At 41.4% G+C, this 72,089-nt stretch overlaps 1 protein-coding gene across 2 annotated transcripts; it reads right to left on the reverse strand.

The window, feature by feature from the left end:
- Window positions 1–4,694: 4,694 nt before the first annotated feature.
- ZNF462 (zinc finger protein 462) lies at window positions 4,695–57,461 on the reverse strand (the record flags this gene model as incomplete). Of its 2 annotated transcripts, none has more annotated exons than XM_080637380.1 (12): window positions 4,695–4,926; window positions 6,180–6,294; window positions 11,828–11,963; window positions 14,343–14,566; window positions 18,472–18,608; window positions 23,879–24,143; window positions 39,080–39,271; window positions 45,059–45,177; window positions 48,310–48,584; window positions 50,131–50,295; window positions 51,156–56,626; window positions 57,218–57,461. In XM_080637380.1, 12 exons carry the CDS (start codon window positions 57,435–57,437, stop codon window positions 4,725–4,727), a joined length of 7,521 nt encoding a protein of 2,506 aa, XP_080493506.1. In that variant the 3' UTR covers window positions 4,695–4,724. The 2 variants fall into 2 exon arrangements, with proteins under 2 accessions (XP_080493506.1, XP_080493505.1); XM_080637379.1 differs by having other exon boundaries at window positions 48,310–48,413; window positions 57,218–57,437.
- Between the last annotated feature and the right edge of the window lie 14,628 nt (window positions 57,462–72,089).

Consider the following 72,089-nt stretch of genomic DNA (forward strand, 5'->3'; position numbering starts at 1 on the left):
TGTGGGGGCATGGAACTAACTGTGCTACAAACGGAGAGATTTCTCTAACATCTTAAGCCTATCTTGGACTACAACATGCCCTTTTCCAAAATCATCTTACCCAGAATCTTTCCTGTATCAGTAAGCTTGCTGCTTTGGAGCCAGACAGCTGGCTTTCATGGTGTAAAAGTCCTGTATTATCAGAAAAATGCTGAAGAAAGACTTCAGGGTGAGGAAGAGTGAAGAAACTTGGGGCAGTTTTCATTGAAATGTACGGAACACCTGCAATGGTATTTCGATATTTTCTTGGAGACTGGAGGCTGACTTTTGCAGTTCAAGTTCACATGAAGTCTTTTGTGTGATACCAGTTTCCAAGATAACTGGGCCACAAGTATCAATGTTTCACCTAGTCCCTACCGCTTCACAATGTGAAGACTTTTCACTGGAAACCCTACAGTTTCAGACTTACAGTTCTTACTTACTGTGACCCTGCCAATCCTTGGCGTTGGTCCCCAAGTCACAGGGTAACCCCAACTGCTCAGCTGTTCTCCAGAGAGGTTGGGTGTTTAGAAGGGAGGGAGACAGCGGTCTCCCTTCCCATAGCAACTCCTGCAAAGCCTTTGCACCAGAGTGAATACGAAGGCAAGATCTTTGCATGGGGAGCATTCAGGCAATGCACCTCTAGGCCAAAAGAAAATGCCAGCAGTCAGCTAGCAATAACGTGGCAAACATTTACCCAGACTTCTTAAGAAAAGGAAGGGCAATGACCCTGGGAATACAGTGTGTGCAAAACACCAGTTGTCCCACGGCACAAATGCTTCGTGTGGTGCCCAGGGCTCCCAGTTACGAGAAAGGGAATTGACTGGCAAGGCAGAAAAGTGATGTGAGTAAAGGATCACATTAGTAACTATTTCCTTTGCCTCTTCCCTTCCACCCCCTTGTTGTATTTCAGTTCAGCACAGGAATATCAAGGCAGATGATCCAGTCTGAGTGAGAAACCAAAACCTGAGTGAATGGGGTAACGCAACTGTAATGCTCTACAAATCTTCCCAAGGTCTTTCATTACATCAGTTATGTAATTCTTGTTAGTGATGTACCACTGAGCAACCCTTTCTCTTTTTAAATTGGTGGAAGTGCAGGTTAGCTCTGGGCTATAACATACAACACGCAAACGATTTTTAGGTCTCTCTCATGAACAAGTATTTCCAGAGACCACTGAAAAAGGGCAACATCTAACATCCTAAATCACATTCTTTCTTTTTTTTCTTTTTTTTTTTTTTTTCCCTCTGTAAACACAGGATAAAGAATTGAGTATTTTAACAGGGAAATATTTTGACTCCTATGGTGCGAAGTGGAAGCATGTAAAGCTATCAGGTGATCAAAGCTTTCATGCCGTTTAACATCATACACGTTCAGTCGAGACCCAGTTCCAGTACAACCAAGAAGCTGCTTAAACCGGGAACAGGATCTGACTAAAACACACTCAGAAAAACACCTCTGACATCTTCTGAATGAGCATTTATAAATATATTTAACAAATAAAGATTCCAAGATAGCACCATAAGCGCCATTCTAAGTTTTCAGTTGAGAAAGAGTAAAATAATAATGCCTTGTGCTCCATCTTACCGGATGTATGTTTGACTCCAGCCAACAACTGGATCCTGCACAACCCCAGTGCAGGATCCAGCAGGCAGTCAGACATTGAAGTATACAGTATCCCTACTCATGAAGTGACTTCAGAGTTGATAATCCAGATACCAGCCTGTCTCCATCTATTTTGATCTTTCAAGACAGCCTGCAAAATTCCTTCATTTCTATGTTTGGGTTCAGAGGGATTCAGCAGACCGTGGCAGTATGCCCTTGACCTCTAATGGATTTTGGGCTGGTGGATATTCCAAGGCATTCTTTGGTAGACCCGAGACCTGTGTGAGCTAAAGGAATTCACTCCTTCCACTCCACTGCCCCCTTTTATTCTCCCTACCTTGTAAATCCAAAATTCCCTGTAAAACAGGGGAGGAAAGGGTGCAGAATGGAAAATGTGCGCTTTGCTCCCTCCCAGAGCTGCCGGCTGCAGCACCCGACGCTTGTACAAAACTACTATCAGCGCACCCCATACAAAACCACACACACATGAGCGCACACTCTTAAAAAGTTTTTATTAATTTTCATTGTTTTTTTTTTTTTAAAAAACAAACCCGTCAGTGCAACAGTTCAGTATCCCCTTCCTATCCCCCATCAGTAAGCAGTAATTTTAAAATGAGGAAATACCGAGTGCTGAAGCCAATGGGTTAGCATTTTGCTATTATTTCCTTCTGTCAAACTCTGAAAAAGTCCTCTGTATAAATTAAACAATGAAAAAAAAAAAAGTTATTTTCAATTCTATGTCATTACAGTCAACAGAATCATAACAATGCATCTAAAATGTGTGACCACAATATATCAGGTATACATTTTTGGGAAAAGAAAAAAGGAAAAAAAAAAATATGACATTCTAGACTTGTTAAAATGATAATGGTCCCATATTTTTTATTAACAGGTTAGCAAAACAAAATCCAATGGATTACAATATTTACATGTTATTTGAAAAATTAAGTAGTGATAAAAGCATGTCACAATCATTATTTCTTTTTTTTTTTTTCTTTTTTTTTTTTTTCTTTTTTTTTTTTTTTTTTTTCCCATTTTTGGTAACCATTACAAACAACCAATCCAGGTATGGAACTGTTTAAATACATTTGAAATGAGGCCAATTAAAAAACAAATACAGACACAAAATGTGTATTTATACTTGCCCCTCCAATGTTTTTCCATGACCTTCCCTCCCTACTTTGAAAAAGAAAACAAAAAAACCCCAATAAAAGAATTCAAAAGTATCCCCCTAACACACGACTGATGAATCCCCAAAAGCAAAACACCATGCTTCTCAAGTAGCACTTATTCCACAAATGCAACATTTTTGCCATTAATTTTATGTGAAGCTCTCTAGGACACCCTTTCCTCAGCAGCTTCCTATTTTCCCCCCTCCCCCTCCCCTAGATCCCCCCAAAACAAAAAAAACAAACAAAGACACATGCATTTCTAAAACTAGGTTTCAGTCAAGTACTTTCTACTTTTTGGAAAGAAACTTTTTTTTTTTTTTTTTGTGGTTTTTTGTTTTTGTGGTTTTTTTTTTTTTTTTGTTTTTGTTTTTGTTCACAACCAGAACATACCATGGGCACCAGATCCTGTATTCATTGCTCAGGCAAAATTCCTGTTAAGTTTGGTAGGCTTTCCACCCAAGAAGTGGTGCAGGATCAGCCACTTAGGTATGCAGGTACCTATCCATTCTACGCTGCTCCCCTCACGCTAAAAGCTAAGGAGGAGGGGAAAAACTTAGCAACTCCATCTTGAATCGAGTAAAAGTAGTTCTTCAGGCTCAATGTCGTATGTAACTATTTCACCTCCGCTTGCAAAAAGATGTGTTAACAGACACCCCTCCCTCCCACCACGTCAGAACAAAAAGAAAACACACACACCACAGACGGAAGAAAAAAAGGCAGCCAATCTTAACGAAAAGTTACTGGTGTGAGACTGATAGATGTTAATATGACAAGCAACAGAATGGTTATGAGGACCTATGTGTTTGGCCCGCGAGCTGCATAGCTGTGCCGTAAGTTTGGTTCTTTAGTTTTTTAAAAAAAAGTTAAAACTTCTTTGTTATTTCCATGTTTAAAATTAACAACACAACAACAGCAACAACAAAAAGTTCTATTCACAAGATCTAGTCTCCTTTCCCTGTCCCCCCCCCTCAAAAAAGAAATACTCGTTTTACATGAGAAACTTAATTGTGCTGTATTTGTAACACCTCAAAGACTGATAGAAAATAAACGTGGCAAACAAAACTGCACAATCAGTCACATGAAATCTATCAAATCCTAAAATTATAACTGAATACTAACAAACAGCTTACCTGGAATAAAGGATGACAATTCACAAACAGTTATCTAGGAATTAAAGTCTCTCTTTTTTTTTTGTTTTTTTTTTTACTAAAATAATTAAAAAAATCACAGTATTTTAAGAAATAAAACCCACACTGGGATTTTAAGCACAATTTGTTTTGCTTTCTTTAAAACTTTTTTTCTTCCTCCATTCACCAACTTGCCCAGCAGTCTCTCTACATTTAACCACAACAACAACAGGTAGTACTGACAAATGCAGAGATCTCCCTTGGTTAATTCTGAGGTACTAGGAAACAGGTGACTGTTTTAAGCAAAGCAGTTTCTGTTTTGTTTTTGTTCTCTTTTTTTTTTTTCTCTTTTTTTTTTTTTTCTTTTCTAAAGCAGTTGCATTTCAGTCTGGAAAAGCGTTATGTATTAAAACTAGAAAAACGCACACAAATTTGTGCGTTGAAGAGTTGTCCCCCTCCCACTTCTTCCATGCTCACGACGCTTCCATTCACAAACAATCCAAGTCTCCACTGCAAAGCATGATGTGTAATGTAGGAATACCGGGAGTTGCTTCATTAGTCCAAGATGAATGTAACTTCCCATTGTCATAATCCAGAAGAAGAGATGCAGTGATGTAATGGAGCCACTTGTTCCATCACTTAAATAACTTTAATATACACACACTCACACGGGTACCAGTGCTTTGAAAATAGATCATTCAGTCCTAAAAGCAGCTTTATTTCTTCCTTCTGCCCACCCCACCCACCCACCTCACCCCATTCATCACTGTTCAAGTACGTTGAATAGAATCACACCAAATGCTTATTCGTTTTTGGCCTCCGAGTTGTCTTGGAGAGGTTTGTCCGCAGCTACCATGCTGACTGCTGTTTCACTGTTGTGGGAATAGTCCACCACCATTTTCTCAATGCATTCTTTCTCTTCTGGCAGTGTGCTAATAGTTTCTTCTATGTCCTCCTTTGGCTGGCTGTCCTCACTGGTCCTGTGCTTGTTTTCGTTTAGTGCCCTGGAAAGCCAAACGGCAGAAAACAGAAACACTTACAGTCAACGTGGAGAACAGCAAAGCCAATCTGTGCACATCACACATGGGAGAAAAACAGTTCACTTCCTAAAAACGTAGATGCAAGCAGCCCCACCATTGCCACCTCACACTCAAAAAGGAGAGGCAGTGGAATGAATCTACCAGTGGGACCTATAACATCCGAGCTCCGAAATCAAATCTTCACTTGTCCTATAATGGGACTGATACGAGATAAGAGGGAAGAACCCCAACTGTGACTTTTAAAAATGCATTCCCCTTTCCCCAGTCCCTTGTAAACAATACTTACAGGCACCAATCAAAGGCACAGGAAGAGAGTACTTTTCCCAAAGAGTTAGTGATCCAATAGAACTTTTTATAGGTTGAAACATTTCAAGTACTCATATTTAGGAAAACAAGATTAAGGAAAATATAAGTAATATTTCCCATCCCATCACAGTTAACCTTCAATATTGTATTCAACTGTCTTCCACGTGTCAGGAACCTCAAGTGAAATCTACTCTTCTAAGAAACCCTGGCCAGGAAAAAGATCTCTGCTACCAATGAGATCTTCATCAAAAAAGGAAAATTATTTCTTCAGAGATGTCTATCTTATCTGTGATGCGTAGCATCCCGCACTGTGCAACCTTCTACACAAAGGCAAAGATTTTCTCTATGAAGATGAACTAGTGAAGTTCACTATGCACATTTTAGGAGTTCATTTTTTTTCCATCCCTTGAAGATCCTTGAAGGTTTTCTTCCCTTGATGACATTTCTCTGCACATAATTCCTTTCACTGTTACGCAAGTTTAGGTGCGAGCATGAGATAAAACAATAAAGGGGGAAAAAAACCCCAAACAGTTCTTTCCTAGGACATTCCATGTAATTTTCTGCCACTTTTATGCTGCTCTGCTGGCTGGCAAGATCAACTTACACTTAGGTAAAAGTTAATCCTGGCCAAGTGGCATTAACCCTGGGACAATCTCAAGTTTTAGAATCACAGTTAAACCCTACTAACTACAGCCACTCCAGGCAGCAGTGTTAAAAAGGATGAACAGGAACTTCCCATGCAGAAACATCTGATGACTGTGTCCACACCTGTGGTAACAGAATTGTTCTTTACAGAATTGTGTTTGCCTTCATCACAGGGCTTTTCGGGAGGTAAGGAACAGGGTGAGGAGAATGCAGACTGATCTACTGTTACCTTTGGTTGTCTTTCAAAGGAATGCAAACCAACTTACATGCCATGTCTCAGCACATGTCTCTCCCACTCAGAGCCTTCTGTAAATGATCGGCCACAGAACTCACACGGGAAGCGTTTCTCTGGAGCAACGCTCTCAGGAAACATCATGGGATCTGGAAAAAAAGACAACACAGCCCATGAATCCAGAAGAGCCAGAGCAAGAAGGGACCACTATGATCCTATTCTGATCCCCTCCGCTGCACCTTCTCATCCCTGAGAAACAAAAGGACTTACCTATCAAATAACTGCGTGTGTAAAAATGTTAACTCCCCCAAAGCAAAGCAACAGAGCAAGTGACAAATCACAGGATCATACAATCCCAGCACGGTTTAGGCTGGAAGGAACCTTAAAGTTCACCCAGTTCCAATCCCCTGCCACAGGCAGGGACACCTCCCACTAGACCAGGTTGCTCAAAGCCCCCTCCAACCTGGCCTTGAACACTGCCAGGGATGGGGCAGTCACAGCCTCCTCTGGGCAACCCGTGCAGTATCTCACCACCATCTCGGTAAAGAATTTCTTCCTAATGTCTAACCTAAATCTACCCCCCTTCATTTTAAAGCCATTCCTCCTTGTCCTATCATTACTTGCTCTTATAAAAAGTTCTTCCCCACCTTTCTCGTAGGCCCCCTTTCCGAAGTCTTAAAACATATCTGCAAATAAGGGGAAAAAGTTTCTACTCCTTGTTCCCGTATTTCAACAAATGGCGTGATTGTGGAGTTTTAATTCATCAAACCTGGTAAGTTTAGGGCTAAAATGCCTTGAAAGCAAAATAAAAACACCAAGCCTTTCTATAATTTTTAAATTGGTAGTAAAATTTTAGGAAACAAAGTCTTCCTATATTTAACATGTGTTCCTTATGATAAATAGGTATTCCTTCATCACGAAGTCTCATGGGTTAAGTTCTAAATCTTAACTGCATAGGTGTTTCAACCCATCCTAATCTTTTATACAAAGTGCTTGGGGCCTCACTTGTAGAAGTGTAGAAGCACCTAGTAATACGAGTGAAGTCACTGGCAGCTCTGGGAGCGGTATTTCTGAAAGCCAAGCTCTATGTGAATGCAGCCAGCTTTAACAAAAGATGAAACATTTTCTCACAAATTAAGAAGATCACCACACAAGCCATTAAAAATAATTGCATGGACTATCTCACTTGATTCTTTTGCTGGAAATGAGACAGCACCATCTGCTCAGAGCATTAATTCCTTAGCAGGGATTATCTTGAGCAAGAAATCAACAGAATGTGTTTCTGACTCCTCCCAAACTACATAATAAAAGGGATTTTGCTTCATTTTGGTTTTGATCTTTGCTCACTTGATTTCTTCGCTCTCAGATGTAATCTGTTCAAGTCCAGCCTATGAGCTTAAAATGCCCACATATTCCCTATTATCTGTATGAAAGTGCTGTAAATGTATTTTTGGGACACACTTCTCGTTAGTTAACCTTTACTAATGTTCTATATGAAATGATTCTTATAATATTTTTTTGCCTCTTCCCCCTGAAAGAAAAAAGAAAAACAACCCTTTGTATTTCTTTCTGTCAGTGATTTATTATGTGGTTATCACAAAGCAAGGTGCTATGTCCAGAGGAAGACCAGAAAGTAAGTTCAGTTTACATATGCATTTTAATACTTTATGTGTGATGTAAATTTATAAACACACTGCAACACACAGACTAGTCACGGTACAGGGACAAATATTTATGGAGGGTGAAAGTTTTAAAGGCAAATGCTGTTGTTCTGTATAAGAACAGTATGATAAACAATAAAAGGTTTATTCTGGATCTCTGTAGAAAGTTGATATGCAACATAGAGGCTGCTCTGATCAAAGAGGTCAGCCTGAAGAAGAGAAGGCTCTGGGGAGACCTTGTTGTGGCCTTTCAGTTCTTAAAGGGGCTTCTAGGAAAGACAGACTTTTTATCAGAGTCTGTAGTGACAGGACAAGGGCTAGTGGTTTTAAAATGAAAGAGAGTAGATTTAGATTGGACACAGTGAAGAAACCGTCTAATATGAGGGTGCTGAGGTACTGGAACAGGTTCCACAGCTAATGTGTGGATTATGTTATCAACAGGTAGTCAGATTGGATGAGTCTTTCAGCAACTGGATCTAGTGAAAGATGTCCTTGCCCATGTCAGCGGATTGATCTTTAAAGGTCCTTTCCAACCAAAACCAGTCCGTGATTTATACTAGCAATTCCCATTAAGATTAGCAAGTGCTGCTCTAGTAAATCCATCTCCTCTTCAGAAAACACGGTATTGTTCACCGTACTTCCCAATCCGTTTTCAAAGAATCATAGAATCACAGAATGGTTTGGGTTGTAAAGGATCTTTTAAGATCATCCAGTTCCAACCCCCCTGCCATGGGCAGGGATGCCTTACACTCGACCATGTCGCCCAAGGCTCTGTCCAACCTGGCCTAGAACACTGCCAGGGATGGAGCACTTACCACTTCCTTGGGCAACCTGTTCCAGTGTCTCACCACCATCACAGTAGAGAACTTCTTTCTTATATCCAGTCTGAACTTCCCCTGTTTAAGTTTAAAAACAGTGTTTTAGTTTCGTTTCTAGGGACGTGAATTTCGAGCTTCTCTGGAGGGCTATCAGAACTGCTCTTCTGTGGAGCCTGCAGAAGAGAGGTAACAGATTGTGCAGACACCTAACCTCTCTGCAGTTTTCCTGCATCACACACACAAGCACTCATGGACATTTATTTTTGTCTACTGTGGAAAAACACCTCTCGATTCCACTTTCTGCCAAGACCAAGACATAAAGGTCAGTAAAGACAAACAGTCCCTCTAAGCTGCAGTTCTACCAGGAAGAGCTGTTCTTTCCATGCTGTATGCCAGACACCCTCTTTTCCCCCCCTCATCTTCTTCCACCCAAGTCAATACATTTTCTACTATCCTTTATTAACAGACAACAACTCCCTTCCTTTCCCATCCAAGATAGCAGTTCAGCTCTGCTGAACTCTGCTGTTCACATGAGCAACAGCCCTTCTTTGGTTCACTGTCCAACAGTCCATTTGGAGAAGCAATACATTCTTCTTTGCACCTTCAGTACTGCACATAGCAGCCTGAAGTCAAAGTGCTTAATCTAGGCAGCTGCTTGACTCATGGGAAGAAATCCTGGTTCTGACAGTCACAGACTTCAGAGAGGTCAGACAGCATTTGTTTCCAAATACTCAGAGCACAGAAAGGCACTCTCAGCAAATCCCACTTCCTGCTAACACCACAAAGGTTAGAATTGCCAAGAGCACCCAAGTGGCATACAGGATTACACAATTTGATGTGGCTTGAAAGCTGTGAAAGCATTAGCCACTGTGACAGGCTATATTTAAAACCATAGTTCTGGTCCTCTGCTAACAAGGCAAACCATTTCTGTGTTAAATCTATCTTCCTAAAATCCATGGGGAGACATCAGCACACAACTCAGCATTCAGCAACCACCACACCTTCAGTTCCTGTCTCACTGGGACACTGTTTGAAAGTGTACCTTAAATCTTGCACCTTTAGTACTAATTGGTAACTTCTCTAGAAAAATGGTCAGTACATCTGGATATTTTCTAAATACCCTTGCTGTAGCAGAGAGAAGGGCTTTCTGCATTTTCTACCTATTTTAGTGTAATGTATTGCACATGATAACAAATTAAAAGGGATTAAAAGTAACAATCGTGAAACACTGACCCTAAAGGCCAGTCAGGAAAGAGTATCTGCAAATCAATATGGAAATATGCATGATTTTTTTAGGCTGGTCATTAGAACAAGCATGCAGAAATCATTTTAGCCAGTTACAGATCAATACAGCACAGACACAGGTGGAAAAAGTACAAAATAAAAATTAGTATTAAGACACTATCCCTTGCTTAATCATTGATCATATGAAACAGGGGCAACACTTAACTGTTATCCTCGCAAATTTAAATTTCTAGCATAGAAGGTGGTATTTTTATGTTTTTACAGTGTAACCTAAAGCCAATTTAAACACCGAACTTCACCTTGGGCTGTCTCACTCCTCATGATGCATTTTACAGGGATTTGCAAGGCTTGGCAGATAGCACCTTCTTCCCCTTGATCTAGATACCATGGCTTCCAAGGTCACTTCAGCACCTGTGCTTGTATGTAATGCTAAGGTAATCCTCACAAGGACAGCTTAACTCTTCATCCACTCCTAGCTGTGGGTCTATACAAAACATTAATCAGCCTGCTACACCTGCAGCTCAGGTCCTTTAGTCAAATCATTACACAATCACTGTTCAGGTCATGAAGCAATGGGAGTCGAAGCTGTTCCTGAACAGACACCCAAGCATGTTTCCACAAGAGTTACTAATGTTGAACTTTGAAATGCATACAGAACAAACATTCCTTTAGGTCCTTCTCTGATTTTTCTACTGTTCCACCTGAGATCTTGTGAAGGGTATTTTTCATAGAAACATAAATTGCTGCCTAGCCAACTCACTTCCTTTCTCATTTAAGTGAAAGCTATCACTAACCACTCTTGAAGTCAAGTGCTGCTGATAAGTGCAGATTGAATTTATGCTGCAGGGATGCTAAACAAAAGCCAAGATGCTGGGGTCTTGCTATTAAAAGGGAAGAAGCATGACCTGATCCCCTTCTATTCTGTAAACAACCTGTGAATTCAGAAATGTGAATTCTTCAACATCTGAAAAGATGTAGGGAGATACATTTTCTTTTGTGAGATTGAAAGCTGAGAATTTGGGAGGAAAAAGATAAACACGGTAGCATACCGTTAGTTAAAATACACAGAACATGGCTAGCTGCATGCATCAGAACCAAGAGGGTGAGTGCTCCAGGAACCTGACATTGCAGACATCACAGGGCTAAAGACGTTAAAGACTTGTGAGCACACTGCATTTAACTGATGAACTGTGCACTAGAGCAGGCTAGACAACACACAGTTTACAATAGATACTGCAATAACCTGGTTTTCAAGGGGGAAGGTTGTTGGAAGGGAAAGTCAAGAAACCCTTGGTTCAAAAGGATTCAATTTACAGAGAACTTTCCCCCTGCTAATCTAACTGACCAAACCAAGAGCATCAGCAAGGACATGGCCTAGCTTTGCTAAGTCAGTGTGATTAGTCTTAGGTAGGAACTTAGGCACATATTTGAACACACACCAGTACTGGGCATGCATGAAAGTGCTCTGGCTCCAGATCTGCCAACTGCAGCAACTGCAACAGGACTGACTCTCTCTGACAAGGAATGCTGGGCACAGTTAATAACAGCCCATAAAAAAGTTTGGGCATGATCCCTTCCATCCTTCACTTGAACAATGTTGAGTGAAAAGCTCACAATTTGTTACCAAAACAGAAAATCTGACAGACCACTAAAATACTCCACTTACGTAGTAGTTTTCCAGGCTCTTATAGACGTTATCTGCATGGGCAGGTAAGTCACAGATGCTATCTGTGTTTTCTCATAGTACATATTATCTTAAGAGACAGAAAACTTGTAATAAGGATTAGAAACATGAGAGAAGCAGTGTCTTCACAAAAGCTCCATTCTGCTCCTGCTGCCATGCCTGCATGGCTCTACAGGAATGTGTTGTAGACTCAACAGCTGACCTTGCTTGATGAGAATGGCAGGGCATGTTGGAGTGAAAAAAAAAAAGCCAAACCAAAAAAAGCTGCACTGACCTCTCTCTTCAGCCTTGGGGCTTAACTCTTCTTCTTCTTTTTCTTCTTCATCACTGCTGGAGCTCTCTATTTTCCCCTTCATTTGTTCCAACTGGTCCAAGTTAACACGTCCAACCAGCTCAAAATTACGACTCACCTTTGAAAGATACACTTTTTTCAGCAATCAGCACAATCCTCAGCTATTCAGAAAAATCATCGCATATGTAAAACAAAACAGAGTACACCCCAAAGCCTGCTCAGTTAGAGGTGATATGCAGTCACCTGCTCAATTAACACTCTTCTTTTTTTTTTTTTTCTTTCTTATTCTGCTGCTTATTCTGCATTTCTCATTTTTGGTTTTCAAAAATCAATGACATTCAGCAAACACCCTCCCCCCCCCTCGTTTTTTCCTGGGTTTGATGCATTAAAACAAAACAAAATTCAAGAAATGCAAAACACTTTTAAGTTTCATCCCCTTTTTATGGCATCATTCAACCACTGTGATCAAACACTACTATTGTACATCCACACTGAAGGAAAATTCTTTGTGACTGGTTCATTCAGCTTCATTCATGAGAAGATGGGTCTTTTACTAAGCACATGGCTGCTGTGTGCCACATACACTTTCACTCATTAATAACAGATTAATTTCGTTAGGAAGGGCTGCAAAGTGCTTTGCAAACTGATACACAGGCTATAATGGGAACACTTCACCCAGCAGTCAAATTCAGCTAACCCTAGGGTGAAACGCATCAGCTACTTAACAGCTCACAGCAGCAGCATGAAAGGAACAGCTTAGGGCTCGGAAGTCAGGAACTCCACCACATCCAAGAGAAACAGCAGAGGAGCAGTCGAGATTTACAGCAGAGGCAGAGAGCATGGAGCATGACCAGGACACTAGGGCTAATACTTGTTGGATGACAAGCGCCCTCTGAGCTCATTGATCACTGCTGGGAAGGATTTTGGATTCATGTTTCATGCAAAGACACAGCACTCCAGCAGCACAGGCACTGAGCCGCAGAGGCAGAGAGGATGGAAATGGAGTGCAGTACAACACCCTCTTGCAAGATGCTGAATGAAATATCAACACTCACTGCCCATTTTTTATCCCTCTGTGGGAAAGCGAATGTGAATGAACATAAGGACCATGTGAATCAGACTGTAGTATATCTCCAAATAGCAAACTATCCTGGTGTGCAGATTCCTAGTACTACTCCATACAGGCAGCTGTGATGAGGTTCTCTTGACTTACATTACCCACTGAGATTTAAACAAACAAGACCACATGCAAGGCACTTAATTCAAATCAGCTCATGCACAGGAACTCTTTAAAGTGCAATATATCACTTGGGTATCTAAGCCCAGAACGTGGACACAAATTAGTGTGATATAAATTACTAAAGAGAAATGGGGAAAAGATATCCTGAACTACAAAACTCCATCACTGCACATTCAGATTGGAAGGGAGAGCCAAGTAAGGGAAAAATTTTCCTAGTCTGATGTACTATGTCGAAATAATGAGGAATTGTGCCTCCTGGATATGCCAGGTGTCTTACTGTGGTGACTAGGAGGCGTGGAACATCTCATGTTAATTGCAGAAGACTCTCCAGAAGTAGTAAAGATGAGGGCAGATAAGGATAGCAGGTCAACATAAGTTTACAGAGTTCATTTTTATAAGACAGCCAAATATTTTTTTTAAGCATTACAAGTTTTGCTGGGAATTCTGATGCTAATTCTGTCAATATAAATGTATTTGGCTGTGACATTCACGTCAACGAAATAGGAGTGAGTTTTTAGGGAGGACCTGGGCAGCTCAGCTGCCTCCAACAGGTGGAAATATGACAAGGAAGCGTATAACAAATACTCCAAAACACATTTCAGTTCTATAATTTAAGTGTTTCTAAGCTAAACAGCTCACAGCTACAGAAATTCAAAGCTAACAGTCTGTGGAAAGCCTCTAATGACTTCTCAGAGACTGTACCAGGTTTGCATTCAGGCACCCCACAAAAACTCCAAAGCAGCCTTGACTTAGGACCTGGTTTTACTTGCTATTTATCTTTCCCTTGTTAAATGTAAACAGGGATGTATTACCCTCTTTGTTATTAAAATATGCATGGCATGTCACGCTGCTGAAGTTGCCAGAGCAATCTTATGTTTGGAATCTCCTGCCTTTTAGAGAGGCTGAATCACACAGCCATAATATTGTTTCACAACCTTTTTTTTTTCCCCTCTTTAAATAAACCTAGCACATACAGGAGCCTTTTCCAGATAATCATGCTCTGCATACAACACTCTGCTAATTCTGATCAATCTGAACAGCTTTAGAAATCCTGAATTTTGAGTTTCTAAAGAAAAAGAAAGAAGTAATAGAAAACAGAGGAAGCGAAGCCCAACATGGAATTAGTTTCCAGATCTGGGGAGGGAAAGGGAAAAAAATGCAACGTCAAGTTGGCTATTCAAGAGTTTACATGCAAGTAAACTAATAGAGCATTTGCAAAGAGTAGACTGCTACAAGTGAAAACTATCTGGATGTTACCTTGTGCTCATCTCGAAGGTGAGCATCCAGCTCCTCTGTGTGTTTGGTCTCATAGTAGCAGAGTTGGCATTTGTAAGGTTTCAGTTCATTGTGCTTCTCTATGTGCTGCTGCAAGCTCTCATCACTGGAGCAGGTGAAAGTACACTTGTCACAGCGGAAAACAACTCCCTGCAAGTACTTCGACAGTTTGGAACGGCAGACTTCAATGGGAACAACCCGCTCTTCTGTAGGGACAGGACAACATTCACTTAACAAACTTCATGAAATACCACCTGTCAACAGCTCGGCAACTACCACCAACCCAAAGAGGAAGATCTGCTGTATGGATATGCAGGATATCTACAAAGTAATGGCAACTAAGCTGGATCAACACAAAACAACCAAAATACAACAATTCTTTCTTCAGTAACAGGGGTAATCCTCCAAGGCTACAGATGCAGGTGTCCTCATAAATGTAACTGCTTATGAGGTGAAGAGGTTGGGAATGAAGTTCTGGGGGCAAATGAGGCTCCATCTGTGAGTCAGAGTAGCAAAGCGTGGGAATACAAAACCAGCCATAAATCAGCCAGACCAAAAGTCCATTTTGGTTCAGCACTTGACATCAGCCAGGAATGGCTGCTAGAAATGTAATAAACAGGGAAGCTGCAGGGTGCTTCCCAATGCATCACCCTGCTAGCTCTATAAAAATCAAAGCTGGTATCCTCACCATCACACCTAAATCACCTCTGAAGTCTCTGAGGAATGAGAGGGTAAGCAAGGCAGCACCTTTTCCTGGAAGAGGCTGTGCAGTTCAGCCAGGGGCAGAAACCTCCCTACACACCCACAGCTTTCAGAAAGCTCTGATTCAAAATTGGCATGCATGATGCACTGAAAAAGCTCTTGCTGAGTTTTCAAACTCTCCACTTCTCAAACAAAGCACTGATGCTTAACAGAGCAGCAATTAATTTCAGTCATTTGACAGAGCCAGAATCCGATGTGCACAACACTTACACACTGCAGTTCCCCTAGCTGTATCCACAAGAGAAACCCCAAATTTGATCCTTCAGCCAAGGGTCACCAGAAAACCCTCATTTATGGCCTTCTGTTACTCAACTGACCTTCTGAACTAGAACACTGAAATTTAGTATTGTTGCTCCTTATGGACTGCAGATTAAAGAAGGAGTTTGACCCCCCTTATGCAGGTTCATCCCTAACGACAGATTAAAACAAACAAATGAAAAAACCAGGCCTGAATCTCAGACATGGAAGCTAGAAGAATGTGAGACTCACATATGTATGAGTCAATGTGCTCTCATCTTTAGTGAGGAGGGTAGTATCATATCCAAGGACAACTCCAGAAATACAAACTTCCTCAGGGTTTCTAGAAGATGGCAAAAGCTTCACTATTCATTCACTTTTGGCCAATCCACCTGCCACCGCTGCTCACAAGACTTTTACTACAGCCCAACAAAATGTTCCATCTTGCTCAGCTTCTCCTGAACACAAAAGCCGTCCTATCTCATAGCTTCCTCCTTGGCCGCTTCAAAAAGTGGAAGTTTTTCCCAAAGCTATGCCTTTGAAAAAACCCTGGAGTTGTAATTCTTTTATAAACCAACAACAGTTTCTCTAGATATAAAGACACCAAGTTGTGGCCGTTCAGGGTGATAAAACGGGAGGGGAGAATAGGGTCTAAGAGACAACAGAATTTAAAGCTATGATTCCAAGGTCATAAGGAGACTTTTTACAAGGTTTTTGCAGCTGTGTGTTTTTGAACTCACTGAAATAAGTGATACAGCTGGTTTCAAAAGTGAAAAACTCAAGTGAAGTTTTCAAAAAGAGAAATACTAATTAATACATTTGAAAATTCACTTTTCCTCTAGCACTGATTGAAAAACCTAAAACATGAGACAGTATAAACCTCTTTATCTACCAGTCTGGGGTAATGCAACATTCCTTAATTCAGATTACCAAAACCTATTATCTCACACTCACACCAACACTCCCCAAATCAAAGGCAGCACAATAACACAAGAAAAGGAAAGTAAACATACACAAACATTCTAACCTGAAGGTGGCTTCTGTAGCCACTTATTAAGAGGGAAATATATACTCTCCATTTCAAGCACATGCTGCTTCACCAAGGGTTAGGGGTGCAACAACTTGGAAGTAAAGTAAGAGTCATGTATCTGTAAACATGTCTTTTTACATAGGAGGAACATAACTATGAATGGATCAAACCCTTCGCTCTTTATTTTACACACTGCACCACTCCATCTATGTCAAAACTAATGTTCCTGGACCACAGTTCAGGGCTCTGCCCTTGTTTTACCAATGTAATGGCTATAAAAAACGCAGGCCATCTCAGACTACATTCACCATCCCACAGTGTTTCTTTCAGTGTATGTTAAATCCTGCCAAAACTGTCCGCTTCAGCTGCCATACAATTAAACACAACGGTAGATGGGTTTTTAGCTGGATATATGCACTAGAAAGGACTTTGAGGATGGACCCTATTTCTTTCATTACCTGGAAGCTTGATGCCAGAGCAAATCGTTGTCCTCCCCGCAGTTACCTTTGAGATTATCAGCTTTACATTAAAACCTCTTTTACTGTTTTACCTCTCCATTATGTCCTTTGCTATCAGCTTTGTTTCAGCAGTACAAAGGCTTGAGATTTGGTTTGTGCAACTGAAGCAACAGCTCTACAAAAGAACAGATCCACAGTTTCACTTACCCAGGAGGTAAGCACCTCCTTGAAATCGGTCAGAAACATCTCTGTACAGGCAGTACAGTTGCCTGAGCTCATGAAGTGGTCTTCCACTTCTGCAACTGGACATTTCCAGAGTCAGTTCTAGGCATGATGACAAAGACCCATACAAGGCCCATCCAGTTCTCCCTCAGCCTGTCTATACGTATTTTAAAGGTCTATCAGTTTCTACAGGAGCCCTGGCACAGCCACAAAAGAGAGCACACCTCGGCAGCACTTGGAACTGCATGGTCCCCTGCGCAGGGGTTAACTAAATCCTCCATTCCTCTGAAGTGAGCTAATTCTGGAGTATTAAGTCTGAAGCTGGGCAAAATTGACATAGCAACACCTTCAAAGACAGGAAGCAAAAGCTAAATCATCTGCCAAACTCTTACAACCAAATAAGGCAGCTTTGTAATGTGCTTTCTGAATCACTGACAGGTCATTCTTCCCAGATGTTCCCTCAGAATAGCCCTGCTAGCAGATAGAAACTTAGATGATCTCTGCCAACCTCACTGCTTTGGTACATGAAGGACTTTAAGCTACCAACACTGGAAAGTGGTATGCTACACGGAATTATGATAGCGCTTGTCACACCAGGATCTCCTCCAGGAAAAAGATGGCATGCAAAACTTGTGTTTGCTCACCACCAATACCCTACTGTGAAACTCTGCCCAACCTGCGAGCAGGCAGAGTGCCATCCCAACACATGGGTTTGGATTTCGGCAGCCAACAGACCATCTACAAGCATCAAGTGTGATAGCTATGGGCAGGAATCCCAGCCCAGAGAGCCCAAACAGCTGTCTCTTCTGAGCTAGCAAGCCTGCAGTTAATAGAATATAGAAATTCCTAATCCTACTTCTAGCTGTCTTTAAAATCAAGACAGGAGAAGTAAAGATAGAAAAGGTGCCTTAACGAAAAACAAAAATATTATAATTCTTGTTTTGATCCAAAGAATGCTGAAGAGAAAAAATTCAAGCAAGTAACCAAGGGATATTTTGGGGCCTCTATGTTTAGTGATATACATTGTCACAGAGTTTACGAGAGCAAGGCCTTTACGATAACAAGAACATAAGCAGGAAACAACTCTGCCCTAATTCAGAGCTGCAGCTTTGGGCAACTTTTGCTGAACAGGTGTTTGATGACTTAACTTCTCTAGAGAAAAAGCTCAAAAACCATTTTCAAGCTGCACTGTTTCAGCACTGGCTAACTCTGAATTTTACAGTAAATAAATAAGATGCATAATTTAGAAATTAAACAAAAGATACTCAAGGGCTGATGATTTATTCAACATACTTGTCCTTGTGTACAGACAGAGGAAAATTTAATTAAACCAGTCTGAAAGACAAAGGTGTTGTTCAGCAGTCCCCTCATCAGATACAGACACATACGCAGATATTGTTACCTCTGTGCAGTACTATATGGTCAATCATGTTGCGTTTGTATTTGGTGTGATATAGGCAAAGAGGACAGCGAAGGTCTTTGGGTCCTTCCTCAGGAACTGCTGAATGCCCAGCTTCCACGTGCATAGTAAAAGCAGATCTGTGAAACAGGAGGGAGAGATGGAAGCAGTCAGAAGAGGTGTGCAGGGAACGATGAAGTGTCATAGCTCTATAAAGGACGTGTTGTGTAAAATGGTACAGATAGCTCTCAGCCTTATCTTCAGAGTGCCACATGGTATTTCAGTGGGGCTACTCACATGAGTAACACATGAGCAGAGGTATTTGCAGGCTTATATCCTCAAGTAACAAACACTGATTCTGACAAGATATTCTTTTGCATGAGTTGCTCTATAGTCACATTGCTATAGTTAAGATAGCAAAAGAATTCCCATCTTTCATGCTCATTATTAGTCTTCAGGCTGAAATATTCAGTGTACTTTCTCTGGCAAAGATTAAATTTTTAGCAAGTTGAACAAAACCTATCAACTATTCTGGACTTGCATGGGTGAGGATAAACTTATTTCTGGAGGCAGGTAACATCCTTAACCACTTCTGTCTTTGTAGAAAAAGTCCAAAATCAGTTAAAATGTTAAGTTCCAGGTTACAAAACAGACTTGGGTTCACAGTAAGTTTGGCTCTGAGTAGTTAAGTTTTAAAGCATCACCTGTAAGGATCTGAAAACCCAAGACTAAGAATACTGTACTTATTAATGTGGAGGAATGAATGAATGCTCCACAGTATTTTTACACACGCAAAAAAATCATGCTGGCATTATACTTGCTTCACACACAAAAGCTTCAAGAGACATGCAAACAGAGGAAATTAACTGTACACCTATAACCACAAGCTCAACAAGTGAAAGGAGAGGTGTCTGTGAACTTGGGGCACTTGGTCATTTTTTCCTAAAGCAGTGGTAAAGCTGCAAAAGCTAAGGACCTCGCCACACTGAACTAGAGTAATTAGTCTCTCTGAAGTTCTTCAAGACTCTTAGCTTGAACACAAAGCAACTTACTAACACAACTGGCTTTGGGGCCCAAACCAATGATCACTGAATTCTACAGGTGTATTTCTATCAACTTCAGTGAATCCTTTCATGCAGTTAAATTTCTGTGTTGAGTTGAAGAGGGGATTGGTATGTGGCTTTTTGCCCCCCCCCCCCCTTAAAGACAGAAAACATACTATGCTTATCTAAAAAAACAAGACTTAATTCCTGAAGGAAACATCATCTGAAAGAACACTTCTCCCTCATGCAACTATGAAGGCTTTTAAATATTGCTTGATTTAAGATTATTTCATCCAGGTAGAAGAAAATGGCATTTGCCAGATATGAACAGATTGAATGGACCTGGCAATTTCTAGATAAACAGCAACCAGGATTGTCTTGGGTTCAGCAGTAGCAGTCATTTTACTATTATAATAGTAAATTTTACCATTAAGGTAGCAAGGTAGCAAGAGAGGCTAGAGAAATATAACTACAGGTTCCTCTTCTGTAGATTCTCTCAGGTTTGTGCTCAACATTTTGTTCAACAGAACCACTGCCATTTATCCAGCCTTACTGCTTACCGTCACCAGTCTCCTAAGAACTTAGGAGACCTCAAATGTCAGCTGAGGGTGTTGTGTCTGGGGGTCCAGCATATAAGGAGGAAATGATGAACAGCAGAGATGTATATTTTTGCCTTACTGAATAGCAGCTAAAAACATGCACACACAGAGCACTGAGTTTTTAAACTTTGCACATGTAATTGGATTTTCTGAAACGTCTCTATATGTCATCAAATATGCCAGAGAATACTTTGCATTTAACCTAGATAGATGGTGGGAGAAATAAAATTACATAAGCGAGATTTCTTCAGAGAGGTGATATAAACTCTCCTGTCTCCCTAGGACACCTGATTGTCCCATGCTTCACGCTGGTTGCACCAGGAAATGACCTTATTTTTGCAGAGAAATTTTCACACTTGAGGATAAGGATAGCACTCTTACTGCCTTTGCTGAGGAAAAAGTACTACCTATACCATTTCCTTCAGCAAGTAACCTGGTGCCCTGCTGGACCTGCTGTTCGCAGAGATGGACTTGGGTGATGTGGTGGTTGGAGGCTGTCTTGGGCATAGTGGTCATGATTGGTGTTCAGTTCTGGGAGAAGTAAGGAGAGGGATCAGCAGAACTGTTGCTTTGGGACTTCCAAAGGGCAGACCATGGCCTGTTCAGGAGACTGGCTGACAGAGTTCTTTGGGAGCCAGCCCTGAAGCGCAAAGGAGTCCAGGAAGGCTGGACATTCCTCAAGAAGGAATTCTTAAAAGCACAGGAGCAGGTGTTCCCATGTGCCAAAAGATGAGCCAGCAGGAAAAAGACCAGCCTGCCTGAACAGAGACCTTTGGCTGGGACTCAGGATATAGAACAGATTTTGTGACCTTTGGAAGAAGGAGCAGGAAACTCAGGAGGGCTACGAGGATGTTGCGAGGTTATGCAGGGGGAAAATTAGAAAGGCCAAAGCCCAACTAGAACTAAATGTGCTTACTGCCATAAAATGCAATGGAAATGTTTCTATAAGTGTATTAGAAACGAAAGAAGTACTAAGGAGAATCTTCATCCTTCACTCGACGCAGGTTGAAACACAGTGATATGGATGAGGAAAAGGATGAGGTATTTAACACCTTCTTTGCCCCAGTCTTTAATAGGAAGACTAGCTGTTTTCTGGGTACCTGGACCCCTGAGCTGGCAGACAGGAACGGGAAGGAGAATGAAGGCCCCATAATCAAAGGGAAAATGATCAGTGACCTTCTACACCTTAAACACACAGAAGTCTAAGGGACCAAATTGGATCCACACAAAATTACTGAGTGGGCTTTGCACCATTTATCAGCTGTGCTAGCTAACCAGGGAGGTCCCAGTTGACTGGTACCAGGAAAGGTTACAGAGCAGTGCCAACATGCAGCACATACAGGACAACCAGTTTATCAGGCCCAGTCAGCATGGGTTTAAGAAAGGCAGGTCCTGCTTGACCAACCTGATCTCCGTATATGACAAGATGACTTGCTTAGCAGATGACGGAAAAGCTGTGGATGTTGTCTTCCTAGACCTTAGAAAAGCCTCTGATGCCATTTCCTGCAGCATTCTCCTGGAGAAACTGGCTCATGCCTTGGATGGGTGTGCTGTTTGCCTGGTAAAAAACAGCAAACAGCTGGATGGTGGGGCCCAGAGAGTGGTGGTGAATGGAGTTAAATCCAGTTGGCAGATGGGCATAAGTGGTGTTCCCCAGGACCCAGTATTGGGGCCAGTTCTGTCTAGTGTCTTTATCAATGATCTGGACAAGGGGACTGAGTGCACCCTCAGTCAGTTTGCAAACAACACCAAGCTGGGTGGAAGTATTGATGTCCTGGAGGGTAGGAAGGCTCTGCAGAGGGATCTGGACGGGCTGAATCCATGGGCTGAAGCCAGTTGTGTGAGTTGTTTCAACAAGGCAAAGTGCTGAGTCCCGCATTTGTTTCAACAGGGCGAAGCGTTGGGTCCTGCGTTTGGGGCATAACAACCCCATGCAATTCTACAGGCTCATTCAGTTGATACGCCGGAGGGAAGGAATGCCATCCAGAGGGACCATGACACACTTGTGAGGTGGGCTGATGCCAACCTTATGAAGTTTAACCATGCCAAGTGCAAGGTCCTACACCTGAGTTGGAACAATCCCGGGCAGAGCTACAGGTTGGGCAGAGAAGAGATTCAGAGCAGCCCTGCAGAGAAGGACTTGGGGGTGTTGGTCGATGAGAAAATGAACATGAGCCGGCTTCAGTGTGCGCTCGCAGCCCAGTAAGCCAACTGTATCCTGGGCTGCATCAAGAGGAGCGTGACCAGCAGGTCAAAGGAGGTGATCCTGCCCCTCTACTCTGCCTCGTGAGACCTCATTTATAGCACTGTGTGCAGTTCTGGTGTCCTCAACATAAAAAGGACATGGAACTGTTGGAACAAGTCCAGAGGAGGGCCACGAGGATGATCAGGGGACTGGAGCACCTCCTGTATGGAGACAGGCTGAGAAAGTTGGGGCTGTTCAGCCTGGAGAAGAGAAGGCTGCGTGGAGACCTCATAGCAGCCTTCCAGTATCTGAAGGGGGCCTGTAAGGATGCTGGGGAGGGACTCTTCATTAGGGACTGCAGTGACAGCACAAGGGGTAACGGGTTCAAACTTAAACAGGAGAAGTTTAGATTGGATATAAGGAAGAAATTCTTTACTGTTAGGGTGGTGAGGCACTGGAATGGGTTGCCCAAGGAAGCTGTGAATGCTCAATCCCTGGCAGTGTTCAAGGCCAAGTTGGATGAGGCCTTGGGTGACATGGTTTAGTGTGAGGTGTCCAAGACCATGGCAGTGGAGGCTGGAACTAGATTATCTTAAGGTCCTTTCCAACCCTAACTATTCTAAGATTCTATTCTATGATTCTGAGAGTGGCTGGAAAGCTGCTCAGTGGAAAAGAACCTGGGGGTGCTGATTGATGGAGCTGAATATGAGCCAGCTTGTGCCCAGGCAGCCAAGAAGGCCAGCGGCATCCTGGCCTGTATCAGCAATAGTGTGGCCAGTAGGGCCACAGCAGTGATCATCCCCCTGTACTTGGCACTGGTGAGGCTGCACCTCAAATCTTGTATTCAGTTTTGGGCCCCTCAGTACAAGAGAGACATTGAGATGCTGGAATCTGTCCAGGAAAGAGCAACAAAGCTGGTGAAGGGTCTGGAGCACAAGTGTGATGAGGATCAGCTGAGGGAACTGAGGTTGTTTAGTCTGAAGGAAAGGAGTACCAGTGAAGACTTTATCTCTCTGTACAGCTACCTGAAAGGAGGTTGTAGTGAGGTGGGGGCCAGTCTCTTCTCCCAGGTAGCACGAGATATTATGAAAGAAAATGGCCTCAAGCTGCACCAGGGAAGACTGAGACTGAATATTAGGAAAAATTTTTCCACCAAAAGGATTGTCATGCATTGGAACAGCCTGCCCAGGAAAGTGGTTGAGTCACCATCCCTGGAGGTATTTAAAAGATGTGTAGATGTGGTGCTTAGGGACATGGAATTGGCAGTGCTAAGCTAACCATTGGAATTTATGATCTTAAAGGTCTTTTTCAACCTAAATGATTCTATTTCAGTGATTCTAAATCCTACTGCAAGGACTTGCTCTGCTTTCGTCTGCAGCAGATGGTACCAGCTGTTGTAGGAAAGAGGAAAATGGATTACATGGATGCTGCTGTGATCTGGCATGGCATTTCCTATGTTCCTCTCCCTGGTTTGCAGTGGCCATGTTTCTGTTAGCTATAGCCAGCTCTCAAAGACCTCAGAAGTCTTTTCAAGTGCTAAAAACCCTTTTGAGTTCAGTTTATCTGTTTTGCACAGTACTTACTTAAAGCCTGTATAAAAGGAACAATCTTTGCACTTGAAGAGTTTTTTCCCTCCATGCTTGTCACGGTAGTGACGCCGAATGCTCTGTATATAACCCGAGGAGAATTCACAAAATTCACAGTTAAGGATGGCTTCTGTTTTGTCCAATCCTGCAGCACTCCCAGAAAGTGGGATTGGGCTGATGTTGTTGTTGTTCCTGGCCAAAGCTGCAGACTGGTAGTGGTTCAACTGCTGCTGAACATCAGGAGGCTCAGAGTATGAAGAGTCTGTAGAGAAACAGAAGGAATTTGTTATTCCAGGTGGATCAACAAATCTAAAAAGATTTAAGGCCTGCTCCAGCACCTACTGGCTCTTAGAGGGAGTTGATGAAGATGTTGGTTATTAAATCTGCCAAAAGTTTTCTGAAGGGATTAAGAAAAAGAGGTGTAGCATTCCTTAATCTTATCTGATCTGTATTCTACAATTTAAATTGTGATGAGTATAAATTACGCTTTTTAGATCTGATTTGGGGAGGAAAGGAATGACAGACCTAAATTAAGAGTCTAAAAAGAAGTCTGGGTTTAAGATACTTTTAATTTGTGAAGGTAAAGCATGTTAATCACGCTGCCAGGTGTTTATGTGTTTGGTACATAAATTAGACCAGAGATTAAAAAAAAGGATACTTTTCCCTACTCATTCATGCAATTATTTAAGAATCCCACATCAAAAATTAACTTTAGAGAAATTATACAATTTTACTGTATCACATTTGAAGCAGTCTGCAAAAGGCAAATTCAAGCTCTATTAACTGATGATGTTTGAAATGAAGTTATTATTAGGAAAAAAAAAATATTTAACCATAAAATCCCATAAAACAAACTTCTAAACCACATTTCCCTAGAAGATGCTAATTTTTGCCATACTGAGAATGAGATCTCTTTACATAGATGTGTCTGTATAGATGTATCCCTTCTATAACCCAGCAAAACTGTCACACCACTTTAACAGCATGTAGAGAAGCACACTCCAGGGATGTCTCAGTACTGAAACCTATAATATTTAAGTTGGATCCTCCCCACCCCCCCAAAAAAAGGGTGGGAGAGGGTGGTGGTGAACCTTTCCCAACACATTGCTTGAATGTGGAGGTTAGGAATTCATGTGCTTTGTCCTATAAAACCCACAGCTGCCGATGAATGGCACAAATGAAAGCAGACAAATAAAGCACAGATGAATTTCAGTGTAACTTTCCTGAAAAGAAGACAAAAGGCTCTTTTCTTAAGCTTTCTGGAAGAAAGTGGGGGGTGGGGGGGAGCAAGGGGAGTTTGGGGGAGTTGGGATACAAACTGTACAAGCCACCTCCTGCTTTGATGGGTACTACATTTTCCAAAGCTTAATTCCCAAGGCTAGATATGTAGGAATTCTCTAGCAGACGTACTTGTGGGAACTTAACACCATCCATTCTAACCAATTAGTACAGAGACACAAAAGGCAACCAGGCCTATATAGCACTCAGCGTGGGGACTTCCCCACCTGTCTTCACGAGTAAAATACTTGCATTCTTTTCTCACCACCACAGAAGGGGGCTATACATGACTGAAAAATGGAAAACAAACTAAAAACAACAACAAAAAAACCCCAAACCAAACACATAAACAAAACTCAGGCAGGAGATAAATGTCTCTGGGCTCCCCTGGCTTCATCACCTGGTGTGATGAAGCAAAGACAAAGGCAGAGACATGAAAGATTTTGATAAAATGAATGAAATAGGTTTTGCTTTTTCCTATAAACTGAGGCTGGATTCAGTGCAGCATTTATCACCTCTTGTGCATTACTACAGCAGGTTTGCTCACCATGAGGGCTCACAGTGAGCTCCACCTGTTCAAATATCAAGGCTTTCTCTTTCTTGTGTTTGAAACAGGATCCCCACTTACTTTACTTTGGCACCGGACAGGCCTGAGGAGATGCAGAAGTCTCTTCTCCCTCTAAGGCAGCAACTGTGCATTCACCCTCTTTCAGAATAGGACCTTGAAGCCTAAATGATGCATGGTTCAGAGCAGATTTGCTGACATGTATGTCTGCAGCCTGATGTCTGGCCTACCAGGTTCCATGCTTCTAAAAGCTCAAAACACTGTTAGACTTCCCGACAAGGAGAGGACAACCTGAAAGAAGCTCATAGCACCAGAAACAGTACTTTTTGTATATGTACTAGTAAAATTTCTTGTGGGGCACTGATTAAAGTCTACTTTGTAGCTTACTGTTCGTTTTCTCAGGAAGAAGGGATCAAAAATTTCCATCACATCATCAAGGTTCCTAGCCAAAACTGCAGTGATGCCCATTGCTAATAAAGTTACAGGTCTAAAAATTATTATTTTCAGAACAATTAGGTTTTCTTGTTGATTGGAAGATCTACTATACTTCAGGTTTTCTTACTTCTCCTGTTACCTGGTGTTTATTATTCCAGCTTTCAAACATTCAATTTATACACTTCTATGGAAAAAATATGTGAAAATTGCAAAAGCAGACAGCTACATGTCTATTCCCACAGACAAAAAAAAAAAAAGCACACAAAGTAGCTTTCCTTGTCATCAGGGATAGACAGAAGCAAATTCTACCTTTAATATTTGAATTCTTACTTTCTTTAACCAGGATTCATGCTGGTTATCTTAGAATTTTTAGTACATTTCTCCATTAGAATTAAGATAATTTTTAGTACATTTCTTCATTAGAATTAAGATAATTGATTGTAAAAAGCCATCTGAAGAGCTTATACAGAAAGTCCTACACTTAAACGATGGTTGCATGCATGTCCCTACTTCTGCCTGTGTATTCTTCCCCTCTTCCCCTGCCAAATGCTTTCATTATTTTGCAATCCTTCTGGAGTGCAAGATTTAGCACTTCCTGAAGAAAACCACCCGAGATTAACACATGTGTATAGGGCTTCTGTTGGTTTCTGGGAATCCGTTTGCCAGACAGCTATCCTAATACGCAGGTGCAACCCAGCTTCACCAGGAATACTTCAGACAGAATCCAAAGCCGACTAAAGGCATGGGAGGTTTTCCACCGACTTCTGTGAACCACACTTTTTCATGCCCCCTTCAAAACCAGTGAATGCAGTGGAAAGATAGCTACTGACTTGAGTTTGCGTCCAAATGTGCATTTTAGCACACAGCACAGAAGGCACTGCCAGCAAATAAGAAACAGATGATGGGGCTGACGTTTTGGATTTTTTATTTTTCAAAAGCAGTACCTAACAGAAGCACTAGGGAGACAAATCCACAGCCAAGGAGCAACAGTGCTGCCTTAAACTGGCAGAGCACTTCTACATGGGCACCTTCTCTGTTTCTGCTGAAAGAGCAGGCTGAAGTTTCAAATGGCTTTGTACATACTTCAGTGCTGGGCTGAGCTTGTATGTTGCCGTTGACTGAGTATTGTAAGAGCCTTGGCACTTACACAAACCTTGAGGTGCTGTGCACCAAACTGATGGACACCTTTTGGCGGTGTTGCTGTAACAACAGGATACCTGAATGTAAGAGTAGAAGAGAAGGAGGAAGAGAGCAGACCTTTCTCGTCAGGCTGTACACAACGCAAGTTCTAGCTCAGTCTTTTTCCCGCACCCCAAGCATAGGCAGCTTGGAGCACTCTAGGAAAGTGTCAGCAATCCTGGCCTGCAGCAGGAATGGGGTCTAACTATCCATGTGTGAAAAAAGTAAAATGGCCTTAGAAGCCTACTTCAAAATCAGAAATCAGAAGAAAGACTTTAAAATAAGCAAAGGGAACAGTTAAGAGAATTTATGCCAAGTAATGTAAAACAAGAAAACACAAAGATGAAGAAAATTAAGAAAAATGAAACATCAGGAAGTACCGATTACATGTTAAGAAAAAAATTGGCATTTTTTTCTTTTTAACAGTCTTGAGATACCACAAGAAAAAAAAGCATGTTCATACATGCAATGCAAGTAAAGAAATCAGAATACTTATCCCTGACTGATTTAAAACGAAACAACAACAACAAAAAAAAGCCCACACCAAAAAAGACCAAGATCCATTTTTAGAAGTAATTTTATCCAAATGAATGGAAAGACTTTGCTGTTCAACTCCAAAGGCAAGGTAACAGCATGGAATGATCTCATACAAGAGGTAGGACACCTGCAGTCATGCTAAGAGGCAAAAATTAACAGTAACTGATGTAGCAAAGCCTGGAAGAACTGTATCGATGCTGCAAATCTCAATTTTGGGATTTCACATAAAACATCTACCTACAGACTACCTGCAGAGGAAGAATAACAAGGCTAGCAAGTAGTAATCTGCCAGTACCTATGGATCTAAAAAAATACAGAATCTATGCTCAATATACAACAGCATTCTCATATCCAAATGACCACCTGAAAGGAAAGCAGTAGAAATAACTGTCCACATGGTGAGTTACCCACACAGCCCTATCTAAATTACTACTGCATGCTGATAATAATACATAAGTAAGTCTCATAGTGTCTCTGCATGGGGTGAAGAAAGACAGTATTTCCAGAGTGCCTAAAACACTTAAATGCTTGGTAAGTGATGTTGCCACACTGAAAACTTTATTCAGAGTACAGACATAAAACCTGGCACAATGAGTCTGTCAACAATATTGGAAGTTACTACCTCATCTGAAAGAGCATTCACAGTTTCCACTAAAATGCAATGCAATGCAATGTAACCATGAAAATGCAGCTTGATACAAACCGTAGTACCCTGGGATCATACACTGGGGAAAAAATGTACAATGAAAACCCACCACAGATGCAAAAATGCAAATCCAAGTTTTCATGGATGCTCTGCAACATGTAACAGGTTTCAGATATCTAAAAGAAGAAAAACTTGGGATCTTTTAAGAAGAAAAAGAATAATTAAAGATTCTGATGCAGATACATGAATTTACTCAGAAATCAAATGCTTTAGTTATTTGTAGGTATTTTCAGAGTTATCAGTGAACATATACACAACAGAAAAACAGACTAAAACAAGACATCTGAACAAGATGATAAGAAGTACCTCTGGACATGTCTAAGTAAGAGACACTGAGCAGTAGTTCAGAAACCAGAGGAAAAAGTACCAATTAAAAGAAAGAAATCAAACCATTCTCTCATCTTTCAGAGTGAACAGAACACATCTAATAGATGTATTTGAAGGCCTGCACAATGAGGGATAAGAATGGAGGAAGAAACACTGTTCACAAAAAGCAACTGTTCGAATACACTGGAAAGCAAGCTTATTGCATTTGCAAACAACTAATAAATGAACAGCTCAATAAGCAGAAGGAGACAGTGGGTGATAAAAATAAAGACACCACACTTTCCTGTACATCCACACAGAAATATCAATCAAAGTCAAAAGAGAAGAGCATCTGTATGACAAATAAAGTCAGGAATGGGGATGCTTGGCTCCTAAGATAAGAAAAAAACAAAGAGAATATAAAAATAAAATTAAAAAAAAAAAGCTTAAAAATGCCTTGGTAGGGGGAGGGGGAAGGGAATGTAGCAACCGTACAGGCCTAAGACATTATGGATCTGGGAGAAAAAGAAGAGACTAGTAAGAAAATATTTGGCATTATATTTAATTTTCTCTTAATTCATTCACGTAAAGAGAAGATTTATATAAAGAATGACAAAAAAAATTGAAGGAATTAAGAAAAGAAGCAGACAAATGGTTTCCTCTGGAGAGAAACAAATTTGCAAAACCAAATAGAGATGGAATACTACACTAAAAAATATCAAACACAAAATATATGGCCAAAACCACAGAGGATTGAACTAATAATAATTATTATTTTTAAAGATGTAAGATAAGTCTAAGAGTGGAATCTATGAGATTTAGGAACATAATCGCTTCTCAAATTCAATGGGACTCAAAATTACCAGCTCACTGAGTTTAGGATAGCATACAGTCATGAATGGCAACAGCTTGAAAAGTGGGAAGGTGGCAAAGCAGGGTGTCATACAAAGATTGTCAAGACTACACATATTTGTTCACTTTATGCCATGCAGCACTGACCTGGAAGGAAGATATTATGTGGGAGGGTGAAATGTTCTGGCAATAAATTAAGCTGAGGGGAGAGGAAGACAGAAGAAGCTAGGATTCAGAGGGATGCAACAAAACACTCATGAAGAAGCTTAGGGAAAGACATGGTACAAGGAAGTTTTATTCACTGCATGTTTAAAAGCAGAATATGAACCTACTCCTCTATCTAAATTCTGATTTCTACTAAATAACCTTTACATTGCTAGGACGTTGTGAACGAGATGTAACTGAAACAAACTTTGTGCCCTTGTTCACACACTCCAGAAGACAAAAGCAAAGAGTAATCACAGAGGAAATAAAGCTCTAGAATAAAATTGCCATTTAAAGGATTTACACCAATCAACCAACCAACTAACCAACCAAACAATCCCAAGATCTAAAAACCCTGCTGGAGAAATTTATTTCAGAATTATGTGTAAAGGCCACTCATTCTGGACTAGCTTTTGTGAGAAAGATGTTACGTATACGTCTAAGGCTCAGAAGAGGGCAAACAGAAAGATATATGGACTATGCAATCTTGTTTATTCAGAAGAGGTGAGAAACTATATCCATGTTTTTTAACAACTTTGAATTCCCTTTTGAGTTATATGCACACCCACCTCTGAATGGAACTGACATAGGATGTCATTTCCACTGTGCAGCTTTTTCACAGAATCATAGAACGGTTTGGGTTTGAAGGGATGTTAAAAATCATCTAGTTTCACCCCCCCGCCATGGACAGGAACACTTCACACTAGACAAGATTGCTCAAACCCCTGTCCAACCTGGCTTTGAACAATGCCAGAGATGCAGCAGCCACAGCTTCTCTGGGCAACCTGTGACAGTGCCTCACCACTCTCACAGCACTAAGTACTTTCGTACTAATATCAACACTTATTTCAAAGCTACATAAATTTAATTGAAGAAGAAAATAATAATTAATTTTATCATCTTAATTCCATTACACAGAGAAAGTCTCATGCCTACTGAAGAATCTTCACAGCTGAGATCAAGAAGTGGCTATAATACTCTGTAAGATGATGCAAAGGAAATCAGTATGAATTGTATAAGACTTAGGAAGAAGTAACATAACTGGTGAAATAAGTTATACTGTATTATCTCCATCAGAAGTATCAGTCCAAGAGCTTCCCATCCCTTCCTGGTTTTGAGTATCTAAAACTACCAGGAATTCCTATTAGCATTAGCTTTCAAGACAGGCACAACATGATCATGAACCAATTACCCTGCTCTGCTAATACTGTGATTTGGAAGTGTTGGTTTTTAAGGGTCGAGAAACAGTACATCACCTAGCCATTTAACTTTTAGTTAGCCCTTCTTTTCATCTGTCCTCCCCACAACAAATTTTCTGCCTGCCTTCAACTCAATTTAGCTTTCCTGAAGTTCTTTAGCTGACTAGGCCACTTGTTAGTCATGTTTAGACTGCACACAACCCTCTCACTATAAACTAGGCTCTTTCAGTAGCTGCTCTACAACTTGCAACCTTTGCAACATCAGTGCCAAGCCACCAAAGCTTTCTAACCTGACAGAGTGCTTTGTCCATTGCTGTTTTTCCTTACAATACAGAGATGACGCATGGAAGTGCATCAAGTTCCCCTGGCTCTGGCATTCAGGTTATTTCACCTCTGTTTACCCACTGCCTTCTGTGGCATTGCAAGCTGTTAATCTGCTGCCATGCTCTCCGATTTCCTTCACATTTTTAAGGGCAGTTAATTTTTCGGGAGAACTCCACATTTCTTTCTCTATTGCTCCAGCCTTTGACATATTTTGTATTAATGAACACACAGAGCCACAAATATGCTGCTGTTACCTAAATGCTCACTTGCCTCTAAGCTTGAAATGAAGGGGGGAAATAAATACAGCTTTATCAACTGCTACGTTTTTGCATTCTGCTTCAAAACTGGCCCTAAAATTTCAGTGATGATATATGGGTACAGAGGATCCATTCTAATCATAGAGCTCAGGAACTTGCAGTTTGTTCTGGAGATATCCAGCATTCACCTTGACATCATCCTTCTCTTCCTCCTCCTTCTCCTTTTCTTCTTCTTCTTCTTCTTCTTACTACTGCCAACAGAAAGACCTCATGTCTATCGTCAGCTCTGAGCTCAGATCAATTTGGGCAGCATTTTTAAGCACTGGTACCAAAATGTAGTAACAATGTCCCTTAAAGAAGAAATAAAACCAGCTACTTAAACATTAAACTTTGAGCCATCAACTATGATGATGACATATTTCCATTTCAACAGGGCTAAAATGAGCAAAGGAATTTTACCTCTTCATCAAGCACCAAATCCCTCTAGCAGGTTTTAGATCAATAGAAAGTAGCTGGAGTCTCAGGGGACAGGGAGAGTACCAGCTTACATAAGAAGGCTACTGACATGTGGGAACGATAGCCTGCAGAAATGCTCTCTTGCACAACATTGGTCAAGCCCTACTGTGTATCCCTTTACAGCAATAGAATCCTTTTTATCTGTATAGAGTGATCACAAATTCCAGGGACAGCAGTAGTATGTGACAGCTAAGAGAGCATCACTACCACTTCATCCCCTATACTGCACACAAAAATCAGAGCCCAAAGAAAGTAAACACCTCAGGTAAAAAATCAACAGGAATCTAGATATGCTTCTTTCTTTCCCCTGTGGATGCAATCAGATCATTCCCATCTGCCCAGAAGGAATCCAGAAGATGTTTCTTCCTTTATTTATTACTTGATCTATCAAACAACTTATCCTGTCTTCTCTCCACCCTAGGCAAGTCTTTCAGTATCACAGCAATCCCATCAGAGCAGGCTGGGCCAAATCCATACAAAGACTGACAGCAACCTTCTCCCAGCTGCATAAGTTCCTGTCTCCATCCTGTGGAATCTCAATTTTGCGTTTACCCATTCAGCTCAAGCACAAAGAACTCAGGAGCAGAAGAAAGCACAATGAACAGCAAGCTGACACCCCCCTCCAACCCTCCCCACCCGAGCACAGCCAATGACAGAATAAACATCTCCTTCTGTTCCACTAGCCACAAAACTCTCCTCAACATGCTGCAGGAAAAGGCCAGAAGCCAAACAAGTATACACCAGTGGAAGAGAGCTGCAGAGAACAAGGTCATCCCCAGTGCCCTAGGTCCTTGAAACAGTGGGGAGTTTGTTCAGTAAACCTGGAGGGGAACAAGCCCTGCACTTGTTCCACCAGTCCCTGCCAATCTGATGCAGGAGAAAAGTTCCCATCTGATCCAACATCTGATAATTAGTTTAACACTGACCACAAGAAGTAAGACACACCAACAAATACCGTAGAGTTTTAACAAGCACTGGCAGGCAGTCTGGCCACTGTGATAAGGAAAGATTGGCAAAATCTGAGGGGAAAGCAGAAACTTGGTCTAGGTTAAAGAAAGAAGGAACACAGGTGGGGAAAAAAAAAAGCAGCCTGCAAGGGTTAATCTGATACTTCAACGTGAGCATGCAGCATCTCTACTATGGGGCACAAAAACAGGAAAACAGGCAGGACAAGTAGACAGCTTTTGCAGCCTGACTGTAACTACAAAAGCAGAAGCATCTTTTGTTCTTCAGTGTGCAGATCACCGTCTTGCATCCTTCCAACTCACCCTGCAATTAAAGCAACTAGTGATTGAAGGTTTGCCTGAATTTGCCCTGTAGTCGCTACTTTGCCTCTCCCATTAAAAACCAGCCAAACCAAAGGGTCTCAAACTTCAGAAGAGTGGGTTCCAAACCCCACTCCCTGAGAAAAGCTCAAACCCCAAACTCAGTATGTTCTGCTCCAATACAAGATTTCTGAACTGTGAGGATTCTATTCTAACCCCTGTGGTCTTCCCCAAACATTAGCAGCTGTAACACACTAAGACACAGTAGCAATAGTGAGAGAGAACCAGCACCAAAGGTGGAGACAACAGCCTTAAGAATTTTCTGCCCTGATTGGAAGGTTAGAAAAATATCCCTTAATCAAGAACAACAGTGCAGATGAACAGAAATAAATAATTCAGCCACAAACTATGGTATGGATTAAAAATAAATAAATAAATAAATCAGGGGTAGTGTGTCTGAGCATATGGAAAGTTTGATTCTCTTCTGAAAGGCGGAAGGAAGAGGGAGATGTGTGGATCACTTTAACAATCCTGCCTCATTGGCATCAGCTGAGAAGATTTTGTTGAAAAGGCTCATTGCGTCCCTCTGCTCTCCTCTCGTTCTGCTACTACATGCAATTGCTTTAGCAAACCTGCTAAAGGCCCTCTGTACCCCTCAGGATTTCATCCGTCAAGCAGTACAGACAACACACATCCCAATTATGCATTATCCACTTTGAAAAAGTGTGCAGAAATGGGAAGGGATTTACAGTTCTTCAACAACAGTCCCAGAAAACAAGACTTAATCAAGCAGTTTTGTACCCAGCCTGACTCTGGCAAAGCAAGCAGATATATTTATATTTCAGTCTCTACATGAGGCAAAGTTCTTTTCCACTGGCAAAGGCTAAAGTTCAGAAAAAGCTGGAACAGGGCAATGGGTGTTTCACTTAGCAGTTTTCAAAACACTTGCTGCTGCAAGTAATTAAATTTAATGAGGATGTTGACATACCATGTACTGGGAAACTCAAGACATCTTCTAGTTCTGACCCTGCATGTGTTTTGTGATGTGTGCTGGTATTAATGATAGATCCCGTTTGGTTTGCACAACAGTGAAAAGCATTACTGAGCTTCAAGGGCACACACAAAGTGTGCTGCTTTCTACATTTCAGGAACTGGTTACCACTAAAAAGAAATGAACTTGTACAATAGCAGCATAACTGAGAAGACATTAAAAGCCACATCCAGGTCTGTCTAATCTATCACTTGCACTCTACTGTTTTGACAATTCAATAATCTTAATCAGTAACATTAAAAAACTATTATTTTGAATTACTGCACACAGTCATGGTCAAACAGTTTTATGAGACTTCAAATCTGCCAGCCGTATGACTAAAGAATAGTACTTTGCTCTACAATTCAGTTAGGCCAAAGGGATTATTTTCACAAAATAAAGAGTGACTCAAAAAAAGGAGTAGTACTAGCCATAGTAGCTTAGGGCAAGTATTTTACACACTTCCAAGATGTTTTTGCTAAGGGTGAATTCATAACATGAAACAGCTTATCAATCTACTGAGTTGTTCTGCTTCATGGTCTATATGATGACAGGTTGCACTCATAGATTTCTAAGTTTACAAAAAGAAGGCAGTCCACCACCTCTACAGGCCTTGAATACAAGGAAACATGTAACATCAGGAATTACACAAACACAGTGTCTGTGGCCATGTGCTTTCTCCATAGCTGATCACTTTGCAGATAATGACTGTTGCTTCTATTCTTGTTTTCTAGTGTTCAGTCATGTAAATTTTGTGTCTTCACTTTGCTTCTAACTCCTCCTTGCTGGAAGAGACAGTAGTCTTCTTTTGTTATGCCTAGACAATGGATTGTGGGATTCCATTGCCTTGCACTCAACTCACCAGGAACAGAGCTGACCCCGCACAGCGCAACACTGGAAACCCTTATCTGTGACACATACTGGCCCCACAGGATGATAGTATCATCAGTAAATCCATAAAGCCTTTCTGGGCAGAGATTAACATGAGTATAAGTTCTGATTCTCATGAGGACTGTGAAAGGACATCTTGTTAAGGGATTCACCAAATCCTTCTAGCAGTTTGTGATATTTCAATTTACACTGTATTTTTATTGTGTAAGTAAATTATCGAAAGTGTTAAGCCACATTTCAGCGTAAAGGGAAAATAAGTAAGTAAATCCAAACAGACAAACAAGCCAACCACACAAATGTGAATAAATAGTCAAACACCACCAATTTTTTCTTGCAAGAAGAAAAATACCTGTAAGCTACTGGGACAGAAAAAGAACATTTTACCACAATGGCAGCCTTATCATTTCAACAAGAGTTGAACACCACAAAACATTCAGTGCCTTTGTGATATGCAAAACAAAGAAAAGTTGCATTTGTGATTAACATTCACTGTTTTATCTGGCTGTTCGTAAAACACCCCCCAAAAAAAGACATCATCATCACCCCCTCAAAAAAAAGTGCTTTGCCTCTAATTATATTAGCATACTGAAAATGGGTTCCTTACTTGCCAAAAAGCGCCTCACACTCAAAGAGAGGTACGATACAAAAAGCAGCATTTTCCAATGATGTCTCTGTTAGAAGGCTTTCTCTGTTGACTCACAGAGACCGACACAAATACCTGACACTACTGTGCTGACAGAGTATCATGGTGAACGCAGGACAGAGAGGCATACATACAAGCACTGAAGTAGGTATTTTGCTTTCTAACAACAATGTAGTCGCCAGGGATGAGCCCGCCTAAAATGTTCAGCACCCACTCCTCTTTAACTTCACTTCCATGAAAAGTATATCAAGCAATCAAACCAACTCCAGGACACATGGCTGAAAACTTCAGATATGCTTGCTGCTACCAACACAGAACTAAAAGAGATGACTCACAGAAATTTAAATATATTCACATCTTTTAACGAATGGATCAACCTAAAAGAACAAAAGAAATATTCTAAGAAAGGCCCCTTGGGAAACATTTTCTGCAGGGAAAAAAAGCATCAGCAGAAGTTCCACTGGGCTGTTGTCCCAGAACAGTTCTATTCAGACATTCACTCCCTATTACAATTCAGTACCCTTTCCCCTTTCTCCCTTTTTACAGGGCTTGGCAATTGGCAAGATGAGCTCTAGCTCCTCAAATCTCCCCCAAGTCATCCTGCTCTATTTCCTACTCCAACCACAATATTCACCCACAGACAAGAACAGAACCCTTGTGCAACAATTTCAGTTATACTAGCCTGCTGCATACCCACCAACCTAAAAATCAAATTCAGAACAATATAACACAATCATTTGTCTGTCTTTCACCACAACCCTAATGCAATTTTGCATCCCCAGTGAATTAACCTGATCACAGCCCTTGCTGAAGGATATTTGTACACACTAACATGCAAAACCCAACTACACTACATTGTGAGCCCCCCTTGTTATGGGCTCCAGCTAGACATAATAGTGCCCATCACACAAACCTGCATTTTCTGTTATTGAACCAGTTTTTTATCTAGTCCTACACATCACCTGCAACTTGCACACCTAAGCCACAGAGACATTGATTTATTCCCTTCTAAAACTCCCAAATAAGTAATGTCACAAGAGCGCCAATCATTAACCTGATCTATGGCCAACTTCTTAATGTAAAATAATTACTTAAAAAAGGTTATCACTTCCTTAAGCAAAGCGGAAAATGTTAACACGATTATCATAACACCTGTAGTCTTCTGGCTAGCTCCCCAGTGGGTGGCTTCTATTATTGTCCAAGTGACTTAACCATTAACCATGTCTAAAGATGATCAAGCTAACTGGGACAATTTCTGCCTTGGTTTCGGGGTTGCAATACAGATCTAGGTAACAGAGTCAATCTCATTACATACTTTTGTTAACAGTCATCATTTTATGTATTTTTAGGAAGAGTTCCTTAAAGGCTGTAAAATTTCTCCTATAGAGATCTGCACTTGAATTTTAACTCTATTGATCATGACTTTGAGCTTCTGGGATAACCAAAAAAAAAAAAGGAATAAATAAACCAGCCTTCCCAAATTCAAATATCGTTCTTCTGTACCTTTTAACACATTATTGGTGGTAAAAGATTGCCAACATTCAGAAAGACTAGGACAGCCCTTGAGAATTATTTGCTACTTCTTAGCCAGTAATGGAACTTTTTTTAAAGAAAAAAAGCAATAAAAAAGCAGCAAAATACATCACAAGAGGTACTGTGCTGGATTAGTTACAGCTAGCATTAGCAAAAATAAAACCTCAGTTAGTAAATCTTCATTGTACTGTTCCACGCAACCCTTTTCCAAAAGGTAGTGTGAGAGCAGCTGGTCAAAATCTTTTCATAAGATTCTAATTCTGACCCCAGAAATGACTTGCTGAACCACAAAAATATTATTCACGTCTCTCTTTTTCTTCAATGAAGTATTTCTATGCTGACTTTTTTTTCTTTAAATTCCTTCCTGCTGTTTTCTAAACTTATTTCTTATCTTTCACTCTCTCTCAATTCACACATTTTTTGGTGAGAAGGGAAAGAAAGGAAGATGAGAGACCAAAAATGCTACAAAATGATTACTGATAGTTTTTGCCTCCCCCATTCTCAGTTTTCCAGTAACCTAAGCAAAATAGCAGCTATAAAAAACCTTAAGAACCTTTCAAAGTTCAAGAAAAAAGGTATTTGTTTTCCTTCCTGTAATACGCCCTCCATCCACCCCAGTGTCTTGAACATCTGCGGGTCTGAACCTTTTAATTATACTCACCTACATTCTCCTCTTACGTCAACACAACTCATCCAGGGACTTTCTTCCCCAAAGACTAGCTCTTTTCTTAATTGGCAGAAAACGTTACCCAAAACATGTCTAATAAGTTACCACTTAAAATGGCTTAAAGCTTGCTGTGATACCATGCAACACTTTTTCTATGAGTCTGCATTTTCACTGTTAACAGTGTCTCTTCCTTCTGCTGCGTTCCAAGTATCTTCTGCATAACCCTCCAGCACAAGGAGATTAACAGCTTTCAAAGAAAGCATGGAAAAGAAAATGGTTCTGAGATTCTCCTTCCTGCTGATGCAGCTTAATATCTGAAGGCACTTTTGGTGTCCTCTGTAGCAAGCACAAGGAGAATGATTACTTTTACTGTCATTACAGGTTAACATTTTAAGCTTAATCATGTGGTTTCACTGAAGTACTCTACTAACAAAATAAAGGGGTGTTTTTCAGGAACAAGGATGGAATTAGATGATCCTTTTCCCACTGGCTATCAACAGAAATTCTGCCTTTGAAACTTTTCTACAATTTAAATCTCTGCTAAGAAGCGGAGGCAGCACTGACATATTTCAAAGTCAACTGGTGACAGGACAAGTTGACAAGCAGAATGAACTGGTGAGGATCTAGAACAGGTCACTTCCTACAATACCACGTTTATTCTTGGTTTTGATGCAACTTCTCTTTTTCTTGATGATCAAATGAATCTGCTTTTTTGGCAAGCTGCCTGCTGTATTTTTATTTATTTTTTTTGTCATAAAAGTATTAAGTGGCACCTTAGACAATTAAATTCTTGCTTTGAGGCACCTCTTACCATTAGAGTCCTCCACTTCTTCAGCTGGAGTGTGGTTCTTGGAGGTGTGATGGGCGTGTGAGGCTGCAAGGTTGACAATGCGGGGTCTTGGAAGGGTCAGTGCTTTCCCATGCACTTTCAAGGAGTGCTCTTTCAGCTGGCTGATTGTCATGGTGGAAAATGAGCAGGAGGAACATTTGTAGGCATGTTCACCTGGGTGAGCGAAATACAGGCAAGTCATCAGCTCACAAAAGAAACAAAATGGGGCCCCCATACTTCTCTTACTGAACTTGGCAGTAAAACTCCCATGGATTCTTCAGCAAGAGACTGAAACCAAAGAGAACAAGCTATGTGCATTTCCTTGTTGGACCATTCTGGAGTACATGGGTAGACACCTGCTTTGGACCAAAGTATCACTTTGTGACAGCTGCGGATCCTTGTAAAGTGACTGATGCCAAAAAACAGAGGCCAGATTCTTAGCACGCCTGCATTGAATGGTATGAGAAGAAAACAGACTTTGGGATGAAAATGGAGTCACTTAACTATAGCACTTCCAAATTTCTTCGAGAGCATAGCAACTAGAGGGGGTGAAGTCATCAGTTTCTGCATGCAGCACATCCAACGTCATAATTAATGAAGCATGGGTACTACAAAGTGCTAACAAAGGTCTCTATAAAAAAAAAAAAAAAAAAAAAAAAGGGGGGGGAGAGTGGTGTCAAAATTTACATTTGGGTAGGTTGCATTTTCCTACTGAAAAACCTGACGTTAGGCAGCAGTAATCTTAGCAGTAATCTTCAAAGAACTGGTAGTCAAGTCAAGGTTGGTTTACTACAAGAAATAAACATGGCAATACCAAGAACAGTGCATATCTGTAAGGCTATTTGAAAGTGTGTTATGAAAAAGCACTAAAAGAAGTGAAAGAACAGACGTCATGAACAGTAGTGAACTTAATTTTGAACACATTCCGAGCCAGAGACAGCAAACAAGAGGAAACAAATCCTGAGACAAGATTTGTTTTGTGTTAAGCATGGAGGCAACTGGAACACCAAGTGAAACCGTCCCAACACAAACAATGTGATATTATACAGGTGCCAAGTCACTGTTTGGAAGTGCCACTTCCATGGACAAGAGTAACACTGGCCATGTATGAGTTGTACATAAAGTGCCAAAACTAATACAGGAGTGAAACATTCATGAGTAGTAACAGAAGGACAAGAGTTCTGGTAATGAACGAAGCAGAACATGTTTTCCATGTCTAAACAAATTCAACAAACAAGTTTCTCAAACAGCATTGTTTTCCAACACCAGAACTAAGTGAACAAAAAGTGAATGTGAAAACACATGTATTGCAGCAAGTCAGAGTGAGCATATCTGAAAAGATTAACAACCTAACTGCAATCCTTCATAAAAGTAACTCCTGCCCCTTCTTCCAAACAAACCCATACTAATAAAGGAGACAAAATACAATCTCTTAAAAACCTTCTTTTGCTACATCTGAAAAAGTACAGGTCAGTTAATCTGAAATGATGAAACAAGAAATTGCCCCATGTTCTTTCAGTGGCATTCCTCACCTGTGTATCACTCATATATTAACTTTTTATAAATAGAAAGAAAATATTTTTTGTATATAACATAACACAAGTTGTTCAATTGGACAGGATTATTAAGGTCAAAAGAAACTCCAAAGTATAAGATACCCATGAGATACAGATATAGACAAACCTTCATGGTTTGTCAGTACAAGAGACACGAAGTAGTTATCTTTAAGAGACACGAACTGTTATCTTTAAAGCACCACAAGACATTAGAGCAAATAGAGGATGATTACATATTAAGCAGTCTACATGCAACTAATAAATATACCCACTATTCATCCATAAGAGTTTAGGTGGACATTGGCATGAAAGGATGTGTTTGATTGCAGAGGAAAGGCTACAGTTTGGCTTAACAGAAGCCTTCTGTACTTTTTTGACTGCTAGTTTTGCATTTTATAGAATGGTTAATAAGCATACATATAAATAAATCTAAAAAAATGTATGTAGTATGTTTCAACACCCAGTATGTACTCAAAGCATTATGTTCCAGATTACACAGAAACAGAGCAGGGCTCTGTCTTACATTCATTTGTGCGTGAAGTGAATCATAGAATAGTTAAGGATGGAAAGGACCTTAAGATCATTTAGTTCCAACCCCCACTGCCATGGGCAGACACACTTCACACTAAACCATGTCATCCAAGGCTCTGTCCAACCTGGCCTTGAACACTGCCAGGGATGGAGCATTCACAGCTTCCTTGGGCAACCCATTCCAGTGCCTCACCACCCTAACAGTAAAGAACTTCTTATATCCAATCTAAACTTCTCCTGTTTACATTTGAACCCATTACCCCTTGTCCTATCACTACAATCCCTAACAAAGAGTCCATCCCCAGCATCCTTGTAGGCCCCCTTCAGATACTGGAAGGCTGCTATGAGGTCTCCACGCAGCCTTCTCTTCTCCAGGCTGAACAGCCCCAACTTTCTCAGCCTATCTTCACATGGGAGGTGCTCCAGTCCCCTGATCATCCTCGTGGCCCTCCTCTGGACTTGTTCCAACAGTTCCATGTCCTTTTTATGTTGAGGACACCAGAACTGCACTCAGACTCCAAGTTGGGAGTCTGTGTAGAGGGGCAGGATCGCCTCCTTCAACCTGCTGGTCATGCTTCTTTTACGATAGAATCATAGAATAGTTAGGGTTGGAAAGGACCTTAAGATCATCTAGTTCCAACCCCTTGCAAAGGGCAGGGACACCTCCCACTAAGCTATGCCACCCAAGGCTCTGTCCAACCTGGCCTTGAACACCACCAGGGACGGAGCATTCACAACTTCCCTGGGTAGCCCATTCCAGTGCCTCACCACCCTCACAGTAAAGAATTTCTTCCTTATATCCAATCTAAACTTCCCCTGTTTAAGTTTTAACCCGTTACCCCTTGTGCTGTCACTACAGTCCCTAGTGAAGCCCAGGATACAGTTGGCTTTCTGGGCTGCGAGCACACACTGAAGCCGGCTCATGTTCATTTTCTCATCGACCAACACCCCCAAGTCCTTCTCTGCAGGGCTGCTCTGAATCTCTTCTCTGCCCAACCTGTAGCTGTGCCTGGGATTGCTCCAACGCAGCTGTAGGACCTTGCTCTTGGCTTAGTTGAACTTCGTAAGGGTGACATCAGCCCACCTCACAAGTGTGTCGAGGTCCCTCTGGATGGCATCCCTTCCCACCAGTGTATCAACCGAACCACACAGCTTGGTGTCATCGGCAAACTTGCTGAGGGCGCACTCAATCCCACTGTCCATGTCACTGCCAAAGATGTTGAACAAGACCGGTCCCAACACCGATCCCTGAGGGACACCACTCGTTACTGGTCTCCAGCCGGTCATTGAGCCATTGACCACAACTCTTTGCGTGCAGCCATCCAGCCAGTTCTTTATCCACCGAGTGGTCCACCCATCAAATTGATGTCTCTCCAATTCAGAGACAAGGACAGTGTTGAACGCTTTGCATAAGTCCAGGTAGATGACATCAACTGCTCTACCCCTGTCCATCAGTTCTGTAAAACCCATCATAGAAGGCCACCAAATTGGTCAGGCAGGATTTCCCCTTAGTGAAGCCATGCCAACAACCACCTCATTGTTTTTCATGTGCCTTACCATGCTTTCAGTGCATCCAGTCTCATTACTAGTGAAGCAAGGACACTAGAAAAGCCTAACAAAAGTCCTGCTAACAATATATATATATATAAAAAAAAAGGTAAAAAAATTCAGATTAAAACAACATGTAGCCCATTTAGAGATACTGTAAACCCTTCTGCTTCATGCCAAAGGAGATGGCACAGACTGGATGAAAAAAAAATGCCAGAAACACTGAGTAGTACCAGCTGTTAGGCAAGAACGCATTTTATAGTGTACTGAATTTTCATCCATCCCCAGAAAATAAGGGAAAGGCAGACTCAGTAAAGTATTTCAGGATTCTGTATTTTACTGAATTTTATAGATCTCCAGGAGACTTCAGAAAAATTCTACTTTTAAATATACTGATAATTAGATGATTGACAAGAGACCAAAAATTGGTCACAAAAGAGGTTCAGAGAATCACTGTTATTGAAAAACTGTGGAGGCTCAGGGAAAGTCTTCATAACATGTTTATTCAGTAGTATGTCTTTCCGAAGGAGTGATTCGAAACACAGCAAAGCAAAGCTTTGCCTGAAAAATATACAAGCAACTTCTCTGTGATGTGAAATGGTAGAAATGGACTGAGGCAGAAACAGGTCATAAGCCTTTGGAAAACTTGTTATAAAAGTAATTGTGCAAGCACTATCTAGAAAACCATTGTGTTCTTGCACATTGCAAAACATGGTCCTTTGAGGCATGTCCAGTAATCAAGTTCAAGAGCATGAATTCATAATAAATAAATCAAAGACTTACATGAAGAGGAGTGTGAAGTAAATACTAGCTGCACGCTAACTTGACTCTAAAATTCTGGAAGGTTCAAACAAGGTAACACAAAGTAGCCCAACTGCACATTAGCATAAAAAAACCATTATCTTACGGTTGGCAAAGATAAAGAACCATGTCACCTCTGTACAGGATGTGGAATTGTGAACTGGAACTGCTGCATACAGTTGGATTTCCTAGAAGGGACAGAATGCCATAGGCCCCAGTACAACAGGAGACTGGCAAAAATTAAGCTAATCCAAAATACCTATCTAAGTATAGAAAAGTGTCCTGGCACAATCTTTGTGAAATCTGAAATCAATACAGGAAACAAAGAACAAGCGAGCATCAATCCTCAATCCCTCCTACATTTTTGTATATGAAAAGTGCCTTTGGATCAATGGTGACAATTACTTTTCTTTTTTTACTTTTTTTTCTTTTTCTTCCCCAGAGCAGACAGACATAAATTCTCCTGCCTTTTCTCCCCATTTTCCCGTCTTCCTCCTCCACCCCAATCTGTGTATATGACATAGTGTAAACAAATAATAAGGACAGGACCATACTTCTAGCCCTTTTGTCATCTGTTCCAGGAGTTTGTCTGTGCAACTTTTTAACAACTGGGCTAGTTTGCAGGTGTTTAGATTGGTCAGTATTCTGTTACTCGCATTACAGTGCCTGTTTGGACTGTGGTGTGAGGGTTGATTTTTTTTTGTCCTTTTAACCACAAAGATGCAACTGTGTCAGCTGCATCTTTGTCCAGCCAGTGACTCAATCTTCTGATAACCTTTCCATGTATGATGCACGATGATGCCAAGAGCCTAGGGCCATGGAATAAAGCTGAGGAAATTCTGACTCATGCACTTTTAAATAAAAATCAAAGGTGCAACACTTTGAGACAACCTGTCCTGTATGACACATCACCCTCCCAATTCTGTTTAGCAGAAGCGTACCTATTTGTCTTGCAATACAGAGATCTGCAAGACAAATTTCCATATACGATAATGGAATCATGCCATTCTCAGTCTGCTGCAGACAGACCTGACCCCCAAAGTTTGCAGTGTTTGGTTTTAACATGAAAGCTAGAGTAAGACTCTACCAAAATCAAGGTGCAATCCACAATCCTTTCCTCAGAGTCACCTAAAGCACAAACATAAAAACAAACATAGTGGAGCAAAGCTCACTACCAATCTGTTGAGACACTGATGGTATAGGCGGACTGATTAAATTCTTTTGGAAACAAGCCAAAACAATAACAAGAAAAAAAAATAAACCAACACATTCATATGGAAGAAAATAGAAAAATTAAGTTCTTGAAGTACTCATCACTGTTTTAAATTCTTATCCTTACAAAAACATTATCCAAACTGCCACTGATTCCAACAGGTGCGTAGGCTGGCCAATACTGACTCGACTTTGGTAAGCTTACCCAACTTTGGTGACAAAACACGTGGTTGAAATCAGCATCTCTGACCAGCAACAAGAATACATGGGCCATTTCAGCTGCTGCTCTGCAAAACTGACAGATAAAACTTACCAGCATGAGCCTTGAGTATATGTGTTTTCAGGCGGCTATTGTAAGACGACTTGAATGGGCACAATTTGCAACGGAACGGTTTATGGTGTCCATGATGGGTCTGCATATGACGATCCAGACTTGAAAAGAGAAACACAGAAAAGAGGAAACACAAAACAGTAAATAATTTCAACTATTCCTTCTGATGCAAAGCAAAACACTTAACAACAATAATAAATTAAATAAGAGGCAGACCAGAGTCAACTATAATTTCTCATACTCTCTCTTAAAATTCAATAGGTCTGCTTACAGAATAAAGTAGAATCTAATCTGAGGAAAAGGAGCAGAGCTGACACCAATTCTGTTATGCATAAAACAAACCACTTAAATAAACTTCTAGCACAAGATTAGTATAAATTAAATTGTACTTGATCCAGACTCAAAGGACCAGCTGAAGAAACAAGAAACAGTCAAGAACAGTAAAAATGTCATTACAGAAATCTTCTCCTGGCAAGCATTTTTATAAAAATAGATCCCCTTTTGTCCTGTTGATGGAGGGGAAGAGTATTTTTGACCAGCTTTAGTGAGGAAGCCTTCTTTGGGTTACAGCAGCAAAAGCAGATTAGAGATCATGCTCTGGGGAGGGTGCCAACAGGCTGCAGTTGATGAATTCCAGAATTAAAAGGCAGCAGAGTTTCAAGAAGTAACAGTGTGGGAGATTCTGCATGAATCTCAACAAGAGATGGAGAGGTGGTAGAGACCAGCCTCTACTTTCTTCAGGGAAAAATGGAAGCTACCAACAGCCTGAATACTGGGGGATGATCAGAACCTGCACTCTCTCCATAGTTTCTTGTCACAGCTCAGCAAAGTTTGGAAGGGAAAAAGGGATGTTTTTCACATTTTCTAACAGAAGATCAAATTCATTCTGAGAGCTCTGCTGTTCCTACTCTATGGCTGACAGCCATGAATTCAGAGACTCCAGGTGGCAGGCAGGTAGCTGTAAACATTTCCAGTAGAGCCTCTTCTTCGAGATCTAGTATTAGCTTGAGCAATCTTGTACATGGTGATGGAACAAAAGCAGGAGAGATACAGCACAGTGGAGGAGTGGCAGTTTGCCAAAACAACCCCCTACCTGACACCTTAATTCCAGATACATTTCATGCATATTTCCTTTTATTTGCCCTAAATTGTCCTGTTCGTTTTTTTACTGAATATCAACACGTAGATCAAGTGGCAATTGTTCCAGCCCTCTCATACTACAAAAGATAGTCATGGGATCTTTAGTCCCACACTGACAAGAGCTTGAGCCAGAAAATACTTGCTTATGAGAGCTAACACTGAAGTCTGTGTATTTAAAGATCCGATGACAGAAAAATAATAAGAAATTATTTTGTAGCTCCTCACAGGGGCACTTTATACAAATACAATTTAATAGAAACCCGGGATGGAGTCTGTGGCAAGGTCAGATGTACAGCTTTTTAGGATATACGAGTTAAAAGGCCTCCTAAATAAGTAAGACATTGAACATTTGTAGTGAATACTTCATAGAACAAAACCTATTTTAAATAGCTGAAAAAGCGTGAGCTTACTTAAGAATTAAAGCAGACTGCAAAGATGTATATAATACTTATCAAGCTATTCTAAATATATACCTTAAGGTATTCTACACAATAACAATTAAAACTATATTCACATCCACATACTTGGCCAGAAAAATTCGTCAAAGGCAGGTTTTAAAGTCTTGGTCAGATGTGGGAGAACATTGAGCTACTTAAACATTTTGTTTCGTTTCTTTCACAGACTTTACTTCCCAGAAGAGTAATTCCATCAGACACAAATACAAAATATGAAGCAGACAACTTCAACAACAGTGACAACACCTATTATCAAGTGAGGTGATACCTCTAGAGTTCCTCCCTGCAATCCACCACTTTCTGACTTACCCATCCTTCTACCTGCAGGATACGACTTTAATCACTTCCTAAGTAGGAAATAGAGTGACTAGGGACCAAACTTAATGGCAAGTCTGATTTTGGAAGCATTTACTAGGCAAGTAGAAGGTTTGTAAGCTATGTGAGGTAGGGACATCCTCAACTGTCAAACTTGCCAAAAGGTGGGATACTCCCAGTAGTGTCAATCCTTCTTCCAGTCCCTTTCTTAGTGTTGGCTGCTTAACCCCATCGTCCTTTTCAACAAGGCTGACCAAGCTGTGGCATCAATTTGCAATGATGCTACAAAAACCATCAGGAATCTCACTTCTTAATACAAGGAGTAAAAAAATGCTTTTTACCATGCTTTCTCTCCCACATGCCTTTGACTACAATCCAGTGACATCTTCACCCAATTTACGAGTGCTACTGACAGTGCTATGAATGCCTACATCAAACGAGCACCTGGATCTCTCTTTTGTTAAAACAGTAAATAAGATGTTCTCTCCCCACAAAATCAGAAAAAACAATATATCTGTGAGTCAGTCCAAGATGCTAACAGAAAGTATCCCACAAACTCCATTTTTGGGGTATGCCATGCATATGATTATGATTTAAATAATTTTTAAAACTACCAAGCTTAAGGCAAAGCCAGTCTTGAGGCAACAAACCACAAAAAACATGACCATTCATGATGACTGAGTATTTTCCATGTGCTATATCAGACAAGAAAACAGGCTTAGGGAGTCATTAGTATACCACACTGCTGTGAACTTGAAATATTTGTAGATTGAAATTGCACATCATAATTAGGAGATTTTTGTAAAAAATCTGATTTTCAGGTAAGTTTATGGCAGTTACTTAATATTACAAATGAAAACTCAATCATCAAAGAGTTAAAGTAATTATAAACAAGGTAGTTATGTGCAGCAGAAGTTCCTTAAACATGAAAAATTAACAAGAAAAATACTTTCCTCTTCTTCGTAAAAACTTGTTAAGTCTCATACATTTGACAAGGTTGCATAAGTGGTGGGCTTCACTGTTTGCCTACTGAAAGGGGTCTTACTCTTTTGCTTGCATGCTTTTACCCTACACGCAAAAAAACAAAACAAAACAAAACAAAAAAACGAAACAATGGCTTAAATAAATTCAAGAAGATACAAAGATGCAACCTTTTATAAACAGCCACTCATAACGGCCAAAGATTTTGCAGCATGGAAAATACCTAAATGCTGAGAAAAGTGCTGCTCAAGATCAAGTTGACTGCTCTCTTCTTCAGTGTCAACCTGCAAAACAGCAGTGCTAGTTTGTACTTCTTTTGAAAACAAAATTAAAACAACTTACTTGTGCCTGAAAGCAGAGACAAAGGAGCAATACTGGCAGCTGTACTTGTCTTCCCGGGTAAACATGGCCAGAGCCAAGTGACTCCTCTCGTGAGATCGCAGACCCTGCATAGACATCAAAACCCGGTCACACTGGCTGCAGTGGTAGCCCCCAGGCCTGGTTTCATCTTCCAAGGATGCTCCAAATTCAGCTTCTGTAAATTCCATAATGCCAGGGTCTTTGGTTCCCTCAAAACCCTCCATCAAAGCTGTGTTTGAAGAATCTTCAGCTTCCTGCTAAAAAACACATACCCCCCCAAAGGCATCAATTCTTTCTCCCTTCTTCCCCTTGGTCTTTTCCCATGTGTTCATTATAATGCCTAGGTTTCCCACTGCAGTATTTTTCTAAATATATCCCTACACAAACTCCACACCAATGGCTTTCTGGAAAAAAAAAGGTTTACTTTTGGGAGGGAAAAATGTTATTATATCTACTATATACACACATGCAGATGTAAACAAAAAAGTCTCACTCGATCAAATTTGAGTCAGATAATGAAAAAATACAAGAAACTGAATCAACTTTCAATAGTCCTGATACAAACCTTCTAAACTTGAACAGATAAACATCAGTAAGGTATAGAGCAAGTTAATTTTAGTTTATTTTGCTCTAGCTTACAGTGTAGCTACTCTGCAGACTAATACTGTAATTTACAGTAGACTTTGTCCATCAGTGTCAAACAATAAAAAAGTCAGTACTCTAAGACCCTAGCTTCTCTTCAAAAATAAAAAGCAAACAGAACAAGTCTGTTTTTTACTGGTTTCCCTAACTTTCCTTCCCTTCTCTATCTGAGCATACATTTTTGCAGCAACTTTAACAGCCTACAAGAGTATTTCCATCATATTCTTTTAGTCATGGATTTTGGCTTCTGTTCCCTCCTGCAAAACTATTTACTCAAAAGAATGCATTGACCCTATGTAAACTTCACTTGAGACGCAAGGAGAAGAGTAAATCATCTGTTAGGAGGGAAGTGTCTGAATCTGTCAGTAGTACTGGGTAAAGTAAAGAAAGGTCAGTGATAGGGCAATGGAAGGTTTCTCAGGTAGGAGAAGTAAGGCCATGAAGGACTTGGCTTCCTCACAACAAGCAGACGCTGTTGCCAAAGAAGCACTTTTAGTCAGGCAGCAGGAGTCTTTGCCAAGAGCCCACTGCAGAATGAAGAGGAACATACAGCTAGTTCTGACAGCCTTGTTGCACTTTCAGTACCCCTGCCAATATCCTGGAAACAAGGCTGTGGAGAATGGCATGTCCCTGAGACGTCCTAGAAGTCATCCCCTTCCAAAGGGAGAAAAGACCACCACATGTACACCAGATCACCTGAACAGGCCCACTGGCTCAGCTGACCACTGAATGTTTTGTTTGGAGCCAGTGTGCAAATTTCATGTGGAAAGGTGTACCATAAGCAACTCCACACATTTCCATACACACACTTCCCACACTTCCAAAAGTTGCCCAGAATAGATGAAAGAGAGAAAGCCTCCTGCTCATAAACCAAGTCTTTCGGTCATCAACGACATCAACTCCTTTGTGGCTGAGAAGAAATGAGAATTAAATAGTCTTCATTCCCCTGGATCAAGAATGGAAAAAAGTTAAAACATCTTTAAATAAACCAAATGCACTTCAGAAACTTAGTGTTGAATTAAAACATCATGCTGAACTGGAATACCCAGTTCAAAACCCATTTAACTTCACAAGAGCTCTTCACAGGTTTTCAAACAAGCCCTTTATTTTAACAGTGCGGGAAGTTGCAGTCACCTTCAGTCACCTTTTTACAATTCTTACCTTTACCGTAGCTGACACAGAAGAGACATTCCCATACTGGACATGCTTGCGGAGGTGATTACAGATAGCTCGAAGTGTTGGATGGACTTCCACACAAAATTTGCATTTGTAGCCAACCACCTTCCTCTCCTTCAGTTTTGAAACCTCTTCCAAGTGTCCAAAAGCCTGTTTGAGGACACACGCGTAAGTCACTGAAGCATGCTTTGCTACCTCATTTTTAGGAACACAGGCCAGGTTTTACATCTGAAGGGAAATTACACTTTATGTACATATGTCCTGTTTTGCAGAACTGCAAAGGTTAATTTTTGTTGACATCTTTAAATGCCTCCAAAATAAACACACAAGACACCTGTGCAGTTTCTGCCTAACAGTGGTCCCCTAGAAGACCGTTCACTTAGATCCAAAACTGCTCTTCCATGACACCACAACTTCCCCAACAGCTCTGCAGAGCTTTTCTACAGCAAGTATATTTCAGACTGAAGCACAAGTGGGTAAGCAGGCAAGAAAAAGAGCACAATTTGGTCCTCTGCTTATGAAGCACCTGCCCAAATCTTCAGTCACCAGTCAGGTTCATATCATGTTAATACTGAGTGCTTAATCAGAGAAACTACTGACAAAGAGAGAAGATTGAGAAGGCAACTGGTATTTTTCAGAGGCATGCTGAAGAGAGGAATGCCACATTTTGCAAAGAATTTGCAACAAAGTACAGAGCAGCCTTCCCACAAAAGAACAAGTTAACTGTCTGATACAGATGGCCTTCCAGAAGGCTGGGAGGAAGGAAAGAAGGTAAAGAAAATACTGAAGGAAGCAGCAGGAAGGAGCAGGGCAGAACCTAAGGAAATGAAGAGGATGGATGAGGAAATTAAAGCAGAATGTGTAATTGACTTATGGAGCTCACTGGCACGCTGAGTCATTCATCAGCCTGTGGTTATACGGCTGTCAAAAAGAACATGCAAGTGGGCAGTAGTGGGCTCCCTGGCAGAGAGTTGAGAGCAGGGAAAGAGACCAGACACGCAGATCCTTACCCTTTCTTGTTTGAAATCTGCAAAAGCACCATCTGCATATTTCTGCTTGCTCAAAAGCTGCTTCCTCCTCTCCTGACGTTTGGCACGCTTCTGGAATTCCTCATTGTGACCATTCAAGTGTGCGGTCAGCTCTGCCGTGCTATGCAACTTCATATCACAGTGCTTGCACTGGTAGACAGGGCTCTGGGAGCGAGTGCCGCTTCCCAGTATGGTAAAGTCCCTCTTCAAATCCTTGCTGTGGTGGTCGGTGTAATGCATGCACAGCAACTCTGCTGTGCTGAAGGACAGCTTGAAACATTTTATGCACCTGAAGGGAAGCCACTCAATCTCCTGAGCCTCAGTCTCCACCTCAGGCTTTTCAAAGTCACTCCTCTCCTCAACTGGGGTTGGCTTTTCATGCTCATCAGCATAGACAGCAGTGAAGTAACCCCCCAGCTTGCTTGCATGCTGCTTCTTAGGGAAGACACCAGGGTGACGCTTCATGTAGTGGGACACAATACCTTTTTTGCTGAAGGACTGGAAGGAGCAAAGTGAGCATTTCTTCTTCTCTACAGCCCTCCTCAGCTCCTCACTTAACTGAGGAGTGTCATCCTTGGGAGGAGACGGAATTATCACTTTATTGGGTTTGTCGCTAACTGTCCTGGAGGCTGCTAAGCAGTGAGTGTAGTAAGCATCAATGTCATGCCTTTTCTGGTAGTGTGCCGCAAGCCCTTTGCGGATAGGGTTGGTGTACGAACATAAGGCACATTTGAAGAGGTTGTTTTTGCCCTCTGGCTGTGCCCGGACATTGTTATGTTTAATGCGGTAGTGCCTAGCTATCCCCTTTCTGGTAGAACAGAAGTATTTGCAGAGCTGACACCGGAAAACTGTGTGAGACACCAAATGAGAACTGGAGAAATGAGGTCCTGACATAGATACTTCTCCAAGATCCTCAGCAGCAATTTCTGGCGAGGCCTTGATTTCAGTCACCAAGTCTGGCTCCACTGAGGCAGACACCTTTGGTGGTGACTGGGCAAAAACATCAAACTCAGGCTGATTGTGGTATTTCTCATAGTGAATTTTCAGCTTCTCAAGTGTTCCATGGGTGTAAGGGCAGAGTTTGCACCGATAAGCACCATAGCCTTGCTTGAAAATCCTACTTGTCTCTTCCACATCATTCTGAGCAATATCAGTTGACTGCTCCACATCATGCACGAAGTCTTCAGCAGTGACCTTTATTGATGGATGTCGTTTCTGGTAGTGTGTGAGAACACCATGAATACGTGTATTGATGTATGGGCAATGTCTGCATTTATATACAGCCCCTGGGTTAATGTCTATATCCTGAGCAAAGTCCGCAGCTTTCACTTTCATGCCAGGATGCTTTTTGCCATAATGTGTCAGGAGGCCATGCAAGTTGTTGTACTCAGACTGGCAAACTGTACACTGATAAGGAGTGGAGGAGATGGCAGGGTTTGCAGAAGCCAGCTGGACAGCTTTTTCCTGGGAAAGGCTGGGATCCTCTGCACACTCTGCATCCTGATCCATTTGTGATGTTGTTATCTGGTCTTCAGCATCCATCCTGACCCCGCCTTCGTCAGGCTGTGGGATGCATTTCTCAGCAGCATCTTTCTCCTTAATGATATCCAACAACACAGATTCATCTCCATTCATGGCCCAAGGGTGAAATGCTTGGTAGTGATTAGTAATATCCCAAATGGAAGATGCTTCAAAAATGCAGTCTCTGCATTTATAGGTCTTTATCTCTGTTGGCATCACTAGAGCAGGAGGCGAAGGATCAGGACCTGCCCAGAGTTTAGTTGCCATATACGTATAGTCAACATAATGCTCGGGATGTCTCCTTTGGTAATGCACAAGTAAACCACTTGGCTCTGTGTGTGAATAAATGCACCATTCACAGTGATAACCAGCTTCTATCAAACCATCCAAAAATGCCCATCTCAGAATGGATGTGACTGTGGCCTTCAGAGTCGGGTGGTCTTTCTTAATATGCTTCCTCAGTGCATAGAAGTAAGGTGTTGTGTAGCTACACTGCCTGCATTTGAGGGCTCTCAGCTTTGATTTGTCCCTTTCGGTGCTGGAGGTGTGAGCAGGCATGCTGCCAGGCGATTTCTTCTGGCTGCGATCACAAAGGCTTCTTATGGTGGCTGTATGCTGCCTAATCACGTCTGCGTTAGCTTTGAAGTCACGGTGCTTCTTTTGGTAATGAATGAGCACGCCTTTCACTGTCCGATTTCCATAATCACAGTGTTGGCAGAAGAACATTTCATTCTCAGGAGGATTCACAGAGGTCTCAGTTCCACCCCGGCTCAACTGCTGCATTGACATTGGTGGCCTCTGAATACCAGGTGGCAATTCACCAGCCCTCATCATGGCTGCAGTGGGGGGTGCCTGTCTGATATATTTGGCAGTGACCTTTATCTCTGGGTGCCTTTTCTGGTAGTGGACAAGCACTCCTACAACTGAACGGTTGCTGTATGAACAGTGTTTGCAATAGTAGAGTTCCGTAGAGAGGTCTGGTGGTGGAGAACCCAAGTTGGACAATTTTGGGGAAATGGGTGTTCCCAACTCAAAAGACATCTGAGCCAGGGCAGAGCCCCTCTCAACAGAGACTACACGCATAGTCTTCTGAATTCTGAAATATGATGCTTTTTCTTCGGGGTGCTTTTTCTGGTAATGCACCAGAACTGAATGCATGTTAGGGCTTGCAAATGAGCACACGTCACAGTCATAAACAACCACGCTATTGACTGAAAGTTCCTTCTGGTTTTCACATTCAGGACTAAAACTCTTGGCGGCACTTTTGTTAAAACCAGCTGGCACACCAGCCCCGCGAGCCACGGGGGTGGAAGTTGCCATAGTTTTTGGAGCAGAATTCAAGATCTCTCTCAGTGTTTGAGACTCTGTGTTCAGCCCCTCTTGCTGCTCAACAACATAGCTTGAAAATATCATTGCATTGTTAATTTTCACTGTGGGATGCATTCTTTGGTAATGTGGCATCAGGCTTCTAACATTGGGGCTTGTATAAGAGCAGAAGCGGCACCGGTAGATCAGATCAGAATGATCAAAGTTCAGTACATTCATAGCTTCAGGATGATGTTCTCCATAATGCTGCTGTAGGTCTTCAAAATTTGTGTAGTCAATGTAGCACTCAAGACACCGGTATACTGCGCTGTGATCATTGGGATCCAGAATATACCTAAAGCTGAATTTAATATAGGGATGCATTCGCTGGTAGTGGGTGCTAACACTCCTGGCAGATTTGTTGCTGAAATCACAGTGTTTACAATAGTAAAGTCTGCCAGAGTCATTAAACTCTGAATTTTCATTGTTCTGATCGGCACCATATATGTTCGACTGGCTCCCCAGAACAGAGGCATTAGGGCTCTGATGGTCCTTCATGCTGACAGAAGAGTAATAGTCTTCCTCATCTTCAGATAAAGTGAGCTCAATCTCCGCTCCATTGGTGGAATTGTAGTCATGTTGCATGGTTCTAAAGTTTGTTTCCTTCTGGGAATCATTAGCCTCTCTGCCCCACATTTGTTGGGGTGCATAAGTACTGGAAACATCTATCATTGGTTCTGTTTGTTCTTCTTCTCTGTCTAACTCTACTTCTATCTCCACCTCATTGTCCTCCTCCTCTTCCTCATCATCCTCTACATTAATCACAGCATCTTCTTGCTGTTTGTTTTGGCTGATTTTGCTCTGCAGGTTGCTCGCTATTTCATCGATTCTAGTTCTCTTTTTCACTGGTGAGAGATCTAAAGGGAAGTCATTTGACACTTTCCGGGGGGCTTTCGCCACAAAGTTATTTTTAGATGAGAGACCAAGGATGGAGGTCTGGCTCTTCTTCACTGTGCTGGCAGAGGGGTGAGCATCTGCCTCACTTTCTTGTGGCGTGTTTGATGGCGGCCCATCATATTTTGGCAAGTTGTCACAGAATGAATGCTTGTGTTGCTGATGAACTCTGAGGCCTTTCAAAGTCGTGGTGGAATAGTTGCACATTGTGCACTTGTATGGATGTTGTGAATGGGGCTGGGGTGACTGCTGTTGTTGCTGTTGCTGCTGTGGCTGCACCGGTTCCATCATCCCGGCTGACTTCCTTCCATTTATATTTCCACTCTCATAAGACACTGTGCTGTCATTCAAAGAAGAGGCGATGCTTTCAGTCTGAGAGTTCATAGTGTCCCAGTCTGATGTTGTTCCTGTGTGACACTGCTTGTGGGCACCAAGCTTTAATGAACTCTTGCAGGTGAAAGGGCATTCATCGCACTTGTACACAGCTGTCTTACCAGACAGGTGGATGTTTTCAATGTGACGGGATATGCTGCGACGGTGCATCGTCAGGAAAGGGCAAAAAGGACACTGGAACCTGTTCATATACCTTCTAAAGGGAATCCCCTTTGTTTCCAATAGTTTATTGCCATCAGATCCCATCAGCTGCTCTGCAGACATTCCTGAGGTCTGGTGATCCATGGAGTTCAAGCCATTCTCGCTGTCCATTTCATTTAGTTCTTCATCTGAGCTGGAGTCATTTAGCATACTGCTTGTTTCCAGGTCAGCAGAAGAATTTGTCATATCAGCAATTCCATAGCGGGATCTGTCAGATAAATTAACCATGCCCGAGTTGTGAGGTGACTTAGGCTTCATTTGAGGGTAAGACACAGAAGAAAACTTAGAAGATGTAGAAGAGTTGGGCCTGATAAGGGAATTGCCCATAGAGCTCCTGAAGTTTGAGACATTAGCATTCGACATCTCACGTCCTGTTGTATTCATGGACATATAATTAGAGTTTGGGGAGGCATTCTGGGCACTCTTACTCTGTACATCAGGTGCACTGGTTCCATCTTGTTGCTGCCTCAGGCTTGACAGTATTTTTACCATGCTACGGTGTTTCTTCATCATGTGGTCACACCAGCGTTCCCTTCGAGGTGTCTGGTAGCTGCACCATTCACAGCAAAAGTTGCCCCTAGACTTTGTCAGGGGCTTAACCATGGATTCCAAAATGCTCCGTTCCACCACTTCTGCAGGCAGCTCCTTGCAGGGTTCCTGCACTGGCACAGAAGCAGATGTTGATTCAGACACAGCAGCGGCAGCAGCAGGAGGAGTTGAAGTCTCTTTCAGGTTGTTTTTGTGATACATTTTCTGGTGTTTAATAATCCTTGCGCGCCTAGGTGACTTGTAGGTACAGAACTGGCAACTGAAAACTTTACCAAACCCTTCATGCATCATGATGCTGTAATTTAGGGAACTAGCCGTTGGTGGGCCCGCTGAGCTTCCCCCAGCCTGCGCTCCATGAACCTTGCGTGTGTGCTCTATGAGGAGATTTTTGGAACGGAAGTAACGCACACAGAACTTGCACTGGAAAAACTTGTTGGTTGGTTTAGGATTTGGAGCCACATGCTGACCATAATAAGCCTGGCTCTGGCCATAGTAACTTCCAGTCCCCATCTGACTTGCTGCATTTTGCCCTAAAATGAGAATTAAGGTATGTATGTTAATAAAGTAAACCAAGTAAAAAGGTTTCTTCTCCACCCCCCCGTATGCATAAGAATGCAACCACATCCTCAATAGATGATAATTACACTAGCATTCCCTCACTTACTTACGGTGAGATCTACATATCTGGCAATGATCATAAAAATTCCTATTATGCATAATTTGTACATATACATGACTGAGGTATACAGTTTGACATAGATAATTTCCAAAATAATCTTCTTGAGGAAAAAATAAACCCAGTACACTAATGAACTTGAAAATTTTGAGGTGGTTCACAGTAACGAAGAACAACCCAAAAATATGATAACAGAAAGCAGCATTAAGAACTACATGAAAAGCAGCTGGGAAATAAAACCATCCTCCATGCTTGCATTTATAGAAAAAGCCACAGTCAGAACCAATATGGCTCTGAAGCTAGACATCTGCTTTGCTGATACAGCAATAAAGATAACATGAGTTTTTCAAACTAAACTAAGACATACTTAAGTAAGACACATGTAAAATAGGGAGTTAGAGTTGAGATCTTAAGAGTTGATGTCAGTCTTTGAGTTGAGACTTACCTGCTATTTCATCTGCGATTGCAAATTCATCCTTTACAGAAGAAAATTCAACCTCAGTCTGGTTGCTAGCATTCATGGAACCAGACCTTGGCTGGCTAGGACTTTCCTCAGAGACATCAGTTGGCTGCAGAAAGGCAGTGTGAACATCCTGAATGTGTGCTTTTAGGTCTTCATAAGATGGAGCTCGAAAATCGCAGCCATCACACTGCAGCACCTCCATGGTTCAGGGATGACCTTTTACATTAGAAAATCCTGCAAGAAAAACAGGGAAAGAAGAAGGAGATATATTCTACACCAACGCCATTACAACAAATCCTGAAAATAGGTATATCAAACCTATGATGACTCTGTCATTTCCAGAGATTCTGCAAATACTGTGGTATAAAACTCAACTTTTACTTACCATATTAAGAGACATACATTCAGATTCACATGAAGTCCTACCAAGGTAGCTCACAAGTTGCTGACTCAACTCTGGAATCAGCCTTCTGACAAGTGACTGTTGATTTAATAGTCTTTGCCTTCTTGGCTTTTCCATTCCAGAGAATATGGCTGTTGTTCAGAATTTTGTGTCATTTAAGACCATAACCCATACACTACAGAAAGAGCCCATTACTCCCAGCCATGCACTGAAATTTACAACCTTATGAAACCAACCCAACCTTCCTGGAAGTTGACAAGTCCTGCCTGGTTTACTACCATAGACCAACAGCCTTTACAAGAAGAAACCTGCCTTTCTTCTCAACATCCCATCAGTCCTGATGTTGCTGGAAAACCTAGACTTAGCTGTAGGGTCAGACGCAGCTACACGAGCCCAGGGTAGAATGCTTTGCTCTGCCCTACTTTCCCCAAGCTTTGTAGGGGTGCTTCTATTCATTGTTAAAATGTTTACAGTTTCATTTTATTCTGGGGAAATGACCTTAGCAGTCTGGGGGACAGAGAGTGCTGGAGGGAGAAAAGGACAGCAATGAGAACAGGAATGATCAAAAAGTACAATGAAAACAGGAGTTATAAAGACTCAGGAGACATCATGACTTCTTTGATTTATCCCACAGCCTTGCATACCTTGAAAAACAAAGCAACATAAGATATGGTAAGATGAAGTGTGGTGGTTCAGCTTGTGACCAATGTGTGTTTATGCACTGCCATGAAGAAGAGAAGAAACAAAGCATAAGCAAGACAAAAGACTTTGACACTCCTGCACTGTGCAGTATTTAGGCATGGGAGCAAAATACAAGATTACTTCTTTAAGCTTCCATGTGCTGTGCTGGGAAAGGATGACAAACTGAACATTCAGATGTTCAAGACAAAAGGGCAGCCTAAAACACACACACAAAAAAATCCATGTGTTTATTGTACGTGGTGTATGAAGCTACTTCCACAGCGAGGAGAATGCTCCAAAACACTAGGGCACTGAAGCGAGACAGGATAATACATCAGGATTTTATATGAAAGAATGCTTCTTCAGATAGCCTGCTAAAATAAACTTCTAGCAGGTCAAATTCTGGACAGCTTGAGCACAGAGGCTCTCCACATACTTACCTACATTACTTTGCAGGCTGCACTGCGTCCTTTCTCTCCCCCCACGCCCTCCCACCACCAATCAAGAAAACGAACGCTGCAGAAGCTTCTTTTCAGCTAACAAAGTTACAATAATCGAGATACTCCAGCTTTTATGTGCAAGCACCAGACCAAATTGTGTGGAAGAGGTTGCTATCTGCTCTGGATCAAATTACAGCAGTGAGTGAAGCCCCACCCCACGTCTCCTTTAGCACAGTCCATTAGACCTGAAAACAAATTTTTCCATGGAGCAGACGACTCCTGCATTTAGAGCACTTCACAGAAAAGCAGATCATCCAGTTTTCACTACCCATCCCCCAAGCTTAGTCCTTTCATCTCAGCCAAACAAGCCACAGCTCTGCTGAATGTGTTTATCACACTTTCAAGAGATATGAGCCCCTGCGTCACTGAAGCTTTAAGACTCACTAAGCTGCCCTAGTCCTCTGAGCTTTGGGAGCAGCCATTTTAGCTCAGACAACTCCTGCACTCCGAGGCTCAGAGCTTCTTGCCTGTGCACAACATGGCCTCACTCATCTCAGCTTCATCTCAAGCACACCAGCCTTTTCTTTCTTTTTCCCCCTCTTTTTTCTTCTCCTCCTCCTCCATGGGTGATGTTTGAAAAATCAGCATCCCTAGAACACATCTCCCCTTCTCCTGCATGACTTGTCCCCCAAATTGCGTTCCCCTGCACAGCCCAAGAAGCACCTTCTTTCCCTGAGCACATCGCCTGCAACCATCTCCTCGGGTTGGCTCCCCTGTCCCATGGATGACAAATGTGATGGTTTGTTCCAGAAACACAGCATTACAGCATCAAGACACTGGTCCAAGCTGTCCTACAGACAAGAGGCAACACACAGCTGAGCCTCCCAGAAGGCGGGGAGGGGGGAGAGGCAGGCGGGAGGCCCCCCCGCCTGCCCTGTCCCTGGAGAGCCCTCCTGCTTGGCGCAGAAGACACACCACCCCACTCCCCTGCCAGATTCCAAAGTCTAATGACCTTTGTTAATCACCAGCCAGCCTGCCTGCATCAGCAAACCCTGCCAGCAGACACACCCTTCGCACAAAGGCTGTAGCTATGCCTTTTAAGAGACGTTCTCTGAAAGCTCCATTGTGTGGAAGAGAGGAAAAACAACACACACACACAAATCTGCTCTTCCCCCCTTACACTCCACCCCATCCCCCCGGAAAACTTCAGACCCTTTAGAAACACCACCGCAAAATGCTTTCAGCCCTGTCCCTTTCGGAAACTTCAGGCCAGCTTACAAAGTAGAAAACCAGGAGGGAGAGCAAACCTGAGGTTCTGAACGAAGATAATCCTGGCAGCTTCAAGAGCTAAAAACCACCACCATCACCATCTCCAGCAGTCATGGTACACTGATGCTTGGAGAAGGTATCTCAAAGATGCTGGACGCCGTCTAGACAACGTTAAACCAACGTTAAACCTTCTGCTACAAATCAGAAGCAAGAGTTGAAAGATCATTAATAGCTGCTGATTGCAAAAACTGATGGAGAATTTCTAGTGGGTTCCAGCTTGAATCTCAGCAGGGTCTATATCACAAAGGCAGCAGTAAGCCAGAGAAGAGGTTAATCTTACTGCAGCTATGAGGAACAAACATCAGGTACAGCTGAATGGACTTCAAATTAGATGTTTTCACCATGCATTACACTGGAAACAGGAGGAAGCATTCTGTAAAGAATTCTGCTTCACCATTTCCACATTTTTCTTTAAAATTTAGGCACTGCACAAAGGCGGAGAAAAGCAAACTGCTATTTTGAGCTTAAATATATCTATATGTATATATAGATAAAAACTAGTACAAACAAGAAACAAATAAATAAAAGTCCCCACCAACCAACCACACAAAACTCCTGAAACACAAGGTATGTCTTCCTTCTTTTTGGTCTGCACGGTACACAAAACAAGAGAGACCCACCTACCCACCAGGAAAGAGCATTTTGAGTGCAGATGTTAACACACTGGCAAGAAACACACCCCAAGCAAAGCAGACAATTTGCATGTTTCCGTCATGACCAGCTAAGACAGCACATTCCATAATCCTTCAAACATCACAATAAGAAAATTTAGAGGAGAATGGAGGTGGAGTGGGAGAGTTACCAAATCCACCAACTCAACAGCAGAACAGGAAGTTTGGGGGAAAATAAAGGAAAAAAACCCAAACCAAACCAACCAAACAAAAAAAACCAAACACCATGAAATGAATCCATAAATCCCACAAGCTCTTTAACAATCTCTTGAGACCACATTGCCTACAGATAATGTGGCTTCTGTAACACCCTTACTAATGGGATGCTAACCTCACCAGATTATTAAAATGCCATTGTCTGACTAATTTGCATTTACAACCTCCTCTTAAAAGATATGGTTTTCATGTTTAATATGGATGTATTCTTGTTTTTCTCTGAGCAGAAAGCTTCCAAAATGCTGGGTAAAAGAGATTCTCAAAGCCACAGTTTTAAAGACCCAAGGTGAAGTCTAAAATTGTATTTGACATCCTCTTCTACACTCATAAATGCATGAGAACATCAGATACACAGTCGCATTAGATTTCTAGGTTTTTAAAAATCTAAAACAAAAGATAATTATGCTTGTTGAACAACAGTCATTACAGGACTTGGCAGCAGTCAAAGCAGTACAAATCATTATGTTTAAGTTTGGTTTTAAAGCTTCAAAATACACAATTAATTGTGAAGCCCAAGGCACTGACCTCAAAATTGAGCTTCTGTGGTTTGACTACCCATCCGTTATACTTCGAGATGGAGTCAGCAGAGCTTCTAGGAGTTAAGGATATGCACATGCACAACCACAACTGAAAAGGTCAGTCAGACCACACACACTATGTGAACTTCCAGCTTAGTATGAGTAACATTGTAAAACAAAGAAATCCCTACCTCCGAAAGCCCCTGGTCACATGATCAGAGGCATTCTCACCCCAGCCTCATACACACAAGCCGCGCACACAGCTTTCATTTTACTCTGTGCCAAGGTGGAGCTGAAAGAAGTTTCTTCACCAGAAGAGTTATCAAACACTAGAACAGGCTGCCTGGGGAAGCGGCTGAGTCACCATACCTGGAGGCATTTAAAAGATGAGGTGTAAGTATGGCAGTTAGGCACATGGCTAGCGGTGGACTTGGCAGTAGTTAGGTTTATGGTTGGACTCAATGATCTTAAAGGTCTTTTCCAACAGAAATGATTCTGTGATTCCGTGACTCTGTAATATTACACACCCCATCACACCAACAGGAACACTGCCAAGGCTCTTTCAAGCTGGACTAAGTCCCCCTGGAGATGCAGCATGTGTCAGGCTCCTGAGGGCACCTACAGCCTCTCTCTTCCTGAACGGCCTTCCCGGGGCTCCCTAACAGCCCGGGACACCATTTCACTCCTTGGCACCATCAGACCCCACCCAGCACTGCCAGCCTGACCAAGGCTGTGCTGTGCCAGATTCATGGCCTGGATGGTGCCCAGGGAGGCTCCCAATGCCTGGGGCTGAAGCTGTCCCTGGGCCTGCTCTGCTTTCTGCTGAGGCTGTGGGATGGTCCCAGGCTGGCAGGCCCTTACGTCCCTCTTCATGGGGAGCCTGGCCAGCTCCCACATAGCATATTGGGTCAAAGCAGATCAGCATGAACAAAATGTCTTAGCAGAGGTTAGCTGGCATCGTGCACCACAGTCATCTTTTTCCTTCAAAGCATGCAGGAAGCTTCATTATGGGTCTAGTCTCCCCAGTACCCTTTCCTTGCTGTTGGGAGATCAAGCTACCAGAAATAAACTACCAAACACTACCGCAATGTGATTCACAAGCAACTCATTACAGACACGTGAAGTTTTCAAAATTCCCATGAGTAACACCACAGGCATTTTTTCCTGCCAGAGAAACCTCGGGTTTACAGGACACCAGTGCCTACAGCTGCAGTGAGAACCTTCCCAGACATGCCGTGTGGGCTCCCGACCAGGTTCAGCTCACATATGACAGAGCTGCTGGAAGCTCCTCTCACAACAGGGAGAACAAGGGCTAAACAAGTAAAATAATGAGTAAAATCATGGGAACATTGCACAGATTTGTACATTTTGAGAAACTTGAAACCTGATGGCTATTCTAACTGGAGGAAGCCAGCCTCATCTTTCATTAATGAAAAAAAAGCTTAATTAATGAGGAATTCAAAGAGTAAGTTCAACTCTCAACTACAGTCAGGCAGATCTACGCAACTCTGGGTCTTTTCCAAAGACCAAATTCCAGTCAAGCTACTGGGAGTCTTGGTCCTTTGAAGGCTGTCTTTGGAGTTACTTCTCCAAGGTGGTATCAAAACACACTAAAATGAAATACCATCTCTTTTTTCACTTCTTATTTTAAATTCATAGAACTGGATTTTGATAGAGCTCCATGGGTTGGGTGGCAACTGTCCACCTCAATATACTTACTTTGTGGTTTGTATTTTCATGGAAAGGACTTGTAGTAAAATGTTATCACCAGTAACAGCTTTTATTATCAAAATGTCCATATTAATGTCCAGTTTTGGGTCATTTATTACATTTTGATACTCAACAGTTACCCCCATGCTGGTACCTGTGATACTGTCACCCATTTCTTCCAGTAAATATTTCTGTTAACCTACCTGGAAATATGCATTACAGTATTTATTTTCAGGAAAGAATGTGTATTAGAAATGTTTTACAGCTCAACAGTAAAAACAATTATCTAAATAGAGCAGAGACAGACACATTTTTTTCCTAAAATGTACTTTTCCAGCCATCTGAAAGGCAGTATGAACCTGAAGTGGGCTCCAGGTCTGATTCCACAAAAGGAGGTCTTCCTAGTACACATTCATTGTACATTAGATTCCAAACTTTCCAGAAATCTTCCAGTCACAGAAAACGGGACAACCCAAATTTCTTGATCCCTGTACAGTTACTATTTACTTATATTCCTGAATACATGCATTCATTTAACATACCTGATACCATACTATGTATCACTGTAAAGTACCGCATAGCTAGCAAAATCTTCTACATTTTAAAGGCAATATAAACCACATTACTCTTAAAGCTTGTGGAAGAGAGACTACAAAAGGCACAGGTAGGTTTTTCAGTTCAAGAGGAGAATAAGGATTCACAGAACCTCTGGTTATTTTTCTATTGGGGAACTTAATACAAAAACACGTAAGTGACCTGAAATGAGTCCAAATGATGAATACTGCTATTGGCTCAATTGGTTCTCCAACACTATGACTTTTCAAAAAATGGAAAAAAAAAACCCCAAACAATAAAACTGCAACAAACACACAACTCCCCCACCTCCCCAAAAAAATCCAACCAACCAACCAAAACAAATCAAATCAAACAAAACAAAACCAAACCACCACCACCGCCCAAAATAACAAACAAAAAGACAACAAACATGGGTACTTAACATGAATGCATGTTAGCCACCTCACTGTAAGACCCTAGCAGAAAAAAACACAGATTTTACAAGGAAGTATGAAAGAAAGGAGGTTCACAGATAAGAGCATAATGTCATATTCTTAGAGCTACCTTGAGGAAAAGACTGCATTCCCCAGCCTCAAGCAAGCTATAATAGTTGTCTCACTGCGGAAAACACAAACTTACTAGCAAGAAAAAAGCCCAAGGCAGAATACTTGATCTTACACCCAAGTGTTATTTGCAAGGAAATCAAATCAAATCAACAAAGACAATTCAGATATAAGTAACCAAACTACAAAGAGCATTAGGCTGGGGCTTTACTGATTCAAGCGACTGAAATGTTGACCTCTCTTTTTTCCAGTTCTCACAAATTATGTCGTTTCTGCTTTCTTTGGGGTTCTGGTGTCTTAAAAAAAAAAAAAAAAAAAAAAAAAGAAAAAAGAAAGAAAATACATGAAGAGGTTATCCAAATGCCTGAAGGATACTTTCAAACTACAAACTTCTAAAATAAAACCAAATTGGGGGGGGAGGGGGGGGGGAGCATCACAACTTAATTAGAACACAAATTGAGAGTGTCATACAAAGTATGATTCTGACATTTTTTTGTCTTTCATTCCAGAGGGTTAGCTGTGAGGCATTACATGGTACAAAGCATGGACAACTGAGTCTTAGAATAAAGAACTTCACCTATGAGAAGGCTCTCGAATATTAAATACTCTTGCTGTAAGCAAGACTAGGATGGGTTTTTCTGATCTTCTGAATTACTTTCTGGGCAAGTTATTAATCCCTAAAGGAATCAAAAAGACGCTAAATATGTGTGAGAATCTAAACAAGTAAATGGTCAGCATAGGACTTTTTCCCATATTAAGTATGTCAGGTATTTAATGCACAAAAGTAGTTGTGGAGGTGCAAATGCAGACATACAGACAATTTTGTCAAGTTTTCCTGTAGTTCACCAGACTCAATGAACAGAATACTGCCTCGGCCATGTGTAAGAAGATGCAACACTAATTCTACTACAAAGGCGGGAATTTTGATCAGGTCTGCCCCCATTTTTTTAGAATAAACTTAATTTCCTTTCCTACCAGAAGGTGAAGAGGAAGAAAATACACATTAAAAGCATTAAATCATTTTTCAAGTCAAAACACCTTCACATAAAGTATGCCTAAATCCTCCCAGGATTTCAGAGGAAGATGTTATAGCATAGGGCAAAACTCTAGAGTAGAAACGTCATCTCCTTCTTGGTTCCCGTACTACGTAGTCACATGAAATGTGCAAGTTATTCACCTCACTGACACTACTCAACCTCTCAACACCCTTTGGAAAAGACATACATGCTCAAGAGGCAAGTGGGCTGATCCAACCTACGAAAACAGATACCAGAGCCAAGCAACTTCACTTTTGTACCCTGCTCCTTAGTGCTCCCTATATGGCATAATGCAACTGAAAGCAGTGGGACTGAGGTTTCTAATTTCCAGCCAAAAGCGTTACATTAATTACTCAAGAAGTCCAGTTTCCGTGAGTTAAGTGCACTGCCCTGTGGACGTGGACATGGGAGAGGAAGATGTCAGTAGGTGGTGCTGAAGAGCACGACTGCACTCTGCCTGGGTGCTCCAGAAACAACCCAATTCCTTATCATGCATTGAAATAACGTCTTCTGGAGGGTATTTACACAAAGGATGCATTACCAGCCTCACCCTGGAAGGAGCAGGGGGAGGAGCAGGCTCCTCAGCCTGGCATAATTCCAGAAAAGATCTCTTTCTTGCCAAGAAAAGGTCAGAGCTGTTATAAAGGGGGTCCTTCCAGTAGTGAATTGGGTATGACAAGCTCAGCTACATACCCTGCTAGACCATGAACTGAAGTGGGAAAGAGCAAAGCTGTGACTGAAGACAGGAAAGGTTATGTCCTGATGGCCATCTGCCCTTAAAACAGACAGTGCCTTTAGATAATCTTACCTTCAGAAGTAATCAACTCAGAAGTACATGATCCATTCCATTCCATGGTCACTTGCAGTGATGTAGCTGGCGAATTGTAAAGACGCTTTAGAGAAGACCAATGTTAGTTTGCACTAACATTAGTTAGTTAGTAGCACTGTGGTTTTGCAGAGGCTAAATACAGCTTATAAACTGGTGACAGCCAAACCGCTGGGACCCATAAACAGCTGAAATATTCTAGGGACCACAGAATCTTGATTTTAAGAGATCCGAGATTATACCAGTCAACACAGCTGGTTTAAAACACAAGCAGGGACTCCTAGTGTAGTAGCAGAGGTGGAAATCAAGTCACTAGCACTCAAAAACCACAAATATCAAGCCCCCAGTTTGGTAGACATTCAAGATTCTCCAAGTAAGAGACATTCAGTGGGTGTCTGAGAACCAAAGAAATGTTGTGTGGATCAGATCCAAGTGAGCCAAAGCCAATTGCCTGCCTCTCACACCATAAGAGCTCAGCTTTATAAGGACCCTAGGGATGATGCAGCTCTCTTCTGCAGCCCATCCTGACATCTTACATGCTCCAGAGCTACTCCTTTAAAAGGTTAACCCTATGCAGAGAGCACGTGGAGAGGATGAAGAAAAGCATTCAGAGGAATGGGTTTAACCCTATAAAACCAAAGCACCAGAAGTCATGTTCTGTACCAGCAAGCAAAGCTGAGTAGAACAGCACATCACCTCATGCAGACCCGCTCCTCATGCATAACTCTATAAAGAAGCACGATCTCTGGCTGAAGCCCTGTGAGAGGACAAGAAAACACTGATGAACAATGTCTGAAGATCATTCTACTTTCCCAGTCTACTCCTCAGAAACACTTCATTTGGGGAGCTCCACTGACATTCTAGCTATTTTAACACTCTCTTTGTCTCCAGCTATCCCTCTCCTTCCCCCAAGCTTGCTGCTATATTTGACATTTGCTGGGCAGTGAGCAGAAGCCTCTCTGTCAGCCAGTTCATTTCCTCAGGTAATACAAATCCATCACTGACCCATTTATAATGCCAGGCAGCATACAGTTTTATTTGCCCACTGACTCATTCGCAGTATGGCAGGCAACATCTAAGCCCCAGGTAGAAGAATATATACTTTTTCAGTATCTTGACAGATCTCAGACTAGTGATTACTACATGGCTGCCACCCTTCTCCCTGGCAACCCTCCCTAAAGATCTTCTCCACCTGTGCAAGTGAAGATCCTCTGTCTTTTTGGGCTGGTGGCAGCAAGATGTCAGTCCTATCACTGATACGGTACTGCTGAAGAGGAGGAACAAATTGCAGCTAACACTTAGGAGAACCTTGCTTCTTTTAGTCCCCTGTCAACATCCATCTCCATCCACTTGGCCCTTCCAGGATGGAAATTTTTGCAGCTGGTGTAATATATAAAGCCCAAGTACACAATAATTAAAATAGCACACCAGCTCAATTTATGGTGATACACAGATAGCAGACAGTCTCTAGAATAAACTTAAGTCGAATACCTACAGTGCATTTCAGAGTGAGGGAGGCAGTGCAGAAAAATTCTGAGTGATCCTAGGACCATGGATCACAGTATCTATGAACTGAGTAAGCTTAATGGAAGTTCTCCAGCCAGGAAGTGTTTGGGTCAAAAAGGCATTAGAAACTATAACATTAAACCAGGAGAAAGGTGATATTCGCTGACTATAAAGAGAAACATACTTTGTTGTGCAGGTAATAAAGAATGATCTCCCTACAGAAAGAAAAAGCCCAACTTCTTTTTAGCCTTATTTCTCATCTTTCCAATAATAAGCAGTCCTTTCCCCTGACTACTCCGTACACACTCAAATTAAGGAGAAAACCATTACTAAAACTGAGTTGAATCAAAAGTGATAAGATGTTGAAGCTCCTAATGGAGTTCTTCTGTCCTAGTTTAATCCATTTTGCTTTAAATAAGATGTTTGAGGGTCAGACACTAAGACCCAATTTCTCTTTCTTCCTCCTAAGAAATACCCAAACAGGAAGTGGACTACAAAGAACAAAAAATAACTAAGCCTTTCTTCGTAATAAGGCCCATGGCGAAGAAGGGCTGAGATTATAACCAAATGCATTCTTCAAAAGCTACAATCTTTGCAAGCATGTAGACATTACAGAACTATTGTGGCTTTTTTCTTTTCTGCAAGTCTATTACACAACACCTTGGTATTTTCTGCTGTTGTAGATGCTTTACATTTAATCATTTAAAAATGAAAAATTATAAAGCATTTTAAATAACAAGGAAGGTAACAAAATTCAATTTTAGAGTAAGATAATCAGTTCTTATTCTCATAAGATTACTCACATTTTGAAGGAAATTCACTATTCTTTCTTTCCCTTAGAGGTGAAAGCTGATAAAAGAGAAACTAGTTGCCAAAACTCTATCCCAGAGTATCTAAACAATTCTTAAACTACATATAAAATAAAAAATGTCTCTTGTCGTAAGGACAGTTTAGTTCAAGACCAGTTCATCAACATAAAAAGTATCTCTTTGGAAAAAAAAAAAAAAAAAAGGGAGTCCATGAACACCCTGTTCTTATATTTTCCAGCCACCCAATTCTTCTATTTAACCCAGTGAATTAAACTAACAACTTCTCTTAATTTAGAAATAATTCATTAGAGATTTTAGCTACCTCAGGTCACTACAAACTTGAAACCTGGCCACCATGTTTTATTCAAACACTCTGAAAGATGGCATATCTTCATTATGGAATAAGAAAAGCCTAGGACAGTCCACTCCAGAGAAAAGGGATAAATTAGTTTCTTTAACCTCTGAAAGTGTGCGTAACCTGGAAACTGAACCCAAATGCTTGATTTCTGTAAGAGGCTGGACACAGAAAACTCAACACATGTCCCCAAAGAGCACTCTGTCTAAAGCAAGATGAAGACTGGAAGAGATTTTCAATTTTCCTGGCCTAAAAGATGAGACTTCTTGGGTAAAATCAAAGCAGAAGGACTTTTTAAAAAGTCTTCCTGTATACACCTAGTCAAATATGGGGCCTTCTTCAAATAGGAAAAAAATACCCTGATTGCAAATGCAGGCATGTAATTGAAAATTCAGGGGACACTGGCTCTTCAGGACAGATATTCCTTTTGGCTACATGATTTTGGCTACAACCAGATGCCCATCCACACTTGGCTCTAGGAAACCAGTCTGGGCAAGAGTTTTCCTCTATCCCCATTGGTACACTTAGCCATTGCTTTGCCTGCAGAAAGAGTAACTGCTCCAGGGAATATTAGCTCTCTGGAATGGAGGGGACAGAACAGCTTGGCTGCCAACAGATCCACAAACAAAACAGAAATACAATGAGGTCATTGTGTATCTGCATATGGAGCAGATCCATTTTATTCTGAAGGCTCCTCTTAGTGTTAAGAGTTCTCACCAGAAGCCCTCTGCAACTGACCTCAGCATGTCTTCCTACAAACACTTTCATCAAGCCTCCTGGCCATCCTGCATGTCACACACCAAGCTATGTGTGTGAGAAGAACCAGAAGTGAGGTTGCACCCACACTTGGGATGTGCTTTTGGACTTCAGAGGGGTTCTCTGAAAATGCAGTACCTCTGTTTAAAATAACTTTATGGTAGAAAAACCTGGAAATTTACTCTGCATGGCAAGTAGATGAAAGTGGATGAGAACATTTTTAGCTAACATTTTTTGTGAATTTCAAAAAATATGCCAAAGAACACAAGAAGATTCAACCCCTGTGATGGTTTAAAACACCCAACAGAATTTTCAACCTGATGAGATGCACATGCTGTTTTCTACAGCTCCAAAGCAAAGGAGTACATAATTGCAATTGGTTTTACTGATGATAAAAAAGGAATGAAAGTTTGACTTAAAGGGAAGAAACTTACAAACTTCCCAACTTACTGCTTTTCCAGGAGGTGTACATAAATACTTTCAGCAGATCAAGTGTCACTGAATCCTCCAGCTCAGGAGGTTTTAAAATAAACCAGGACTACTTCAAAGCAGAACCATATAAAGAAATTCCTTTTTCTTTTTTCTCCATCTTACTAAAGGAACAAAGATGGAAACAAGCAAGAGGGGAAGAAGGAAAAAAAAAACCCAAAACAAACAAAACAAAAAGACCCAAAACAAACAAAACAAAAAGACCCACAAAGACAATAGATGCAACTGTTATAAAATTGTGTGTCCTCAGATTTGTCTTGATTGAAAGGACAGGATGCATCTTTTCAACTACTCATGGAGAGGAGACATAAACAATGCATCTCTTTTTAGCATGGGACCAGGTAAGTGAACAGTCCTTCAGACACAGGATTCAGCAACACCACTTGTTGGTCAGGTGAATGTCCTCCCTTTTTTTTCATCCCCAAAGAGGCATACATGAACCTTTATGAGTCCAAAACCATACTGAGAGTATTTTGAGATACTTCATTTATGTTAGCAAACATCATTTTACACTATGGAAGAGAAAAAAAAAAGGCAAAAACGCAATGTGGTTTGTAATCCATTGTAGACTTTGTTTTCCTTTAAAACTCATTTGAATAAAAGGCATTTGTACTTTTTTATTTGTTTCTTGCACAAGCATTCATTCAAGCGTGGGTTCTTGTTTGCAGGAATGTACGCAGAGTGGAAGTTTCACATTAATTTAGGACTTCATTGACAAAAGAGTCTATGCCAAAAGTATATAATCCATCCTGCAGAAAATTCATTTTTCCTTCTGCTGTTTATGGAACACCAAAGCAAGACAAAAAATAACATATATTTCAGGTTTCCATTTATCACAAGTCATTTAAGTGACCAGAAGTGACTTGCTTTCAGGGAGAGAAAAGACTGAATTATTCCCCTGGTTTTCAAACATGTTCAAATCATTGAAAAAAACCTGAAGATTCACAACCTCTAGGTAACATGTAAGGAACAAAAAACAGAATTAAGTACATCAAGTAATGCTGACACTCAATTCCATGCAGTTACTACCTATTTATGTGACTAATGCAGCCTCAGACCACACTACATTGTTATAGGCTCCCTCTGTGTGAAAAGCAAGGTTAGTGAGTCTGCACCATGGAGAACCTTCTTCTTTTACCTGGTAATGGAGAAGCACAGGGAAGTGAAGTAGCCTGGCTCCAGGTCGCGCAGCTAGTCTACAGCACAGCCAGCAGCTGAAAGTGGGTTTCCAGACTCCAGCCCTTCCCCGTTACACCACATTACCTTTCTGTGCCACTGTTCCTGAAATCCCAGTGCTAACTTCCCACAACAACTATCAATGGAAGGCTCCCCAGTACACCAGAAGTTAAAACTTCAGAAGCAGGGGTAAATCATACACCACACACAAGGATATAAATAACTGATGCTCTTTATTTATCTTTTTATTTACTTCTTAACTGGAGTTTCCATTTCCAGCTTTCTGCACAGAATCCAGGCCTTTTGCTGAAGAATTTAGGTCAACTCAGCAAAATGTCTGCAGAGTTGAGGAGCAGAATCCCCGAGGAGCCAGAGCTTAGGGATGGTGAACATGTTCTAGCCCTTGTATTACTTGGTATCACAGTGGAAGGAGGGACATGGAAAAAAGGGTGTCATCCAAAAAGAGACCTTTATGTGGAAGTGAGGAAGGATTTTTTTTTTTTTTTTTGAAGGATTGACAGTTAGAAAAACTGAAATTCTTATATGGTCTGAGAGGCTTTCTTTTTAATAAGATCTTGCCCAAACTGCTGAATCCTTCTACTCTTTTCCCAAACTCTTGTAAATAACAGGTGACAATTCTTTTGTCTAGCAAATGTCTGGAAAAAAACTGTCGAAACTTACTGGAAGTCATCAAACACAATCTTCTTTATGGCACCTTTATAAAAATACCTGCAAAAGGAACCCTCTAGGTCTTCCTCAATGTCTTCTGTAAGCAGGAGGTATTCATGACCAAAGAAGAGGAAGTTTAATTTAA

The sequence above is a fragment of the Psittacula echo genome (assembly GCF_963264785.1).
Source record: "Psittacula echo genome assembly, chromosome: Z".
NCBI lineage: Eukaryota > Metazoa > Chordata > Aves > Psittaciformes > Psittacidae > Psittacula > Psittacula echo.